We start from the raw sequence: 71722 nt of genomic DNA on the forward strand, positions 1-71722 counted from the left end.
GTCCAAGAAGTTTGCTCCCCGGTTTATTGGGCCGTATAAGGTCATTGAGGTCATCAATCCTGTCTCCTTCCGGCTGGAGTTACCCCCGTCTTTTCGTATACACGACGTGTTTCATGCCTCCCTCCTTAAACGCTGCTCCCCGTCCTTGGCTCCCTCGAGGAGACCTCCTGTTCCCGTCCTCACCCCTGAGGGGGTGGAATTCGAGGTGGCCAAGATTGTGGACAGCAAGATGGTCCAAGGCTCCCTCCAGTACCTGGTCCATTGGAGAGGATACGGGCCCGAGGAGAGGACTTGGGTACCCGCCCGGGATGTTCACGCTGGGGTATTGGTCAGGAGGTTCCACCTGCGTTTCCCCAGTAAGCCAGGTCCACTTAGAAAGGGTCCGGTGGCCCCTCATAAAAGGGGGGGGTACTGTAAAGGATCTGCCAGGCACAGCTTCGGGGTTAACTCCCATAATTAATCAGTCAGCACCTGAATCTACATCCCTGAGACTGACTCCAGCTTCCACCACTCAGGCTGGCAGGCTTAGGAGTGGGAGAGCCTATCACAACCTGGCCAGACTCGGCTAGCTCCCGCCCTCGGTCTATTTAAGCCTGCCCTTCCTGTCCCTCGGTGCTTGTGACTCTTTTCGTGTGGTTTCCTGGCCCAGCTACAGCTTCTTCTATTTTGATCCTGCTCCATACAGACCCTGGCTTACTGACTACTCTTCTGCTCTTCGTTTGGTACCTCGCACACTCCTGGCTTGACTCGGCTCGATCACCACTCTGGTTGCTCACGGTGTTGCCGTGGGCAACTGCCCCTTTCCCTTGCTTGTATTCCCTTGTATGTTTGTCGTGTTTGTCGTGCACTTACTGAGCGCAGGGACCGCCGCCCAGTTGTACCCCGTCGCCTAGGGCGGGTCATTGCAAGTAGGCAGGGACAGAGTGGCGGGTAGACTAAGGCTCACTTGTCCGTTTCCCTACCCCCCGTCATTACACATCCCCCGAGAAGGTATATCCCACGTAGGTAAGTTGATACCTGGGGGGTAGGTGAAGAATTCCCTTTAAAATCACACATAGCAAATGCTCAGCAAAGCACAGATTGTTAGTGAAATAGTACATCAAAGGCTGCTCCATCTGTAAGGTAAGCCCACTTTAAAGTCCCATAGATATTTTTAGACTCAAACTAATACAAAACAGCTTCTCACTAAAACTTTTGCCGTTGCATCAGTAGTCACCTGATCTTAACGTACAGTATGTGTCTCTGCTTGCCAAAGCCACCCTACAATTAAGAGTACCAGGATGACGGACTGACACGTGGCTGTCTCTGGAAAGAATATTGTTTGTTTCAGGTCAGACTCAATAACATCACCTGGGACTCATTGAGCCTGAAGGCAAATATCTCATTATAAGTAGATTAAATGGCATAGATTTCTCCCCAATCATTCAGCTTTAAATGTGGGAAAGTGCTTATGAATGTTCCTGTTCTAGTAGTCTGTACAATATTTTACTTGTTACAGCAGAAGTTTGTGCTTCAGAGCTGCTCTACCGGGAGTGAGTCGGGATAGGATGCCATTTTGGAGCTTCTGATCACCCAGTCACCCGCCTACAAAAAATATGCAGAGACTCTTCCCTACTCTTACTTCTCTTTTCGGGAAAGAGGCTTCCAAGAGTAGCACAAAAAGAATAGCCACCCTATACTAATATAGAAATGCCCACATGACAGACCGCATGACTCATAGCTAGCAAAGCAAATTCCTCCTCTACAGGGTCCCCATATATTTCAAAGGAGTGTACTGTCTCGGAGTCATGACTGATTTGTGCAGTTTGACAAAAGTTTGAGTCCTTTTAACAAACATACTGCAGAAAGCTTTACAACCAAACTTCCCAATAGTCAATTTTTAACATGTTCCAAGACCCAGACCTAAAGGGGGTGGGGGTTATTCAAATTTACCTACAAAGAGATGTGTCTGTGTCCTTTTGGGGTTGTTCCTCGCTATATTGGGGATGGGGCTTAAAATGTACAGCAATTTAGGATTCTAATATTAAGATATATGTCTTAGCTTTGGATTTCGGCACTCCACACAAGACACAAGTGAAATCTTGACCACAAGGATAGACTGGAGTAATTATTATGCCGTGGTATATTGTAGGGAAATGTATTAAAAATAAAGCCAAAAATTAAGTTTGGCCATAGCTACCAACCAGATTTCAGCTCTAATTTTTCAGCTATAGCTCTACTGTATTATACTTCAGAGCTGCATTCATAAATCTTCACAAAGCCAGAAATTTCATAAACAGACAGACCCCCTAACAGCCTAGCTGAGCAGGAAGACGGTTTTCCTATGATAGATTTCCGAACAATCCCTGGTAGAAAGATTTCACTTCCCAGAATGCAAATCACCAGCACCAGTGTGAAGATACTGAACAAGCAGGGGATGTTGAAAGATTTCAGCTCTGAAGCTTGCACTACAACACAGCTTTAACTCAGAAGCTTCAACAATTTAGGCAGTTTGTAATTTGCACTGGGCATTAATTGGACTGGTCTATAGTATGGGAAGAAGTGAAGCACGCACTAATTCCCCAATTAACGAGACAATGTTCTGCACTGGAATTATGGATGGAGTCATCATCGTACACGGCAACTATGAAAAGTGTTAAGCTCTTCTTTTCTGCTTTGGACAATCCATTAATTTTGGGTCCTCCCATGAGAAACGGAAAACAGCTGTAAGTGTGGGCGAACTCAGCAGCAAGTGTTAAATTTGTCTGCAGCGCCACCACAGAAGAACTCAGGCATTACACCATCCTCATTTAAGTCAATTTGTTGCCTATGTAACATACGGACATGTTGGGTCCTCCAGAGAGAGATGATCATGGTATCTGGCTAATAGATAAGAAAAAAATGAAGATGCGTTTGTGGGGGTCAATGAGCCAAACCTCCACCAATTGCTAGAGTTATGCACCCCTTCATCTTTGCACAGTGGCATACGTAGAAGGGAACGGGCTCCATAGCCAATTTCACAATGGGCGCCCAATTATGGTGATGGGTTTTGCTACCTAGGACAGAACCTCCACAACCTTTCAATGACCCTTTGGACAATTATGTAGACCTTTGGCTTTGCATAACTCAATGCAAAGCTGACAGCCCTCCCATTGAAAAAAATGGGCCTGTAATGCCCATTTGATTCCTTCATGGGAATCTCCAAATAAAGATGAGAATAAAGAGTGCTGCCAATACTTTATTATACAGGCGACAATAAAAAATGCTAAAATAAAATATAATATGTGATATTGTGTATTTACAATATCAATCCTTGTTATTCACAAGAAAAAAAGGAGCAGCTGTTATCTGACAGCAGCTCCATCCTCTGATAGCAGTCACAATACTCTTCTGTTTACTAGGACAGCTACATGTTCCCCTTCACCAGCAGATATAAGGTTATAAAAATAAAAAGTACTATACAGTGTAAACTGTAAAAAAAATTTGCACAGCCCCATAGGCGAACATTGTGTCATATCTTATAATTAGTCACAGCGAGACAGAAACATCCTAATAAGTGAGTGCGAAGTGTGAACCAAACTGACCGAGCCAGACATATTAATAGATCCTTGCATAATAAATTTAAATTTTATAATTACTATTGGATCTGGGGTTCAGATATTTAGGACAAAATGTGGGAGACTCATTAGAGCGTCGGGTGAGTCACTCTTATTGTAGTAATCACAGAGGTTACAAAAAGTGAATTCTAAAAAAAATAAAAAAATTAAAAAAATAGGAAAAAAAAAAATTCCGGGCCCTATAAATGACTTTCTATAAGTCGAATGGACTTATAAATGGGCCGCGGGACATAGCTCATAGCCCTTTCCTTTGTATATACGCCGGGAGCACTTATAGACATATAGCTGCATACGTCTGAGGCACACATGGTGCCACACTTCAAAAATACATGCAGAGCGTATACCCTAAATGTGATACCCCAAAGGTAACTCAGAACCTTCTTACTACCATGTGCCATCTGTCTTACTGGTGTCTTCTTATGTGACGGAGAGGTGTCTGTGCCCCCCCCCCCACCCCCCAGGCATCAGGGCCCGGATATGACTGCTACCCGCTACCTCTGTATCCTTATCGATAAACCCTGTTTACCGTGATTTATCTCCCAAACTCCCAGCAGGGTTTAGATCTGGGGGTTACATAATGTCACATAATAATAAAAAAAAAATCAAAATAACAAAAATATTAGTAGAATATTTTATATTAACAAGAACAAAAATAACAAGGCAGTATATAATAGTGTATAACTATAAAAAATGGAACTACTACTATTAATACTACTGTTAATAATAATAACAAAAATAATAATAATAATGATAATAATAATAGAATAGTAATAATAATATTAATAATAATAATAATAATTAATAGTATATATTAACAATGAGAATCATAGAACAATATCTAAGAATAATTAAACATTTGAGTAAAAATAATAATAGAATAATGAAGCTACTACTACTAATACAAATAATAATAATTATAAGAAAAAATAAAGGGAGGAAACCTCCAGCTCACCAGTTAAGTGCGTCTCCTGACTCTCCGCTCGGATTCCCGCTACGGCCGGCGGTATGTAATAGAAGAAACAGAGGAAGTAATCCAGCGCTGAGTTCAGTTGTAAGTTAAAAAGGAAGCGTTGTTCCCATCTTTATTGGAGTAATACAATTAAAAATCGTAGGGAGACGCAGTCCCAGAAAAATTGTGAGTAGGCGGTGTGCCCTAGCCTACGCGTTTCGAGCAGCTCCTGTGCTCTTAGTCATGGCAAAGAAGTGACTAATATTATTAATATATAATATTCTATTATTCTATAAGTCCCAGGTCCTCCCCCTTTGTCATTCGGTGCTCCAGCCCAGTCTGTCTACATTGGAATCGGATGCTTGTCGTGTCATCTGATGACATAGAGTAATTTTACCAAATTACAGGTTTTGATTCTGTGACTCCCAATTATTTATACGGCTCCAATAACCTCAACCCCGGTGCAGTCAGTGACCCAGAAGACGGAGGTTTTAGATTAAACTGAAGATTGTTAATGTATTTAATGCAGATATTGTAAGTGTCCTTATAGTGTGTAGTATGGCGAATTATTATGATTATCCTGCCCGTAGCTTTGAAGATGGCGGCGATCAGGTGATTTGGCCACGTGACGGCTTCCCGGCTTTCTGCTCTTCTACACCAGCGCTCAACCGGGACTTAAAGAGGCTCTGTCACCAGATTTTGCAACCCCTATCTGCTATTGCAGCAGATAGGCGCTGCAATGTAGATTAAAGTAACGTTTTTATTTTTAAAAAACGAGCATTTTTGGCCAAGTTATGACCATTATTGTATTTATGCAAATGAGGCTTGCAAAAGTCAAAGTGGGCGTGTTTAAAGTTAAAAGTCCAACTGGGCGTGTATTATGTGCGTACATCGGGGCGTTTTTACTACTTTTACTAGCTGGGCGTTCTGACGAGAAGTATCATCCACTTCTCTTCAGAACGCCCAGCTTCTGGCAGTGCAGACACAGCCGTGTTCTCGAGAGATCACGCTGTGACGTCACTCACAGGTCCTGCATCGTGTCGGCCACATCGGCACCAGAGGCTACAGTTGATTCTGCAGCGGCATCAGCGTTTGCAGGTAAGTAGCTACATCGACTTACCTGCAAACGCCGATGCTGCTGCAGAATCAACTGTATCCTCTGGTGCCGATGTGTCCTCGCTCGTCCGACACGATGCAGGACCTGTGAGTGACGACACAGCGTGATCTCTCGAGAACACGCTGTGTGTCTGTGCACTGCCAGAAGCTGGGCGTTCTGAAGAGAAGTGGATGATACTTCTCGTCAGAACGCCCAGCTAGTAAAAGTAGTAAAAACGCCCCGATGTACGCACATAATACACGCCCACTTGGACTTTTAGGGCATGACCACACGTGGCGGATTTCCTCCGCAACTGTCCGCATCAATGCCGCACAGAATCTGCGTTGCAGATTCTGCTGCGGATCTGCACAAAATGTGCCGAAAATTGATGCGGACTAGCTGCTGCGGACTGCGGGAAAAGTGCTTCCCTTCTCCCTATCAGTGCAGGATAGAGAGAAGGGACAGCACTTTCCCTAGGGAAAGTAAAAGAATTTCATACTTACCGGCCGTTGTCTTGGTGACGCGTCCCTCTTTCGGCATCCAGCCCGACCTCCCTGGATGACGCACCAGTCCATGTGACCGCTGCAGCCTGTGCTTGGCCTGTGATTGGCTGCAGCCGTCACTTAGACTGAAACGTCATCCTGGGAGGCTGGACTGGAGACAGAAGCAGGGAGTTCTCGGTAAGTATGAACTTATATGTTTTTTACAGATACATGTATATTGAGATCGGTAGTCACTGTCCCGGGTGCAGAAACAGTTACTGCCGATCGCTTAACTCTTTCAGCACCCTGGACAGTGACTATTTACAGACGTCTCCTAGCAACGCTCCCGTCATTACGGGAGCCCCATTGACTTCCTCAGTCTGGCTGTAGACCTAGAAATACATAGGTCCAGCCAGAATGAAGAAATGTCATGGTAGTAAAAACAATACGCTCCGCAGCACACATAAGATCTGCGGACTTCATTGCGGAAATTAGAATCTCCATTGAAGTCAATGGAGAAATTCCGCCATGAGTCCGCCACTGCTCCGCAACAGACAGAGCATGCTGCGGACACCAAATTCCGCTCCGCAGCCTATGCTCCGCAGCGGAATTTTACGCCTCGTCTAAACGAACACTGCTAAATTAAAGTGTAAGTCAATGGACAAACGGCACCGCTGCGGATTAACGCTGCGGAGTGTCCGCAGCGGAATTTAAGTGAAATTCCGCCACGTGTGAACCCGCCCTTACTGTAAACACTCCCACTTGGACTTTTGCAAGCCTCATTTGCATAAATACAAAAATGGTCATAACTTGGCCAAAAATGCTAGTTTAAAAAAAAAAAAAACGTTACTGTAATCTACATTGCAGCGCTTATCTGCTGCAATAGCAGATAGGGGTTGCAAAATCTGGTTACAGAGCCTCTTTAAAACACTCAATGCAAAGCTGACAGCCCTCCCATTGAAAAAAATGGGCCTGTAATGCCCATCTGATTCCTTCATGGGAATTTCAAATCACCTGACCACGGCCATTTTGAAAGCTATGGACAGGATAATCGCGCCATCCACTGTTTACTAAGCCGTTCCAGAGCGAGCATGAAATGAAATGAGGCGCGGGGGTACATGATGGGGGTATTTACAGTTATCTGTGTCAGAATACAGCAACTTAGGGTGTCTTAGAAATGTCATTATCGAGTGACCAGCCCCTATAAGTTGTCTTAACATCACGTTTGACCACTACGCTCGTCGTATTCGCCAGGGAAGTTACCGGCGTATACAATGAATGTATCCATAGGGTTCCATTGACCCGATTTACACCAAAAAAAGTGTCCATATGGCATATACGTTGAGCAGGTATACATCAGAATACCATCCCCCATAAATCTAAAGTCATTATGATGATGTCCTTATAATATGGAATTGCCAGTTGAGCAGTTTTCTATTATATTCTGGAGATTGTTACAAACTGAGTGTTCCAATCAGCTAAAATAAGTCCCGGTAAAACTTTTTTTAAAGGGGAATTCCAGTTGGGATCTAAATAATTCTATTAATTAAGTCACGACTCCTCAGTGTTGGCTGCTTTTATGCCTGCTCCATTATTGCACAGCTCTAATCAGGGACTCCAGCTTGACTGCATTGTCTATTGTAGTCTAAGGTGGTCTTAAATCTATCGCCTTTCATTAGATTCTCGGACCGTTGCTCTATCCCCCATCCTTTACACCATTGCTCTGCTCCATTAGGGTACAGCTATGATCAGTGACTCCAGCCTATTTCCATTGTCTATTAGGGTCTGAAGTAGTCTGGAATACACCTCCTGTATCATCAGAGTCTCAGGTTGCTGCTTTATCCCCCCATGCTTTACACTGCAGCCCTGCTCTTGCATAAGGAGAACCCCAGCACAAGTTCACCGATGCATGTTAAGATGATTTCTCTTACAGTAAGGTAAGAATGATGACATTTTATGTGGCTTTGCTCAACTGTTATCTGCAGGTCAGGTCCCTAGAAAGCACAGGAAAGAAATAACAGGAATCATGACTGCTAATTATCTCGCGCTGAGGAGTAGCGTGATTGTGTTAAGGTCCACGGGCAATGATCGGGTAAACGAGCATTCATACAAACACTCGTTCTCGATCATTGCCCTGTGTAAACACTGCAAAGATCAGTCGAAGAACGAGCAATCGACTGATCGCATCTTTTATGCGATTATAAAAATGGCCACTAGTCGGCAGCAAATCTCCCTGCTGCCGACTACTGGCCATTTTTATAGTCGCATAAAAGATGCGATCAGTCAATGGAAATTCATGGGGACGAACGATCGTAGTAACGATCATCGCTCAGGAGCAAAATGATCGCCGATCAACGAGTTGTATTGTCTTACGGCGCTCGTGATTGGTGGTGAACACGGTCGATATCTGCCCGTGCAAAACCATCTGAGCATACTGATGTGATGCATACAAGATGCCGGCTGCATCCTGGGGGAGCACTAATCAGCTGCTTGCAGGCTCCAGGGTAAGAAAATAGTGTATAGTCTAACCATACCGATGTAGCCATCTTTATCTTGACTCTTAACGCATTACATACACAGTGTCAAGAAACTTTAACTTTTCAATGACTTTTCATTGGTTTTTGTTGTGTGATATCAGGTTGCAACAAGTTATCAGAGTCAAGATAAAGATGGCTACATCTGTACGTGGAAGGAGGCCGGATCTTCTCCATTTTTTAATAGAATAATGGTGCAGAATTGTCTCATTCATGCCTCATATGCATAGACTTGACAAATGATAAATGAGGAATATGTTGCATATGATATGTACAAACGGCCCATGAGATACACAAAACCCTTCCCCCACCTCGTCCACTGCCCTGTTCCTTTTCAACGGCTGTGTGACCCTAGGCCATGGGGGTAACTCGGTAGTGATTTTACACTCCATCATTATCTGTGCTGATCAATGTCTAATACAAGTAATTATTACATGGTGGCTGCTCCGAGGCCTCATCTTCGCTCCTGTAACCAATCACTCATCTTATAGGACTCCATTATATTATCTCATCTCTGTGCCCATAGCTCTAGGTGTGCCCTAAATACCTGTCCGGGCAGAGAACGCAATTATCTGAAGAGTTAATCCCCTTACAAAAGAGAGACTTTTATTTAGAAGTTCCCACAATTCAGGGAAATTCTGGTAGAACACGAATGTTTCATTGTAATCATTCATTAGGGGACAAATCAGATCTTATCTGGGCTGTTGCTTAGTAACGGAAGACAACGTCGGTGGGTGACACCTTGTGGGAAGTATGAATGTCCCTCACATACAGCAGAGGGACTGGGGGGACTGTTCATGCATGGTGCCAGCATTTTTGGCTGCCTAGCAGAGGAGGAAAGTGTTCGGGATCCAGTCCAGGATCGTCGATTGTATTAATTATGATGCGGGGCTTTTTGTCTCATTGTCGGAGTTCTTCTTTAACATTAGAATTCCTCATCCAGCTTTGCATATCTGTTTTCTGTGCCTCCTAAATACATTGTCTCTTGTTTTTTTTATTAGAGAAGCTGAAATTATTGTATTTCCTTTATATCACAATTGGAAAGTGTTGTACAAAATTAGAAAAAAAAAGGTCTGTTATTTGCCCAAAACACCACTCTTATGGTCTGGGGTCTAGGGGATATGTTTGGTATTGCAGCTCAGCCCTATTCTTTTTCATGAGTCTATTATGCAATACCGGACACAGCCCATAGACAAGGGCGGCGCTGTTTCTGAAAAATTAAAAAAAATTAAAAACATTTTATAGGATACAATACAACCCCTCCAACTTGCTTTCCAGTATTATATCAGACAAAACTGCTCTGTAGTCGTATAAGACTTGTAATTATTCAACAAAGGCGTGAGATAGACAGGACCGGCAGCAGGAAGCTTTATAGAGAAATGACAAGTGTCAGGACAATGAATGTGACAGATATAGAGAGCAGGATAGTGCAGAGAGGGGCCCACCATCCCACCGCCCGGTTGCACATAACATTAGTCTTTACATTTTTGTAATAATGTCCTTTTGCGTAGGATGTGCCAGATCCAGCTCTGCAGATCTCATTGGTGGTGCAGCCATGTAAGCTCTCCGTGACAGTGGAAACTTCTGTAAGAAATTAACAGAATTTGTGTAAAAACCTGAGATATATCTAAGGATGAGTTTAAGGGGTATAAGAGTTTATATATAGAATGGATCTACTGAGTTACTTTGTAAAAATATTAAATGACTCGCCCTGTACTGATCCTGAGTTACATCTTGTATTAAAATCCAGAGCTGCGCTCACTATTCTGCTGGTGGAGTCAGAGTGTAGTTACATGACATTACTTATCCTGTACCGATGCTGAGTTACATCTTGTATTAGACTCCAGAGCTGAACTCACTATTCTGCTGGTGAAGTCAGGGTATGTGCACACACACTAATTACGTCCGTAATGTACGGACATATTTCGGCCGCAAGTTCCGGACCGAACTCAGTGCAGGGAGCCGGGCTCCTAGCATCATAGTTATGTACGACGCTAGGAGTCCCTGCCTCGCTGCCGGACAACTGTCCCGTACTGTAATCATGTTTTCAGTACGTGACAGTTGTCCTGCAGCGAGGCAGGGACTCCTAGCATCGTACATAAGTATGATGCTTTAAGCCCGGCTCCCTGCACTGTGTTCGGTCCGGTACTTGCGGCCGAAATACGTCCGTATTTTACGGACGTAATTAGTGTGTGTGCACATACCCTCACTGTGTACATACATTACATTACTTAACCTGTACTGATCCTGAGTTACATATTGTATTATACTCCAGAGCTGCACTCACTATTCTGCTGGTGTTCAATGTGTACATACATTACACTACTTATCCTGTACTGATCCTGAGTTACATCCTGTATTATACTCCAGAGCTGCACTCACTAGTCTGCTGGTGGAGTCACTGAGTACATACATTACATTACTTCCCCTGTACTGATCCTGAGTTACATCCTGTATTATACTCCAGAGCTGTACTCACTATTCTGCTGGTGGAGTCACTGTGTACATACATTACTTAACCTGTACTGATCCTGAGTTACATATTGTATTATACTCCAGAGCTGCACTCACTATTTTGCTGGTGGAGTCACTGTGTACATACATTACATTACTTATCCTGTACTGATCCTGAGTTACATCCTGTATTATACTCCAGAGCTGCACTCACTTTTCTGCTGGTGGTCACTGTGTACATACATTGCATTACTTATCCTGTACTGATCCTGAGTTACATCCTGTATTATACTCCAGAGCTGCACTCACTATTCTGCTGGTGGAGTCACTGTGTACATACATTACATTATTTATCATGTACAGATTCTGAGTTACATCATGTATTATACTCCAGAGCTGCACTCACTATTCTGCAGGTGTAGGCAGTGTGTACATACATTACATTACTTATCCTGTACTGATCCTGACTTACATCCTGTATTATACTCCAGAGCTGCACTCACTATTCTGCTGGTGGTCACTGTGTACATACATTGCATTACTTATCCTGTACTGATCCTGAGGTACAGCCTGTATAATACTCCAGAGCTGCATTCACTATTCTGTTGGGAGAGTCACTGTATACATACATTACATAACTTATCTTGTACTGATGTTGAGTTACATCCTGTATTATACTCCAGAGCTGCACTCACTATTCTGCTGGTTGTTATGGAATACAATTGACAAGTATTTCAACACACACAACACCTTAGCTGAGATCCTATTATGCAAGTGAGGTTACTAGTCACATTTTACATAAATAGCCACATGGCCACCCACTCGATTTCCAGCCACATAACCATCCATATTGTGCTGCATGTTCCCGGCTGTATTTCCATTAACATTGTGCTCTCAACTTTGTTACAGTCCACATTTTACATGCTTAGACACTTCACCATCCATATTGGGCATTCATTGCCCCCCCCCCCACTGCCATTTTCTTGTAGGTTGCCAACCACATGACCATCCACACTGCACATACCCAGCACATGGACATCCATGGGGTTCATTCCTAGTCCAAATTTCAACTATACATCTACAATTAAAGAACTTTTATAAGTACCAAGGAATGACCCAAAAAGCTCTACTGGATCCATGACTATCAGATAATGACAGGTCCAACTATATCACATGGGTTTCAATGTCACCCAAAAACTGGACAAACTGGTGTAGCTATAGGGGTGCATTGTTTTCAGTTGCACCCAGAACCGAATACATATGTTGGACCGAAAGCCCCTCTGCCACATTTAAAGTACAGCAGTACTATAAATGGCAAGTGGGGAGGGGGTGCAGATTTGGTATTGGGGCTTAGGTTCTTCAAGGAACATTCCCTATGAATGGTAGTAGCGCTTACCGTGCACCTCGGTTCTCATGTAGTGAATACACCGTTGTTCATTGCCGCCACATTTCAAGCTACTGCGTCCTAGACAACGGTCTGAGTTAGGGACAAAGCAACTCGGACAGGTAAGTCCATTTTCATCAAAGTTGACTGAGGGTACTAAGAATGAGAAAGCCAAGACTGAATGAAGGCGCCTTTTAAAAAAATAAAAATAAATTGACCAAATACGTGAATACTTTTGCACAAGGTATGTTTTTGGGTAACTAGGTAACAGACTTTTCCCAGAATTTATACACAGTATGTGATCCTTACCTGACCACTATAAAGACTCTCTCTTTCCTATATCCACAATGAAATGTGCAATGTTTAGTATAGTAGCTTGCAGCTGTTACATCCATGACCTCCATAACCTCCAAAGCCAGAAGTTATGCGTCAGACTCCACCCCCTTATGATATTTCTCCTTCCTGACACAGGAGTCAATTGGCAGGTGCACACAATCATGTGACAACTAGGCTCCGCCCAGAATAAGGAAAGTTTAGATAATGGCTTTAGGAAATTATATATCATTGCTTGTTGCCAAAAGGAAATAATGGAATTATACATTTATAGTCTATTATTTTATGACCTATTATCAATATTCTCCTACGAGGGGGTCATCATTATATTATTAAGTGATGGCTGGAGTTTTCCTTTACATTTCTTATTCTCTTCTTACTCAGTTTACGTTTCTTATTTTCTGCGTATTCCTTTAAGAGCAGCTATCAGCCTTAGGAGGAGAAATTCAAAGATTATCTTCTAGATATATACCAGAAGATCTCATTGGTGGAGCCAGTGAGTTCATAGACTAATTTCCGGATTGTAGGAGCTTCATAAATCCCTTTGGTAAATATTCTGAACAAAGTTCCACATTTTTGAGGTCTTCAGTGATGGAGTCCACTAGGAACTTGGGTGGTCTATATGCTCAATCATGAAGGCCACTAATGTGATCTTCTCATAGGTCTCCATGATAGATGAAGGTTAATTTTAACTGGCTTTCGCTTGACCATTCCTACTTTTCTTTCGAACAGTTATTACCGAAGTCTAAATGCCTCAGTTGACCTTCTATGACTTACGCACGTTACAATATCATACTAAAAAAGTCTGCAATGATACCAAAGAGGACTACACTTTACCAGAAAAATAGGGTTCCCCGTATAGAGGGTCTTTTTTTCCTAATGACTAAAAGGCCTGTGCAGATGGACACTTACAGGTAGGTAATGGCATCTGGCATACATTATGGTCACAACAGGTGGTGTTCATCAATATAGTCTTGGTTGAGCTTCTTATGCTGCCAGCTCTACTACATTCATTGGATTTACCAAATCGTTTCGTAATTTCTACTTCATCTCTTTGATCTGGAAACAAAAATAATCCATAAATACTTGTTGGCAAAATTTAGGACAAGTCAATGTAGTCATATAAGTAAAATATTAAAAGGGTTTTCTGGAACTGTATTATTAAATGCCCATCCTTAGGATAAGAAATTAATATCTAATTGGTGGGGGTTCAACTCCAGACATTTCCACCAATCAGCTAAGTGACGGGATCACAGGCTCCAGCATCTTCTTCATAGTTTATCCAGACACAGTGGTATATTTTGAATGGTTCTGAGCTGCAGTACCAGGCACAGCCACAAAAAAATGTATGGTGCTGTGCCTGGGTAGACAATGAAAAGGATGTGGCGCTGGAGCACTGCAGCCTGTTCTTCAGCTGATTGGCAGAGGTGCTATTTTAAGAATAGGCCATCAATTTTTAGCCATCCTGTAAGACCCCTTTAAATACATTCTCCCATACAAAAAAAAAAAATCATCAATAAATTGAAGTCCTTGGGATTTGTTTTAATCTGTCTAGGTACAAAATTATGTCCTTCACCTTTTTGAGACTGAAGAACTAAAATGAGATAACCCCCTGTACATATGGACATAATAGAGGGGGGATCCTGTGATCGCAATGAGGTCACTTTACGCCTTGATCTCCATGCAGGTTCAAATCAGGTGGGGGGGGTGCGAGCTCGGAGAAGCAACAGATACACTGAGACGTTTCTCAAAGTAAAAATCCTTCTGACTTTATTTGCAGAGACACAGAGTTTATATAGTAAAAATATCACATAACTACGTGCAGACACACATGAATCATTTACATTCTTGTGGTTTCTTCCCTCCTGATTTATGTCTCTGTGTACATAGTTCTTATCTCTTACATCTAGTTGTTAATCTGGTGTCTGGTCCTTATCTATCTTGGCTGTATGCACAGAACTCAAACATCATATAAACAGACTCCTTTGTGTCTGGTAAGTCCTTGTACGGGCCCCAATTTCTACTATCTACAGAATGTCTGCAAATCTATTCCATTACCTTTCAATAATACCCAACATATATTCTAATACATGTTCTTCTCTTCATCATTGCACTCATTGAGGTCCCAGATACATTATACATATATTTATTCCATAACAATCCCTTACTCTGGGCCCAACTCTGTTAGCCAAAGTGAAGAACCACTGCGAAGAGCAGCTCCTGCTCTGAAGGACTCAGCACGACCATATATCACATGGTCACCCATTCATTTGAATGGGCGCCATGCAATACCACATTTCTCCTTTAGTGGCCGCTGCAGGAGAAATGTGTGTAAACCCACAGTTTCCGCTGCCTTACCTGCATCAATCAGCTGATCGCCAACTGGTACTTATAAAGATTAATGATTGTTCAGGTGGCACAACCCCTTTAAGAATGTATTTAAAAGAGATGTACTTATACCGTATATACTCCTTGTTCTTTCAAACACACATACGTCCTCCTCGGGCATGCACATATGTGCCTGGTCCAAGCAGTTGTCGACGTTGTAATCATGACAGAAGTGGCACCAAATAAAATTTCCTAGAAAGAAATATGAGAACAAGCAGTTTCTATATTATTACTTAGGGTAGGGGCCAAATGGAAGGTACTCCCATGTGACACTTATGTTATGTCAACAGGACTCATTGAGAGAGAACGGGGGTCCTCTGACGCCATCAACAATCCAAGGCGGAGACAAATGGCAACACATGTGCACGGCTGTCTCCATTGGTGTCAATGGATTATGAATACCAAATTAAGTAAGGGTGGGACCCCCAAGTATCACATATTTAGGGTGTGGATATGCCATAAATGTCTAAAGCAGGAATACCCCTTTAAATACTATCTATGTGGTATATAACTCTCAACATCTATCTATCATATATACATTTACATCACGGTGACTTTTTTTAAAACTTTTTTACTTACCTGCCGGTAATTGCTCTTTGGTACTCGAATTATAGCATAGCATTACATCCAATGATCCTAAGTACTTTAAAACATTCAAAATTCCATTTCCTCTGCAAACATTTTTAGAGGCACAGCCCATTGCATGGATATAATATAATTCTACAAGATAAAGATGAAAAATACTATTGAAGAGGAGGCATGAATCAAACATTTGTTGAGGTGGCCATACAGCTTTTCCTCACAACTCCCCCGTACACATGCTCGACACGGCCAAATGTGCATGTATTTTCAATGAGGAGGGGGGAATAAGCTGCTGCCAGACGTATCTGCCATTGGCTTATCTCCCACAGGAACAAAGGATCGGACATGTTGAAACTCAACATGCCCGATCTTTCTTTCCCCCGACATCTGTTGTCCGCCATTCATCTAACATGTATGGGCACCCTACCTAGAAGTAGACATGAGAGTAGAAGAGGTATAGTTGGAGGGTGGGTAGGAGTCATCTGTTTCTGCTCATCATCATGTTTTGATAGCTCATTAAAGGGGTATTCCGGTTATAGAGGAGGGTCCCAACGCTGAGTTACGAAGTGGTCGGTCTTGGTGCGGTTTTACAGAACTCCCATAAAAGATATGGAAACAGCGTTGCACAGCGAGATATGCTGTTTCTGCGATTCGGGAGCTACTGAAACAGCATATACTGTGGATATGCCATAAATGTCCGGCATGGGAATACCCCTTTAAGGAGCATTATTGCCCCACCCACTAAGTGATTCTGCTCTGTCAAAAATTAGGTGACTACCAAGGTGACTTCCACTATAACTCCCATAGGGGTTGTCACTGATCACTTGATCGATTGTCGGTCTAGTAATAAGGGGATAAATCTTGTATTAGGCAGATCTGCTATTCAGGTGTCCAGGAAAACCGGGGTACAAGCCAAGTGGGTATTGGCAGCTATATTAGTTATCACCAAACATTGACCAAAAGAGGACAACTCAAGGACTTATATAAAAAAAAAATTAGGGGTTTGTTTTTTTGGTGGTGGTGGGGGTATGTGTTTTTGGGAGATAAGAACTTTTTGGGCACAGGAGTGCTACGGTCTAAGACCACTATGGTTTGTGGCAAGATGCTGCAGTCAGTCATCTCCTGCCTGGACTTCAACCAGGCAAGCAGATTATCTTACCCCTTTAAATGCAACGTGTGGAAAGTTAAGTGACCACCCCCCATTTTGTGTTGTTTTTGATTACCATACGGGCTGTTCCTTTAATAATTTATGCAGTACTTCTCTTCTCCAGTACACATCAAAGAGTACTTCGCTACACACTTATTCTTGGTGGGCGAAAAGCAGGATGGGCACAATACTCAATTTTTAGAGTTGTTTTCGGGTGGCACTACAAGTAAACACATAAAAGCAGCTTGTGAAAAAATCAGCAAGGAGCGGTTATCAATGCGGGTTTTCTGGTTTATTAACACGTTAAGGTATGTTGGGATCAGCTACAGACACAGAAGAGAGGGGGTCCCATAGAAAAGGCTAAAACTGGTCACCCTATGATGGTTCTGAGATTTGCCACTCAGGACTGAAGGGTCTGCAGTTCCTTGGGGGATTGCATTCGGCACAGGTTGTCTCCCCTAATTGGGATGCGACCAACCAGGGCTGGGCCCCCTTTCTCCAAGGGCCACATAGCAGCCACATGGACAGCTATCCACACCCCTTGTAAGATGATATAGTAGTGTCTCCACCCAGGAGCCAATTCACACTGTGCACTAGTACTAATAGATCGCCCCCTATGTGCAAAAAATTGCACAACAGTAACATTTCCCTGTGTTTTCCTGAGGAACAAGTGTATGTAAAAAATTATTCAATATACTTGCGCAGCTCCCAGTCTTTGACAATAACTGGGATCTTAATATGTGATACATATTAGACTCTGTTCATACTACCGTCACGGCTTCCGTTCTTAACGAAGCTATGACAGCTATGACAGATCAGTTTTCAAATACCATTCTTATAGAACACCATTTCAGTCCACCCATAGAATGAATCTACATAAAAGTTGTGCCGCTTGTGCATACTTTACATTTCATATCTTGTAATGATTCTAATTTACAGCCTGTGTTATACTCCAGAGCTGAAATCACGATTCTGCAGTCTTCAGAGTTGAAATCTCCCAGCATTTCCTGCTGATTCAGTGTCTGCACAGACCTTGCTCTGTTGATTTGCATTCTAATAATTGCAGTTTTTACACCAGAAACTGTCCAATAATGTGATGTAGAGAAAAAAATATATACTCTACCCCAGTGCATTATGGGAGTGCAGCACACCTGTACCACTATCACTAAGCATGAATGAGACCTAAAGACTGAATATATTAAGAAAGTTTGAGGAATACTTGTCAGAAATATTTTTTTTTTGGACTTCGCTGAACAAGGGGACACTTACAGAATGGACGAGCCGGTGTGCAATTATCTGTCTCACAGCAGGTAGAAGCATATGATGTTCTTAGCAATGGTGTTGTGAAGCTCTCACTGACATTACATTCTCTCGGTTCGAGGCAGGTTCTTCTGACGAATACTTCCTGCGATTGATCATCTATGATAAAAATAATAGAACAGGAGGAACTTGAATGGCCACCCAACACCGCAAACCCCTCCATCCCTGACCAGTTGCTCATTCTCATGAAAACATCACTCATCGGCATGACTGCACGGCTTATTGATATATTAAGTGCCCAAAACACCATGGATCAGGTCAAAGATTGAGGATGGAAGAACAGGGGCTAAACATGAGCTGCAACATGTTCCATATTGAAATCGGAGAGAGGTCGCATTAAGCATTGGGGCCCCTCACCTCCTGGTGCTCATATAAATGGCACTGTAATCTGTACACTATATGGCACTGTAATCTGTACACTGCATGGCACTATTATCTGTACACTGTGGCTCTGTTATTTGTACACTGTATGGCACTGTTATTTGTACTTTGTGGCACTGTTATTTGTACACTGTATGGCACTGTAATCTGTACACTGCATGGCACTATTATCTGTACACTGTGGCTCTGTTTGTACACTGTAAGACACTGTTTTTTGTACACTGTATGGAACTGTTATATGTACACTATGGCACTGTTGTTTGTACACTGTATGGCACTTTTATTTATACACTGTAAGGCACTGTTATTTGTACATTGTGGCACTGTTATATGTACACTGTATGGCACTGTTATATGTACACTATGGCACTGTTATTTGTACACTGTATGGCACTGTTATTTGCACACTGCATGGCACTGTTATTTGTACATTGTGGCACTGCTATTTGTACACTGTATGGCACTGTTATTTGTACATAGTGGCACTGTTATTTGTACACTGTATGGCACCGTTGTTGCACACTCACTGCATGGCACTGTTACTTGTGCATTGTGGCGTTGTTATTTGTACACTGTATGGCACTGCTATTTGTACACTGTATGGCACTGCTATTTGTACACTGCATGACACTGTTAGGGTATGTGCACACGATAGCAGGCATTTACGTGTGAAAAGACAGACTGTTTTCAAGAGAAAACAGCTGCCTCGTTTCAGACGTAAATGCTGCTCCTCGCATTTTGCGAGGCTTCTCTGACAGCCGTAAATTTTGAGCTGAGCTTCATTGAGTTCAATGAAGAACGGCTCAAATTACGTCTGAAAGAAGTGTCCTGCATATAATGTATATGTGTCCTGCATATAATGTATATAAGTGTCCCGCATATAATGTATATGTGTCCCGCATATAATGTATATAAGTGTCCCGCATATAATGTATATAAGTGTCCCGCATATAATGTATATAAGTGTCCCGCATATAATGTATATAAGTGTCCCGCATATAATGTATATAAGTGTCCCGCATATAATGTATATAAGTGTCCCGCATATAATGTATAGAAGTGTCCCACATATAATGTATAGAAGTGTCCCGAATATAATGTATATAAGTGTCCCGCATATAATGTATATAAGTGTCCCGCATATAATGTATAGAAGTGTCCTGCATATAATGTATAGAAGTGTTCTGCATATAATGTATAGAAGTGTCCTGCATATAATGTATAGAAGTGTTCTGCACTTCTTTTGACGAGGCTGTATTTTTACGAGTCGTCGTTTGACAGCTGTCAAACGACGACGCGTAAATGACCGGTTGTCTGCACAGTACGTCGGCAAACCCATTCAAATGAATGGGCAGATGTTTGCCGACGTATTGTAGCCCTATTTTCAGACGTAAAACGAGGCATAATACGCCTCGTTAACGCCTGAAAATAGGTCGTGTGAACCCAGCCTAACTTGTACATTGTGGCACTGCTATTTGTACACTGTATGGCACTGCTATTTGTACACTGTATGGCACTGTATGGCACTGTTATGTGTACACTGTATGGCACTGTTATTTGTACACTGTATGGCACTGTTATTTGTACACTGTATGGCAGTTATTTGTACACTGTATGGCACTGTTATTTGTACACTATTGCACTGTTATTTGTACACTGTATGGCACTGTTATTTGTACACTGTATGGCACTGTTATTTGTACACTATTGCACTGTTATTTGTACACTGTATGGAACTGTTATTTGTACACTGTATGGCACTATTTGTACACTATGGCACTGTTATGTGTACACTGTATGGCACTGTTATTTGTACATAGTGGCAGTTATTTGTACACTGTATTGCACTGTTATTTGTGCACTGTATGGCACTGTTATTTGTACACTACTGAACTGTTATTTGTACACTGTATGGCACTGTTATTTGTACACTGTATGGCACTATTTGTACACTATGGCACTGTTATGTGTACACTGTATGGCACTGTTATTTGTACATAGTGGCAGTTATTTGTACACTGTATTGCACTGTTATTTGTACACTGTATGGCACTGTTATTTGTACTCTGTATGGCACTATTTGTACACTGTATGGCACTGTTATTTGTACACTATGGCACTGTTATGTGTACACTGTATGGCACTGTTATTTGTACACTATTGCACTGTTATTTGTACACTGTATGGCACTGTTATTTGTACATTGTGGCACTGGTATTTGTACATAAAAAAGATATCCAAAGACCACACCAAAGGTTCAAGAAAATACTAAACCGGTGCCATTCCAGTTTTGATTGTTAAAAGAAAAGAAAAAGAGAAAAATAAGTCCTGGGACATATCCAGCACACAATAGGGTAACAAGAAAAAATCATATACAAGTTTTTTTTAATAATACAAAGAAAATACCATTTCCCAAAGAGGCTAGTGCCTAATAAGTTTAAATACACTTTTTTTTTTTTTTTAAATATGCAAATTTCTTTTTATTTAGTTGAAGAAAGAGGACCCATACCCTTTCTAAATGGGATCTCACTAGACGTGGTCTAGGATCTGGAGTGTCTTTGAGGTGATTACATTGCACACTCTTATGATACGAGAATGATTAACTTCCCCGGAGAGTCCGGCAGCTGCCATCCATGTGTTTATCTACGGCACAGTGAAAACAGTAGACCTGAGGCATGGCTCATTGAAAACAACAACATAAGCCATTTTTATTTTTTTTTTCATTATTTTAGCTTTTATTCAACGTAAAGAATTATTAGACTTTGATCTGTGTAGGTGGATAAATTAGCCCGAGGAAAGCCTAATAGTTTTACTCCAGGTCTTGTTTATTTTAAAATTTGAAAGTTACTTAAAGGGGTTGTCCAATTTGGTAATTTACGTCTTGCTTTCAAGAGTCCATTGCGCAGGGTGTCCCACTGCAGTAACCCTTAGGAAACAGCTGTAATATGTGGAGAAACTCTGTAGCAAGTGTTCAATTTTCCTGCAGTGCCACCACAGGAGAAATAAAGTATTACACCGTTCTCATTTAAATCAATAGGTTGTCTTTTTAATGAATAGACTTCCCAGGTCCTCCAAAGAGGCAGACACTCTTTATAGTTTTTCTCTGCTCAGTCTAATTGATGAGGGTGCTAGCATGGCCGGCCTTAGCTATGTGCGACATGTGCGGTCGCACAGGGCGCCGGCCGCCATGCTGTAAGGGGGGCGCCAGTGGCTACGAGCAGAAGAGAGGAGAAATGTTCCTCCCTCTGCACTGCTGCGTGAAGTGAGCGCTGATTGGAGGAGCAGCAGATGCTTCTGTCTGCTCCACCAATCAGCACAGCCTGTACTGCAGTGTCACAGACACTCAGCACCTCACGCAGCTCCTTCCTGCTGTGCTGCTGCCACAGAGAAGACTCCTCCACGGAGCTCCAGAGTTAGGTAAGAAGAGCAGCAGCTTTAGCTTAATCTATGTCTATTTATGTGCTGTGTGAGGGAGGGGGAGAGAGGGGGCTTTATGTGATGTGTAACAGGATGTTTTTTTTTTTTTTAAAGATCGATTTTGTGGGGGAGGGGAGACTAGGTTATAGGTGATTTGAGTGTATTTTTTACAGATCGATTTTGTGGGGGAGGGGACATTGCCCTAAATGCTATAGGAGTGTGGGGGGATTCTTTATAAATGTATTTTGTGGGGGAGGGGACATTGCCCTAAATGCTATAGGAGTGTGGGGGATTCTTTATAAATGTATTTTGTGGGGAGGGGGACTTCTGTATAGTTTATTTTGTGGTGTAGGAGCTTATTATGAATCATGGGGAGGGGAACGTAGCGTTCTGTATGGGGAGAAAGGATTCTTTAGGGTACGGCCACACGGAGCGCCCTCACACTGTCGCAACGCGGCCAACAACCGCGCTGGCACTATGTAGGAGCGGCTGTCAAATACCTCGTTAAGGGGTATTCCGGTTACATTCGCATGCACACTACCACTCCATTCATTCTCTATGGGAGCGCCGGAGATAGCTGAGTGCAGTGTTCTGCTTCTTCCGGCGCTCCCATAGAGAATGAATAGGAGGTAAGTTGTTGTAATTTGCAAAATCGTTCGGCCATAAAGGGTGTATTAATTCATAGCCGCACGTTAACGCAGGTAAACCGTCCCTTTATCTGCAAAATCGTGCGGCCATGAATTAATACACCCTTTATGGCTGCACGATTTTGCAAATTACAACAGCTTACACCCTATCCATTCTCTATGGGAGCGCCGGAAAAAGCAGAACACTGCACTCGGCTGTCTCAGGCGCTCTCATAGAGAATGAATGGAGCGGCAGTGCGCATGCGAATGTAACCGGAATACGTGCGGCCACTAACAGGCTGTTTGACAGCCGCACTGAACATTGTGCCGGCGTGGTTGTTAGCTGCGTTGCGACCGTGTCAGGGCCGCTCTGTGTGGCCTTACTCTTAGGCTGGATTCACACGAGCGTGTGCCTTTTGCGCATGCAAAAAACACGGCGTTTTGCCTGCGCAAAATGCATTTAACAGCTCCGTGTGGCAGCAGCGTATGATGCGCGGCTGTGTGCTTTTCGCGCAGCCGCCATCATTATGACACTCCATTTGGATGTTTGTAGCACGTGGTGCTTTTCTGTTTTCATTCATCCTTTTCACAGCTGGTGCGGGAATCACGCTGTTCGCACGTTAGTGCTTCCGTGCGGCATGCATGGTTTTCACGCACCCATTGACTTCAATGGGTGCGTGATGCGCAAAAAACGCTCAAAGAACGGACATGTCGTGACTTTTACGCAGCGGACCAACGCAGCATAAAAATCACGCACATGTCTGCACGGCACCGTAGACTAATATAGGTCCGTGTGACGCGCATGAAAATCACGCGCATTGCACGGACATAATTCCCGTTTGTCTAAATAAGCCCTTAGAGATAATATTTGTGGGGGAGAGCAACTTGATTATAAGGGTAGGAACACACAGGGCGGATACGTAAAACCACACAGTGTATACATCCTGAGAACCGCAGGGAATTTCACCTGAAAAACGGCACCAAATTTTGGTGCAGTTTTTTGGGCGGAAAAACTGCAGAAATAAATTTAAAAAAAAGCTAATACTCCCGGCCATAGTCCCTCTCTCTCTCTGAGCGTAGCCCGGCCTCCTGCGATGACGCTGTAGTCCATGTGACCGCTGCAGCCTTTGATTGGCCTTTGATTGGCTGCAGCTGTCACATGGGATGAATCGTCATCCCTGGAGGCCGTGCTACGCTCAGAACAGAATATGCATCGCCATGACTACGGCCGGGTGTATTACCTTTTTTTTTCTCATTAGAGATTAACGATAAGCAAAGTTTTTATCATTGATCTTCTCCTTTGTTAACACTGACCAAATATCATTATAATTGGTCAGAAACTGGCGAATCATGATGATAATTGGATAAAGTAAATAGGCCTGTAATGGGGGTATATTCAGGCTTTAGTGCCTAGGGCAGCGTGAGTTGTAAATACGGCCCTGCTAAAGACGCAGATACTATTCAACACTATAGCAGAGCAGGGAGGTATCTCACTGCTCTGTGATCTACTAGGCTGGTGGTTCCCAACATGAGGTTCCCATGTGAATCCTCCAGGGGTGCCGCGACACTCCTCTGGACAACTGCCATGGATGTGCTTTCTCTCCTCCTCCTCATAGCACAAAGTGGATGTGAGGAGGAGGAGGAGGTTTTTTTGCAGAACCCCTGTAGATAGCACCCCCGACTAAATGGACAGAGACGTCAGGGGCTTCTCCTGGAGTGGAATCCCCGGTCACAGCGTCGGCAACGCTGAGTACAGGGATTCCGCTTCAGGAGTTAGTTGCCCGATGTCACTGTTCATATATGGACATCAAGCACTCCGTCAAGGAGCGGAATCCCCAGCCACAGGGAGCTACAGTGGCGCTATCTACAGGAAGGGAGTGCTACCTACAAGGGTGTGTGTGGCACTACCTACAAGGGGGCTGTGCGGCACTACAAGGGATCTGTGTGGCACTACCTACAAGGGGGCTGTGCGGCAAGGGGGGGATTTGTGGCACTACTTACTAGGGATGCACACTGCATCGAAACTTCGATACTGTGCATCCCCATATGGTTCGAGCCACACCGGTAAGTATAGTAATACATGATGAATGAGAGCGGGGCTGCGGCTGTTTAATACAGCCATTGCCCCGCTCCTGAGTCCTGACAAGAGTGCGCCGCGAGGATGATGCGATGCGGCCAGCGCTGCACTAATGAGCGGCGGCACTGAAAACAGAACATGGCGGCCGCACTGCAAAACACCCCCATGTTCTGTCTTTGGTGTCTGCGCCGCCGCTCATTAGTGCAGCGCCGGCCGCATCACCTCATGCTGACCGCGCACGCACTTCTGTCAGGAGCGGGGCAATGACTATTACACAGCCACAGCCCCGCTCTATAACGGCGGAGATCAGAGAAACCGCTCATCTCCGCCGCTATTCTCCTGAATGCTGCGATCAAAACTGACTGCAGCATTCAGGGGAAAGTGAGGAGGGGGATGCCCCTTGGATTGCCCTGTGACGCGATTGAGGGCCATACCATATATGGGCAGACAGCCCAGGGTCTATTGAAGGACCCCAGGGCTGTCTTACCATATTTCCTGTTGTTAGGGCATACTTAGGTATGTCCTAACAACTGCCTGTGTACTATACATACACCGGCTAATGTACTGGCATATATCTGATATATGCCAGTATATTAAAGTTTAAAAATAAAGTAAAAACATAAAGTAATGTTAAATTTAAAAAAATACACCTTCACCTTTTTTTTACAATAAACCTTAAAATAAGTCTCAATACATAAAATATATACACATTCTGTATTGGCGCGGCCGTAATAACCTGCACAACAATTTTTTTGCGTCATTTATGATGTGTACGCTGTAAAAAAAACAAAAAAAAACTGCTTTCACTTATTAATGTGAGGCACGAGGTGTGATGAATTTAACCTCCATGTGCCTCACATTAATAGTAATTAACTCCATGATGTACCTCACACATTAACCCATTATGACTGACAAACATGATGGGGTTAATTACTATTAATGTGAAGCAAATGGAGGTTAAATTCATCATCACACCACGCGCCTCACATTAGAAAATGGAAGAACTTTTTTTTATTACTGTTGGCAAAGTATCATTTTGGTATCGAAATTGCAATACTACACAAAGTATCGGTATCGAAGTCCAAATTCAGGTGTCGTGACATCCCTAATACCTACAAAGGGGCTGTGTGGCATGACCTACAGGGGGCATCTGTGAGTGGGGGGCTGATGGTCATTTTACTGTGAGTGGGGGGCTGATGGTAGTTTTACTGTGAGTGGGGGGCTGATGGTCATTTTACTGTGAGTGGGGGCTGATGGTAGTTTTACTGTGAGTGGGGGGCTGATGGTCATTTTAGGGCATGACCACACGTGGCGGATTTCCTCCGCAACTGTCCGCATCAATGCCGCACAGAATCTGCATTGCAGATTCTGCTGCGGATCTGCACAAAATGTGCAGTACATTGATGCGGACTAGCTGCTGCGGACTGCGGTAAAAGTGCTTCCCTTCTCCCTATCAGTGCAGGATAGAGAGAAGGGACAGCACTTTCCCTTGTGAAAGTCAAAGAAATTCATAGTTACCGCCCGTTGTCTTGGTGACGCGTCCCTCCTTCGGCATCCAGCCCGACCTCCCTGGATGACGCGGCAGTCCATGTGACCGCTGCAGCCTGTTATTAGCCTGTGATTGGCTGCAGCCGTCACTTAGACTGAAACGTCATCCTGGGAGGCCGGACTGGAGACAGAAGCAGGGAGTTCTCGGTAAGTATGAACTTCATTTTTTTTTACAGATACATGTATATTGAGATCGGTAGTCACTGTCCCGGGTGCAGAAACAGTTACTGCCGATCGCTTAACTCTTTCAGCACCCTGGACAGTGACTATTTACTGACGTCTCCTAGCAACGCTCCCGTCATTACGGGAGCCCCATTGACTTCCTCAGTCTGGCTGTAGACCTAGAAATACATAGGTCCAGCCAGAATGAAGAAATGTCAAGTTAAAAAAGCAAGACGCATCCGCAGCACACATAACATGTGCATGACAGCTGCGGACTTCATTGCGGAAATTAGAATCTCCATTGAAGTCAATGGAGAAATTCCGCCATGAGTCCGCCACTGCTCCGCAACAGACAGAGCATGCTGCGGACACCAAATTCCGCTCCGCAGCCTATGCTCCGCAGCGGAATTTTACGCCTCGTCTAAACGAACACTGCTAAATTAAAGTGTAAGTCAATGGACAAACGGCTCCGCTGCGGATTAACGCTGCGGAGTGTCCGCAGCGGAATTTAAGTGAAATTCCGCCACGTGTGAACCCAGCCTTACTGTGAGTGGGGGCTGATGGTAGTTTTACTGTGAGTGGGGGGCTGATGGTAGTTTTACTGTGAGTGGGGGCTGATGGTAGTTTTACTGTGAGTGGGGGGCTGATGGTAGTTTTACTGTGAGTGGGGGCTGATGGTAGTTTTACTGTGAGTGTGGGGCTGATGGTAGTTTTACTGTGAGTGGCGGGCTGATGGTCATTTTAGGGTATGTTCACACGGCAGCCTCCGTTACAGATGAAATTACGGAGCTGTTTTCAGGAGAAAATGGCTACGGAATTTCAGCCGTAATGGCATGTGCAGGCGCTTTTCGCTGCGTCCATTACGGACGTAACTGGAGCTGTTTTTCTATGGAGTCAAGGGAAAACTGCTCCAATTACGTCTCAAGAAGTGACAGGCTTTTCTTTGACGCGGGCGCAAAAATGACCGTCGGCACAGAATATCGTAAGACCCATTCAAATGAATGGGCAGATCTTTGCCAACGCTTTTGAGCCGCATTTTCGGACGTAATTCGGGGCTAAAACGCCCGAATTACGTCCGTAAATAGTGTGTGTGAACCCAGCCTTACTGTGAGTGGGGGGCTGATGGTTATTTCACTGTGAGTGGGGGGCTGATGGTTATTTCACTGTGAGTGGGGGGCTGATGGTCATTTTACTGTGAGTGGTGGGGGGGGGGGGCTGATGGTCTTCAAGTGGTTTCCACCTCTGACCTCCAATTGAAATTAATAGTAGGAAGAAAATAGCTGTGGTGCTCGTTTGGAGATTTTTTTGCTGCGTCTTTTGCATTCGCTTCAACAGCTTTAAAAAAAACGCAAAAAAAACCCCATCAAATAACGCTGTCAATTCAAAAGCAGATTTTTTCTGCCTTCCAAAAAATGCTGTGTGAACATACCCTAAGAATGTAGTGCTTATTTTTAGCTATTTTCTGTCTTTCTCTAAACAATTTTTGGTAGGGGGGCCCTGAGGAATTTTTTTTTTCCAGGGGTGGCTCAAGTCCGAAAAGGTTGGGAAACTCTGTAGCAGGCTACAGAGGCGCCTGCAGCCTATGAGGCGCAGGGACAGGATCCCTGCGCAGTCGGCGTGATGACATCTCTGGATCAAGCCGGCCTACGCAAGGATCCTGTCAGGTGGAGGTGGGGGGCAGTATGGCACTGTCTACAAGGGGGAGGTTGGGGCTGTATGTCACTTTCTACAAAGGGGCGGTGGGGGGCACTGTGTACAAGAGGGAGGTGGGGCTGTATGACACTACAAGGGGCAGATGGGGGGCTGTATGGCACTACAAGGGGCAGATGGGGGGCTGTATGGCACTACAAGGGGCAGATGGGGGCTGTATGACACTACAAGGGGCAGATGGGGGCTGTATGGCACTGTCTACAAGGAGGAGGTGGGGGATTATGGCACTGTCTACAGGGAAGCTGTACGGCACAATCTACAGGGGGAACTTTCTACTAGGGTGGCTGTGGGGGCATTATACTCTGTGGAGGACATCATACTGTGTAGGGGCACTACAGGGGGCAATATAATGTGTGTGGCACTTAGGGGGCATAACACTGTGTGGGCACAATTAGAGGACTAAATACTGTGTCCTTGAAGGTGTAATAATATATTACATTATTAAATATTATTATTATTCTGTGTGTGGGGCACTAAAGGGGCATTACACTGTGGGGGCACTATATAGGGCATTATACTGTGGGGAGGAATTATGCTTTTTTATGGGGCATTTTTTATAATGGCGTGGGGCGCCGAAAGATAATTTCGCACGGGGCGCCATCTACCCTAAGGCCGGCCCTGGGTGCTAGATGGGGAAAGCTCCCCCTCTATTAACTCAGAGTACCCTAGCAGTGTATTTAAAATGTATCATACAAGACAATTTTATATTGAGACAACCACAATTTCAACACAACCTATGTCACCTAGCTTTCTCATACACCTGAATATCAAATTTGACTTGTTATGCTATGATATTGGATTGGGGACTGTATAACTGCCTAACTAGACAGATATGTCATTCTGGATTAGGTGACTACCACTGTGGCGGCCATATTGATTGTCACCAGTAACATATAACTAATAAACGGAAAAATAGAATTTTTAACAACATACCATTCAGCGGGTGAATTATTATTATGGAATGATTGAATGGCACCTACCAAAATGCAACAGAAACCTAACAAGAAATGTCCTTGAATAAGAAAGTCATGTGACCGTATTTAATTGAAGGGGTTGTCCACTTTGTACACTTCCTACTTGTAAGAGAAATCCCTTGATAATGAACTCATCACAAACTCTCCTCCAGCTCGCAACTCAGCGATCAGATGTAATCTGTGGGGAAACCTGGCAGGAAGTGTTACATTTCCCTGCAGCACCACCACAGGGGAACTTAAGTATTACAAAGTGTACGTTCATATCAATGGGTTGTCTGCATATTGATGAGGATCCAGACTATACTCTAATTTCCTAATAGGGTACATAAAAATGTGTATTCTAAACAAGACAACTCCTTTAATATTTTTAAGCTGAACTCACATTTTGTCGTTATCATGTATACAGAACCGCAGACATCTTCCGGCGAAGAACAGGAGAGGTTGACTCCTAAACAGAAAGGTTGTCCTTCGACAAATCCCTCATAGGTCGATGTGGGGATCAATTCGACGGGGTAGGATTCTCGGGAAGCTTTTTTTAAAATCCAAATACAGGACATGCATTGAAGGCAAGAAGCTGTAAGAGGAATATAATACTATGAAACATTGCGGAAAGACATCAGGGAAGATATAGCTAATGAAGGAGCCTCACGTGCTTGTAATACGGCTCCTGGATCTCCATTCTACCATTGAATAAAGTCCTCCGGGGATCTAAGTACGGTTTAGTAGAACCATAGGGCGTCCGGTTGATGTGGCAATATTACAACCATGTCAAACCAGTCTAGGTCTTAACCCCTTAGTGGACAGCCTATTTTAGGGCCTGTTTACATCAGCGTTGGCTTTCCGTTCAGGGGTTCTGTCGGAGGTTTCCGTCGGGTGAACCCCTCAATGGAAAGCCAAACTAAAACCTTAGCGGAATAAATAGCGCAGTCGACTGCGCTATTGATTCCGTCGAAAAAAACAAAAACCTGCCGGAACGGTGACAAACGGAAACCATTAGTAAGGTTTCCGTCACCATTGATTTCAATAATGATGCAAACGGAAGCTGAAGTTTCCGTTTGGCTTTCCGTTGAGGGGTTCACCCGATGGAAACCTCCGACGGAACCCCTGAACGGAAAGCCAACGCTGATGTGAACAGGCCCCTAGGCCCTAATGACCTAGATATATATATATTTTTTCGTTTTTCTATAGTCGCATTCAAAGAGCTATAACGTTTTTATTTTTCCGTCGACATAGCTGTATGAGGACTTGTTTTTTGCGGGATTAGTTGTACTTTTTAATAGCACCATTTTTGGGTACATATAATTTTTCTATTAACTTTTATTAACTTTTTTTTAGAGGGAATAGAAAAAAAAACTGAAATTCCACCATTGTTCTATGCGTTTTAAATTGACGCCGTTCACTGTGCGGCGTAAATAATACATTGCCTTTATTCTATGGGTCAGTATGATTACGACGATACCACATATGTAGAGGTTTTTTGTGTTTTACGACTTTTGCAAAAACTGCATCAAAATTGTGTGTGTGATCCTGGACTAAATATATAGCATTGAATGGAGAAGGAAAAGCTCCCAGATGTGAATATGACTCAACCAGGGTAGGAGTTGTAAGGGTGGACTCATACGGTGTGGTTTTGCAAAAAAAAAATTACACAAGTTTTCCACGATTTTTCCACCGTGCGGCAAAACCGCACTGTGTGAATACACCCTTATTTGGATTTCTCAAAGCTCCGCACCTCGGTTTGTCTCGAGACACAAAACTGGAGGGACTGTATGTTGGAGATATTCACCCCTACAATCAATTCTTCTTGGGGAGGACGCCTTTGTAATTCGATGTCTGATGGACGCATCTGAAAAAGTCTATGGGTACCCTATTAAAGCACAGGACAACTTAGAGGTTGTAATACGGCCATATAAATAGGAGTCCATGAATAACGCAAAGCTATAGGGTGGCACGCAGCGTTTCTATAGGTATATGATTCATTTTGGGACCACGTTGAACATTATATCAGGGGATTGTCTAATTCCCTCGTTTGCACCTTTTAAAGAGGCTCTGTCACCAGATTTTGCAACCCCTATCTGCTATTGCAGCAGATAGGCGCTGCAATGTAGATTACAGTAACGTTTTTATTTAAAAAAAACGAGCATTTTTGGCCAAGTTATGACCATTTTTGTAGTTATGCAAATGAGGCTTGCAAAAGTACAACTGGGCGTGTTGAAAAGTAAAAGTCCAAGTGGGCGTGTATTATGTGCGTACATCGGGGCGTGTTTACTACTTTTACTAGCTGGGCGTTCTGATGAGAAGTATCATCCACTTCTCTTCAGAACGCCCAGCTTCTGGCAGTGCAGATCTGTGACGTCACTCACAGGTCCTGCATCGTGTCGGCCACATCGGCACCAGAGGCTACAGTTGATTCTGCAGCAGCATCAGCGTTTGCAGGTAAGTAGCTACATCGATTTACCTGCAAACGCCGATGCTGCTGCAGAATCATCTGTAGCCTCTGGTGCCGATGTGTCCTCGCTCGTCTGACACGATGCAGGACCTGTGAGTGACGTCACAGCGTGATCTGGCAGAAGCTGGGCGTTCTGAAGAGAAGTGGATGATACTTCTAGTCACAACGCCCAGCTAGTAAAAGTAGTAAACACGCCCCGATGTAACACACATAATACACGCCCAGTTGTACTTTTACTTTTAAACACACCCACTTGGACTTTTGCAAGCCTCATTTGCATAAATACAAAAATGGTCATAACTTGGCCAAAAATGCTCGTTTTTTAAAAATAAAAACGTTACTGTAATCTACATTGCAGCGCCTATCTGCTGCAATAGCAGATAGGGGTTGCAAAATCTGGTGACAGAGCCTCTTTAAGTTCTGTTCACACATTGCGTTTTTTGTGCCATTTATTTTGCAAACCGGACAGTAAAATATATTTCGGTCACTTTCTAAAGAAAAATTGCAGCAAGTTTGTCACGTGGGAACTTGCCCTAAGGCCGAATACAGACGAAGGTGGGGAAACTCGGACGTGAAAAACGGTCATTTTTAAAGGGGCAGCATCTGAAGAACATGGAACTCCCCATTGCTGCCTTGTGTATTGTCTACTTAAAGAGGGTCCGTAAAAGATTTATTGGAGGGAATTACTAATCATACAGTTCCCTAATATAAAGTGTAAAGTGTCCTCACTCACCTGCAGATATAAAGGCAGAGATGGCGCATACAGCGACCGAGGTCTTCATGGTGTCGGTGATACGGCCGTCGTCTGTACAGAACTGCAGACTGTGAGCAGAGATCAGGTGTTCAGTTTTTTCCCCGTACAGAAATAATGTGGTGGCAATCAGGGGAATTGCAGGAAAGGACAAGCCCGGGTTCACGAAAAAAGGATGTAAACATATACTGTGTCGTATCTATAGGTCCTTTTGCCATTCAGTTGACATTAAAAAGATGTGCAACTTTGCAAATAGTTTTGATTAAAAATTTCCTGCCGTTTTGTGTATATACTCCTATGCAGACCTATGTGTCTCCATGGTTACAGTCAATAAACAAACCCTGTGGGAAGTCTGATCCTGCAGTCATGTGTTAAGCCGGTCATAAACTTTAGATAGCTGTCAGACAAACAAAAAAAATCTGTAAAAACGCAACAAAAACACAAAGGTCTTATTCACAAAGTGCAATTTTGGCGCAGTTTTTTTATGCAATTTTTGTAGCCACAATCAGGAGTGGATCATGAAGAAAGGGAAAGTATATAGAAAAGGTTCTACTTTTTTGAGTCCACTCTTGTTGTGGCTTCAAGAACTGCACCAAAACTGCACTGTGTGAATATGAGGGTGCATTTAGAGGAGACGTTTTTGGCCGCGCAGTAAAAAACGCATGAAAAATCACGATAAAACCGGGTGCCAAATTTCCGTGGCTTGCGAAGTGGGTTTTTACAGATGAAACTGTAAAATAAATGTGCTTCTACTGAAAACAGGTGCAACTGGAAACCACATCGCAAAACCGCGCAATTTTTGGCAAAACCACGTGCGTTTTCGCTGCGTTTTTATGTTTTTTTTTTGTGCAGCCAAAAACATCTAATTTAAATGCACCCTAAGGCCTTATTCAGGTGCGGTCAAGTCGCTTTTTTACTGCGACTGCCGCAAAAACGCAGCAAATGCCACAGTTTTTGCAAAGTTGCAGCAGAACCGCCTCATGACCGCTACGTCTGAATATACCCTATCGGCGCATTTACATGAGACCTTTGTCTGCCCAAAAATCGCAGCAAAAAAAACACAAACTGCTGCGGTTTTGCAATGCGTTTCTTTGCAGTTTAAACATATTTATTTTACCGTTTCACCTGTAAAAGCCGCGGGAATTCAGCTCACGGTTTTACATTGATTTTTTTATGCTTTTTTTTACCAAAATATCTGATGTAAATGCGTCTTAAGGGTCTATTCACACATTGTGGTTGAGGTGCGTATAGAAAACCGCATGTGGTTTTCTGATGCAGTTCTAACAGCACCTCAACAGCAACGTGTGAATGGACCCTAAGGGTATGTTCACACGGCTTATTTTAGGCCATCTTTAGGGTCGTAAACGGCCGAAAAATCGGCAGCAGACGGGCCATTTTTAAAAACAGCCGCGTAAAAAAACGGCCGCGAAAAAGAAGTGCATGTCACTTGTTGGGACGTTTTTTAAGCTGTTTTTCATTGACTCTATAGAAAAACAGCTCCAAAAACGGCCGTAAAAAACGCCCCAAAAACGCGAGTTGCTAAAAAAACTTCTGAAAATCAAAAGCTGTTATCCCTTGAAAACAGCGTCGTATTCTCAGACGTTTTTGGTTAAGCGTGTGAACATAGCCTTATTCTGTACGTTGATAAAACATTTAACCCTATAGTTCATCATCACCAATGCAGCTGAATGTGGTTGATAAATTGGAGGTCACGCCCTCTCTGCGGCTCCACTTTCTTCAACCGCAGTAGATAAGGAGATTATGGGAGTCCTCTGTGCTGCTTGAGGTGAGTAGGATGTGGAGGGTTTGTTACTATGTTTCAGTAGAACGTGTGTTGTGGAAGTAAAATGTAAAGAAAAAGAGTCGTTTTTGTATTTAACCCTATGTGACTCCTCCTGTTCCTGTTCTGATCAGTACAATGGGAGAATTCCAGATTGTTGTCCCTTTTTGCCTTCTTGTTATCCCAGATCGGCAGCTTTTTGGTGGTTTGGTAGTGTGTAGTGTTTTGGCGTGTAGTTTCTCATGTTTGACAAGTATGGTGTGAATTACGAGTGTCGACGTCCCATCCTATACTGAATAGCGCTCTTTGGCCTCGTTCACGTCTGTATTCAGTGTTTCAGTTCTGCTCAGTCATTGGAGCAGAGTAACAAATACAAGTAGGACCAGATCTGTTGCATGACGGGCACCATCCGCGCTGACTGAACCGATTGACTTTCCGCCAGGCAACTGTGGTTTAATTGGACAAAACCGCACAACGTGCTGTAATATTTTGTCCAGCGTTTTGGACCGGATCTCTAATGGGGCCTCCAACGTAGATGTGAACGAAGCCTTAAGCCCTCTTCACACAGCGCAGTTTCTGAAGTCCCAGCCAGGAGTGGATCATAAAGGGAGGATAGCTATATAGGAAAGAGTCAACTTTCAAAAAAATGCCCTGTGTGAATACACCCATAGAGGCAAATACTTGGTCAACTGTGAGATACAGGGTATATTCACACATAGCAGGTGCAAAACTGCATTTTGTGCCTTATTTTTTCATTGCGGTAAAGAAATGCAACCCTACTGGAAAAAAGAAAACATAAAACCGCATGCAGTTTTTCACGTTTTTGTTTTGTTTTTTTTGCAGTGGATTTAAGCAGCACCTTAACTGCTACATGTGAATTTTCCCCTAAATTGCAGCATTACTGCAGCCTCCATGTCCTTTTGGAGCCCAAGCCTAAAGCTCGCCATAAACATGCGATTAGTCGGCTGACCATCGTTCTCAATCTAGCTGTTTGATTGCCAATGGTCGACTTATCTGCCATAATTCGAATCAGCTTGGTTAAAAAATGTTGACAATGGTCAGCTGAAACTACCTGTTTATGGTATGATCAGTGGATCACTTGCCACTTTGCGCTGGGCCTTGGGGAGCCTGTTTTGTTTTTTGTTTTTTTTAAAAAGCCTGACTCCCTGATCAGCCAGTATGTTGCTCTTGGGATAGACACTGCGAATGATCCCACGGATGATCGATCGATCGGCCACGTTCTGGATGATCAAAAGTCAGTGAATGGCCAGCGTTAGGTGTGAAGGTCTGTGGTCGCATCTGACTCCTTGGCCACTATCCTTAGGGGTGCCCATTGGAAAGACCCAAAGAAATCTTGACAGTCGGAGTATGATTTAGTGAAATGCACTCGCTTTTCCGTGGCTCTAAGATCTTGCTATTAAACTGCAGGGAGCTGGGAACCGTCCTCTTGACCATTCCTCCTCATCCTCACAATGACCGTTCGTCTCCTCTTTGTCTTGTTTGCTTTAAGCCTGGATTCTACAGGTAAGGGTCCTGCTTCTTTATGCACTCATTTTTTGTTTTATTTTTTTGGCAGCTTCATTGTAATATTCTTGAATTGGTAATCCAGGCTCCTCCATTAAAATAGATTTTTACCAAGAAGGTGTGGGGGGGGGGATTCAATGGGATATCAATGCAAAAAGGTTCTATATATCTATGTAAGAATGGGGTTTGTATGATGCTAGACATTTCTAATCCGCAGTAAAGGGTTAAATAACCACAATTACTATTTTTTTTATATGAAGTGCTCAGCTTGGTTTGCGTACAATGCACGCACAACACGATGACCTCCTGCAATGGCAAAGCGAGGAACTGTACTGAAGATGAACTCTGCATGTCAACCATTACTCAAACTACAGCGGCTGGTAAGTGCCTCTACGTAACTGCATCCAATGTTCTCGCAGACCTAGTTACTTGAATTCAATGGGAAGTGTGCAATACTTCAGTTTCCCTGTGGGGGAGCTGCAGGGGAACTGAGCACTTACTGCCAGACAGATTACAGCTGATTGCTGAGGGACCTAGTAGGGACACCTGTGATTAGCATCTGGTCAGTGGACCCTTAACAAAAAGGTAATGGTACAGCTCCTTTAGGGTAGGAACACACACAGAGTAAACACTGCGGATTTCCTGAAATTGATTAATTGCAGAAAATCTGCAGCATATTACAGTAGCAGCAGAGTGGCTGAATTTCAATAAATCTCGTCCCCACACTGCGGAAAATATCCGCCGAAAAAACTTCACACAAATTGACCTGCAGTGCGGTTACTTCAACCGCAGCATGACCATTAGTTCTGCGGATACGCAACTCTTCTGTTGCAGGTTTTCCTCATTGAATTCAATGGGGTGCTTAAAACCGCAACAAAGCAGTGTCTGTTGCGATATTTGCAGCGGAATCACAGCGATGTGCTGCAAAAATCACAAGCAAGAAAAAAATAGGTTATACTTACCCAGAGTTCCCTGCTTCTTCTCCAGCCCATCCTCCCTGGATGATGATGCAGGCCATGTGACTGCTGCAGCCAATCACATGCTGCAGTGTCACATGGCCTGCAACATCATCGTAGGGGGCCGGACTAGACTACATGCCGAGAAGAGGGAGGGGGTAAGTATGAGCAGTTTTTTTCCGGCGCCGCTTCGCAGCAGAAATTCCGCCGGAAAAACACATCACAATGTGGTGCCACTTTCCGGACGGCGTTCCCTGTGGTGTTCAGGGCGGATATACACTGCGCAGCCTGTGTATCTGCACTGAATACGTTGTGTGTGTTCCTACCTTTAAGGTCAGGATCACACATTGGCAAAGGCGTAATTGAGTGTTTTTACTTTTGTTAATGGATGTAATTTATTTTTTTCTTTTTCTTTAGATGAACAGAAAACTTTTACGTTTGAGAGAGACTGTGGAGATGCTGATCGATGTAACTCCACGGGCAGCATGACCAGCTTACTGTCCACTGAAACGCGTATTACCTGCTGTGATACGGACTCCTGCACCCCGCAAAAACCGACCTGTGAGTACCGGAATCTCGAACCTCATGGGAAATAAATCTGGTCTCTATTGATATTCTACTCGTGCGTTCTGGCACATGTTCACACGTCTCGAACTTGTTCCTGTTCATCCACTGAGACTCCCTTTAATCTGAAATAAAACATGGTGCTTAAAACTGACTTCTTCACGGTGCAGACCCCAGCCATGAATACGTTTATCACACCAGCCCATTTTTAAAGGGGCGGCTTCCAAATGCGTTGATGCCACAACAGGGACTGCAAAATGCCCCTCATCACACAGACTTGCCAACTTTCTATGCAAATTACATAATAGTGATAGTATTCCAGTCCTCCTCCTGGTGTTTTAGTGGTTAATACCGAATACCTCTGGTGGTCTAAGATGAAGCAGTTAATAAGGGGGTATTAGATTTTTTTCTTAAACTATACAGAGCTCCAAATCCCCTGGTTACCTATACTCATCCAGAGTATGACATGATAAAATTCTGTCTTCCTGCTACTGCCACTAGGGGGAGCTCATTGCATTGGGATTTTTACAGCTAATAAACTTTAGAATTCATAAGCAGTGAGCTCTCCCTATTGGCATCAATATTTTTAATACCTAATTGCTCAGAGGGGGGTTTTCCAGGCACTAGGAAACCTGCTCATGGGTAGACAAACTCACTGACATGAATCCAGCCAAAACTCCATCGCAAGAAATACACCGGGACCGCTCATCTTCCGGATCTTCCGCATTTGTGTGCTTTGCCCATGTCACAGATGAAAAAACTGCAATAAGTAACACTTTCTCTACTTTCAGTAACTGAGGGGAAAAAGTTAGAAAACAAGATCCAATGTCCCGTCTGCGTTGTCCATGGTAAAAGAAAATGTCCTTCCTCAAGTTTAAGAAACTGTACTGGAGATGAGACGTACTGTGCAGTTTACGAGGTAAAGAGTGGCACAGGTAAGTGTCTGCAAATGATAAATGCTGCTCAAAGCTGGTCATAAGGGAAAAAAAGTCAGATCGCTATGTCAAACCAATTGGATGAGTGTCCCGACCACCGTACTCTTCAGGTCTATGATGAGGGCATATACAGTAATTTACTTTAACTCCCTTGAGAGCTCTGCCAAATGCACTATGTCTTCTATTGAAGATAATATCCACCTTTTTTTGGACCCAATTTCATAATCTGTCTGTATAGTGGAGCTCTGTTTATCTATTTGATCGATTTTATATAATTCTGTCTGCCTGCAGACACCACTAGGGGAGCTAGCTGCATATGCATTTATGAAACTAGTATTGAACTCTATGGGAGCTGTATAAATCTGTATGCTGTGAGCTCACCCTAAAGGCAGCTCCTTGTAACTGCTTTATCAATGCAAGCAAGGGAAGGAGTTCAATCCCAGCATAGGGCACACCACTGCTATAGGGCCAATCTCTAGGTACGCAGTTGGCCTATGGTTGGCTTTTACCTAGAGTGACCATTTCCCGATTTGTGTGCGGGGCTCAACTGACATCTATACATTTAGACATCCGCTGTTTAGTCTGACAACATGATGGGGCTAAACTGCGGTCTGTTTCCAAGGGCAACCAGATTTTGAGTGATTTACTTTAAATAATTACTATAAAGCAAAGAGCTTGTACAGGACAAACATGGCTTCCATAAACAACTCCACACCAGTCCATGGACTATGTTGCAATACCCTATATAACCTGTGGACAAGTGTGGCACTGTTTGGCAGGAAGCAGCCATGTTTTCTAATCCTAGACAACCCATTTAAGTCTTGACATGTAAATGTGTAGACGAGAATGTGTTTTTAAAGGGGCATTTCCACTAAGAATATTTATCACCTACACACAGGATAGGTGTTAAATGTATGTTCGCTGGTGGTCAATCACTGGGACCCCCACCGATCACTACAATGGGCTCCTGGCCAGCGATCATATGTTTGTCACTTATCTTGTGTGTAAGTCATAAATATTCTTAGTGGGTAAACCCTTTTAATGGAAAAATTCAGTTTTTTTTGTAACTCCCTTCCGTAATATCTTTCAGGAAGTACCACCATTATGGGCTGCGCTAGCGAGTCATTCTGCCATACGGCTCAAAGTCCAAAACCCGTCAATGGAACGATCACGCAGGTGATGGCAAGATGTGTCCGAAGTGGGAGCAGCGTTTTGAAGCCCCGAGTCCTCCATTTTCTCCCTGTTCTTCTGGTAGCGTTGGTTCATGTTGTCTGATTTATATACAAAAATTTAGGATTTTTTTAATTCTTTGGGCAAGCCGGTTGTAGGAAGACAATGGCGGTTTTGTAAAAATAATATGGCTATAGCGGAAGACTGTGATGAAGTACCATAGTTTTTGTATTTTCTTAGGTATTTATACATGTATGTTAATATATTTACTGAATGTTTTTGAATATCTTGTCAATGTGTCGCAATTTAATAAATAAATTTTAAGGTATTATGTGGGATCTAAATAGAGAAAATTGGTCTGGTGATGTGTCCAAAAAATAGTTCATGGGTGCTGAGGTGGTGTTTTGAGATCACCCCCCCATAAATATTTTTTTTTTACTTGGGCCAGGTACACTCTCCGTTTTAATTCAGTTTGTGTGAAGGAAGTCTGTAGCTCGTCATGTTCACCCAGCCTGACCTGTAACATTACAATTTGGGGAAAAAAATTATACATAGTACGTAATCTGAAGTCATGACCCAGGGATTCAAAGAGAAAAATTTGTCATGCTCCACCCATCCAGGCCCTGCACTAAGAATAACATTAGTTTTGAATGGAGAGTTCCTTAGGAAAAAATCCTAACTAAAGGAGATTTAACAAACTAAATTAAATAGTGGGAGGCGCTAAGATCTCCTCTTGCGGTTGCTCCCTTCATAAGCCCCACCCCTTTACGGACACGGCAAATACACAATTTTTCCTTGTATTGCATCGGGATTTGCTTTATAAACACCAGTGACTATAAGGAGTCCTAGTAATAAGTGACAGTGCTTGTGTTCTTTACATAAACGAGCGTTGACTTTTAGTTGCTTTTATCTATAGGGCTGGGACACTTAAAGCCTTAATCCTGTAAAGTGCGGCCCTGCGGTAGCGGTGATATAAGGGCCAATGCTGGTGCCCTGGAAAAGATAGTACAGTACCAGGAAATTTGTGGCAGCTGAACTTTCCTATGCCGGTGTTGATGGTGCGCACAGCCACAGCAGAACACCATTTAATTTTTTTTAAATGTGAGGCAGTCCCTTTCATATGACTAGTGATGGATGGCTTACACTTATCATGGACAGAGCTGATGGCGTGCCTGCCTTATGTAGGGGTTGGTCCAGCAAATTCAGGCCTCTTATGGCTACACTGTACTAGCTGCACACTAGTACCTGTGGCGAGGCTCTTACAAGTCACCCACCAGTGCTCTTAGGAGGCTTCTGCATGTCACCCGCCACACTGCACATGGGGGGGCATCCAGCCCACCAAAGCTCTTAGGGGGAGGCTCTGGCCCGTCACCCGCCACCGCTCTTAGGGGGAGGCTCTGGCCCGTCACCCGCCACCGCTTGCAGGGGGAGGCTCTGGTCCGTCACCCGCCACCGCTTGCAGGGGGGGGTGGGTTCTGGCGTGTCATTGCTCTTAGGGGGAGGCTCTGGCCCGTCACCCGCCACCGCTCTTAGGGGGAGGCTCTGGCCCGTCACCCGCCACCGCTTGCAGGGGGGGGGGGTGGGTTCTGGCGTGTCATTGCTCTAGAGGGGAGGCTCTGGCCCGTCACCCGCCACCGCTCTTAGGGGGAGGCTCTGACCCGCCACCGCTCTTAGGGGGAGGCTCTGGCCCGTCACCCGCCACCGCTTGCAGGGGCGGGGTGGGTTCTGGCGTGTCATTGCTCTAGAGGGGAGGCTCTGGCCCGTCACCCGCCACCGCTCTTAGGGGGAGGCTCTGGCCCGTCACCCGCCACCGCTTGCAGGGGCGGGGTGGGTTCTGGCGTGTCATTGCTCTAAAGGGGAGGCTCCAGCCAGTCACCCGCAACATGCTCTAGAACTCAGTCTCAGGCTCAACATAAGTGCCATCACTTCCACAGCTTTCTCTTCAGCTACTCTTGCAGCTCTTGTTCTAAAGCCAGGCACCTGAACATTGAACAAGCCTTCACAGGAACACCGCCACTTTATGCTCAAGGTGCTGCCCTTAGCATCGGGACATGGCGTAGCCCCACTCTGACGTCCTGGCATTGTCAGAGCGCAAAGATGATGACCAGGCCGTCCAGCCTGATGCCAGAGCAATTTAGTTACCAACCGGCGAGACACCTGCCAAACTGAAGGAACGTTGCACTGCAATGTAAAATACAACACAAGTGGACAGGCCACCCGTCCTGTAGAGTGCCACCTAGTAAACAAAAATGTGAAAACTGCACAAAAATCACAGCACTTAAATGCACAGTGCATAAATAAATGTAACATACGTTGGCATGTGTACAAATTAACCCAAAATAATCTGCATTCTGAAAGAAGCTATAGCATTGCCATAGGTCAGTGATATCGTCATAGGAATGAGTGTGGCTGGGACTGTTCTATATGGAAGACACCCTTATAATTAAGGGTTGTGTAATATAAGTAACTTACTGACCTACTTGTTTGTACGGGACTATAAATATATAAGCGATCAGCAATGACAACATAGAAAACCACTGGTTGGAAATGAGAGGTTCTGATCCTGCGCTCGCCATGAAGACGCTTCTTCTAATCCTCACCGGCTACGGTGTGACCTTCATCAGCCCAGGTGAGAACTGACGACACGAGGACATTGTGATACTGTAGCTTCTGTAAATTGTAATTTACTTACTCATTTATATCATATATTACACTAGAGATTCTTTAATCCGGCATTGGCTGCTTCCAGATAACTGCCGGATTATTGGACTTTCACAAAAAATTTACCAAAATACATTTCTGATCTAAATTATATTTTCTATACAGAGGAGTCTCGTAATTGGTTCTTGTGAGATTCTATCAACTTCCAGTTCAGAGCTGGAAACACATGCCGGACTATTAATTTCTGGACTATCAGATGTGGGATAAAGCCTAATGTAGTTTAAATCCGTATTTGCTCTTTATATTTTGCTATCATTTGTGTAAAGTAAGTTTTTTGCTAGGACAAGAAATGCTATGTTTGGAAACCATCAAACGGGTCTCAAATAAAGTGATATCACTAAGGCTGTGTTCACATCTGTGCCGGATCTGTCACATGACGCATGCCAGTGGCGCCCGACGGACCTCTTTGACATATAATGGGGCCCGTCATTATGATGAGTTATTGAAGACTATTCATTATTAAGAAAAAGTTCTGCAACTTTGTAATATACTTTGTATATCAATTATTCACAATTTTCAAGATTTCTGCTTGTTGTCAGTGAATGGGAACATTCATTATTTATGTTCAGAGGCTGAAAACTAGTCTTGATATGTTCAACCGACATCATACCCATGTGGCTTGTCATTTCTATGTAACCCTGATCATGAACCCTGTGTGTATTGTGTTTATTTCAGTATCCTCCTTGAAGTGTGAAACCTGCTCAGCCCATAATGCAGCTACGTGTTCTGGCGCTAATGTCGCATGTGACCCCTCAGTGACTTCTTGTATAAGTAGCCTGATAGAAATAACATGCGGTAAGTGGCCATTCACTTGGAGATATTCACAAAAAACATTCAGCAATATAATAGGGGTTGTCTAGAAAACCCAATTTTTTTGGTACCTTTTTAGTGAATTGTGAGGTAATAGAGGGGGGTCCTCTGTTTAGGATCCTCATCTTTTGCACAGAGTGAAGAGTGATTTCAAAGAGTGTCTCTTCCTCTGGAGGACCTGTCCTGTCCTGTCCTGCATTACACAGACAATACATTGATATGAATGTGAACTGTGTAATACCTATTTTTCCCTATGGTGGCACTGCAAGGAAATTAAACACATACTGCCAGGTTTCACCACAGATTAAAACTGATCGCTGGGAGTCCCAGCAGTGGGGCTATTTTAGTAGCTAAACATTTATGGGCCGGGAGACATGGGCTCCCTCATTCCCAATGGCATTGCTAGCACCGGAGGGAGCCCCTGTGCTAGCGACAACCACATTCACTTGTATCTGCGTCCCCTAAGCCTGCAGCATATAAGGCGCTTGGAAGAATCCCTGCGCCGGCCGCCGTGATGTCACTGCATCACGCTGATCTGTGCATGCGTCCCGCCCGGGGGCTGTGCATCGCTCCATCTATTGCGGGAACGGAGAAAGGTAAGGACAAAATATTTTTTGGGTGGCGGTGTAGCAATATATACAAGGGGGGACTCTGTTTAGCACTATAAATAACAAGGGGGGACGCTATGTAGCACTATATACAAGAGGGGGTTCTGTGTGGCACTATATACAAGGGAGGGGTCTGTGTGGCAATATATGGGGGGATTGTTGTATAGCACTATATACAAGGGAGGGGGGCTGTGTGGCACTATATACAAGGGAGGGTTGCTGTAAGGCACTATATACAAGGAGAGTCTTTTTGGCACTTTATACAAGAGTGGGGTTCTGTGTGGCACTATATACAAGGGCTTTATGGCAATATACAGGTGGGATTGCTGTGTAGCACTATATACAAGGAGGGGTGTGGCACTATATACAAGGGGGTGCTTTGTGACACTATATACAAGAAGGGGCTGTGTGACACTACAAGGGAGGGGGTTGTGTGACACTATATACAAGGGGGGCTGTCTAGCACTTTATACAAGGGGGGCTGTGTGGCACTACATATGCAAGGGAGGGGCGCTGTGTGGCACTATATAGAAGAGAGGTGGGCTGTGTGGCACTATAGACAAGGGGAGGTCTGGCATTTTATACAAAGGGGTCTGTGGGGCACTATATATACAAGGGAGGGGCGCTGTGTGGCACTATAAAGAAAAAAGGCAGGCTGTGGCACTATGTACTAAGGGGAATTGTGTGGCACTATATATATAAGGGGGAGGACTGTGGCGCTATCTACAGGCGGGCTGTGTGTGGCACTATCTACAGGGGGCACAAAGGGGGCTTTACTGCTGTGGGGGCACAAAGGGGGCACGGTTACTGATGGAGCACTTTTATTGTGTCGAGCACTGAGGGATCATTATTATCTTCTGGGGCACTGTGGATTAGGAGTTTGTATAGAGGATGGGGTATAGGTGTGGAGGGTTACTAAACCTATATGGAGAGCACCAAAGAAGCAGCGCCAGCCAAGCCCAAGTCCCAAACATAAATCGTTAGTAAGATAAATATCTTTAATATAAATGTAGGCTAATTAGAGGGACAACAAGAGGGGAGGCGGGACTTACAAGCCCTGAGTGAACATGATGGTATCGGTGAAGATGCCCACTAAATGAATTGTAAACCTAGAAACGGAGTCCGACACACCAAGGTTATAGAAATATAACAAATTTTATTAAGCACATAACAAAAAAGCATTAAAAAGTTTAAAGATGATGGCCACAGTATGGAAAGGATGGCAGACAGTGATATATACAATATTAAAGTTGAATGCATTGGATAGCAAGGTGACAAAAGGAAATATTGACAATTCCCACTTCATACATGATCGAGTGAATAAATGAATACATAAATGAATACATGTATGTGGATGTAGTTAAAGTGCACAAAGTCCTGCAATAGGTACAATGGGTAAAGACCACACCAGCCGGTGTATGTTGGTCACGACCAGATGCAGGAGTTGAGGTGCAACAACAATCCGTTCACATACATGTAGATATCACTGGATATCACTGGATATAAGCATGAAGGTAACAGCAAAAACAATCAGGTGAAAGTTCAAAAGAGGGAGTAGGACGTCTTACCCATGTCACACACAGCACTGTCTGGCATCAACCCCGACGCGCGTTTCGGCCCTCGAGCCTTCGTCTGGGGGTGGTGTCAGAAGGTGAGGAGACAACCTTTTAAACAGTTAGAGGCAAATCAGAGCATCAGGGGGCAGCTGAAGCTACTAAAAATCGCTGTACAATGTATTGTAATCCATCAGTCTGGTGTGTCTGCCGCCGGGACCGGAAGCGAGGCGAGAGTCACGTGTCCCGCAGCCCAGTCCGGCCAGGGACACAAGCAGCCGAACAAAAGTTCCGGCATGCCAGCCTCCCAAGCACGGATATATTGTATATATTGAATGCATATGTAATGTATGAACTCTGACACCTTTGAATATGTGAGTGTAGGGGAAAACATATATGTGTGCATATATTGTATCATGTGAACCTTCAATATACATATGTTGTTGCGGGTGTAATAGTACTTAATTATGATTTTATATCTTCATTTTTACATTTACTTTTTGATTTATGTATGTGTATGTATATGTGAGCATGTGCATATAGAGTTATGTGTTCTTATGTATATGTTCGATTATGGTTCATATGCCGGCAGACACACCAGACTGATGGATTACAATACATTGTACAGCGATTTTTAGTAGCTTCAGCTGCCCCCTGATGCTCTGATTTGCCTCTAACTGTTTAAAAGGTTGTCTCCTCACCTTCTGACACCACCCCCAGACGAAGGCTCGAGGGCCGAAACGCGCGTCGGGGTTGATGCCAGACAGTGCTGTGTGTGACATGGGTAAGACGTCCTACTCCCTCTTTTGAACTTTCACCTGATTGTTTTTGCTGTTACCTTCATGCTTATATCCAGTGATATCCAGTGATATCTACATGTATGTGAACGGATTGTTGTTGCACCTCAACTCCTGCATCTGGTCGTGACCAACATACACCGGCTGGTGTGGTCTTTACCCATTGTACCTATTGCAGGACTTTGTGCACTTTAACTACATCCACATACATGTATTCATTTATGTATTCATTTATTCACTCGATCATGTATGAAGTGGGAATTGTCAATATTTCCTTTTGTCACCTTGCTATCCAATGCATTCAACTTTAATATTGTATATATCACTGTCTGCCATCCTTTCCATGCTGTGGCCATCATCTTTAAACTTTTTAATGCTTTTTTGTTATGTGCTTAATAAAATTTGTTATATTTCTATAACCTTGGTGTGTCGGACTCCGTTTCTAGGTTTACAATAGGTGTGGAGGGTGCTTGAAAAGCGAGAAACCAACATGTCTGTGTGTCTAATTCTGTAGAGACGAGTTGTGGCTGGAATAAGTCGTCACAGTGGTCTGAGCCGGATGGAGTAAAAAAGGGAAAGCGAATGACTCTAATCAGAGAAAACATCACCTGTGAGTCACTGGAAATAAATGTGCTGTAATCACTTATATGGTCTGCAGAGCTCCTGTGTATAACTTATCTACCACTATATGGTCACTACATGGTGGTAATATTGGTCTTTGTATTGTGTTTTTTATTCAGTAACAGTATGGGGGTATTATTCAGTCACTATGTGGTTGTGTTGTGGCTGTGTTTTTCAGTAACACTATGGGGGTAATATTTAATCTGGTATAGTGGTAAGATTCAATAACTGTATATGTACGGTATATACTGTAGATCATTTTTTGGTGTGTGAGGGGGGACATATGCTTTGTGTCTTGCAGCTCTCCTGGACGCGCTAGAAATCAGCGATGCAGTTCTCTGCACATCGCCTTCTGAATTGACTGCATTATTGATACAGTAAGGCTGTGTTCACATCAGGGTCGGGGTTCCATTGAGGGCTTCTGTCAGACCTTTCTGTCAGGGGGACCCATGAACGCAAACCAAACGGAAACCATAGCTTCCTTTTGCATTACCATTGATTTCAATGGTAATGTTTCCGTTGCAAATGGTTTCCGTTTGTCTCCGTTCCGTAAGGTTTCCGTTTTTTAGACAGAATCAATAGCGCAGTCGACTGCGCTATTGTTCCCGCCAAAAAAACAGAAACCTTACAGAACGGAGACAAACTGAAACCATTTGCAATGGTAATGGCTATGGTTTCTGTTTTGTTTGCGGTCATGGGTTCCCCTGATGGAAAGGTCTGACAGAAGCCATAAATGGAACCCCGACACAGATGTGAACAAGCTCTAATTCAGCATTTGGGGCCCCACTTTTAACCTGGCCCAGGGCCACACTTTGTCTAAAATTGGCCCTGGTCCAAGAAAGGACAAACGGTGACCTGGCGACAGGGTCATAGGCGCCTAAGATTTATTGATGTTTGTGTGAGGAGTGAAGACTAGCCCGTCTGGTGCGTTCCCACAGAATATCTACTGTACCACAAACTGCTGAAAATGTTAGAACAATGTCAGAACATGCAGAACATCGGAGCTTACTGTGTTTTGGACTACATAGCTGGACTGGTCAAAGAGCCCATGCTGAGCCCTAAAAGAGCTCACAATGGGCACGTGAGCATCAGAACTGGACTATGGAGTAATGGAAGAAGGTGGCCTGGTCTGATGAATCACGTTTTATTTTAGATCATGTGGCCGGTCGGGTGCGTGTGTGTCGCTTACATGGGGTAGAGATGGCACAAGGATGCACTATGGGATGAAGACAAGCCGGCGGGGGCAATATGATGGTTTGGGCCATGTTCTGATGGATCCTGACATTCATGTAGATGTGACATGTACCACCGACCTAAACATTGCTGCAGACAAGTACCCCCTTCATGGCAGCGGTATTCCCTAATGGCAGTGCCCTCTTTCAGCAGGATAATGCCCCCGCCACAAGTGCCAACATTGTTCAGGAATGGTGAGGACAATGACAAAGACTTCAAGGTGATGACTTGTTTCCAAATTCCCGAGATCTCAATCTGATCGATCATCTGTGGGATGTGCTGGAAAAACAAGTCTGATCCATGGAGGCCGCACCTCACAACTTACAGGATCTGCTGCCACGTCTTGTACCAGAACCACAGGAACCTTCAGAGGACTTGTGGAGTCCATGCCTCGACGGGTCAGAGATCTTTTGATGGCACGAGGATAACGTACATAATATTAGGCGGGTGGTTTTAATGTTAATTACTCAAGGTGGTCCCTCTTTGAACAACCAAAGTCTTGGAATATATGATAATATCCTTTTAGAGTTTGGGAATGTGAGGACTTCTGGTTATGCAGCGAGCAGGTGGCGTTGTGTTAGTGCAGTGTTATAGTGTATGACATTAACACATTGCCAGCACAGATAGCAGATGTCTGTTGACACATTAGGGCCAGCTACATCTCTAGATGTCCTTTTCCATTTTATGTAATATATGTACTGGTGTCATTGTTTGGCATTTTTCCCATTAAAATCAATGGGAGCTGTTTCTAGGCATATTGCAAATGTATTTCGAGGCCTATTACAAGGCTATTTACACTCCGAAATATGCCTGCAATTTGCCTGGGTGAACATATCCTTTGCTAACCGCTGCAACAGCCTTTACCACTGGAGCACTCAGCGCCTCTTGGTCTCCCATTCAAATAAAAGGAAGCCCTGTACTACTAAATTTTTCCTGAAGGGGCCGCTGTTGGAGAAAGGCTCAGCCACCTACATCTTCCTCGGAAAAACCAGTTGATCACCAGGAGTTTTACCACAGCAATCAGCTGAACACCAATGGAGCTTAAGAGAAGGGGTTGTCCAAGGACCATTCTAAATTGACAAATCAGGAAAGGAGCACAGTCAAACAAATACACTGGTATAATTAAATGGGGTGGTGAAGTTGTGGCAGCAAACCAGGTCCTTAGGCCCTAGGGGACCTTAGACTGCATTTCTTTTAAATAGGTTGTCTCAATAAGATAACCCCTAATATGGTGCATGAATATCTTAGAGGGGGTTCCTCAACTCAGGACGCCACCCCCCCCTCTATGAACCAGAGTGAAGAGCTCCTAACTGTGAGTGGACCCTCTCTGGTGGATCCAGCCCAGTCATGTATCACACAGCCAATCGCCGGGTGGGTTTGAGATAAGACAACCCGATGGCTAGGGATGGTTTCGTGGAGCTTCTAGGTATACCACTGGACAAAAAAATTTAAGAAATGGGCGTGGTTTCATGAATCAGAGGTGGGGCTTATTTGGTATTAGAAGGTCCAATATAACGATGTGTAATATTACTAAACTCATGTTTTTTTTAATATTTGTTATATCTTTAGAAACCTTCATCTTAAGGAGTCCTCACAAATCCTGCGGCTTTCCGGAGATTTGTGATCTGTCCTATTCGTTCACCTTAGACAAAATTCATATAGCAGCCAAAGCCCAGTGCTGCAAAACCGACAAATGCAACAAGGATATTCCAAAGAGTGAGTATAAGAAACGTTCATCAGTGTCCTCTCACATTGGGACTCACAGTGCCCTCAGCAACCAATCAGATTTCACTTTGATGGGAGGTGCCCACCCTTGTCTCTGTCAGAGTGTGGGGATCCAGAGTAGTCACCTCTGTTGCTAGGCAGCTCATATAGTCTCTTTATATCAAGCAACTTGCCTGCCAAGATTATTCTCTAGATATGAGATAGATAGATAGATAGATAATTGCTTTTATCTACATAAATCTATAATCCCCCGCTGATGATTTCTTATCTTCCAGTTGCTCCAAGGAACATGACAAAGAATGGGTTGAAATGTCCTTTCTGCGTCCAGGCGGGACTGAGAGGATGTACACCAATAAATCAGACCCTGTGTACTGGTCTAGAAGACATGTGCCTCACGTCTTCAGGATACCTGGGCTATGGAGGTGATGATCATCTGTCTGGGTTTATGAATCTGTGTGTCATTTCCTGTCTTTTCCTTGACTTATATACAGAGCCTTTTTCTGACAGTTACCCTTGGAAACAGACAACACTTTGACTCCGCCCCACTGTCAGACATGTGACCTCACAGCTGACCCCTAAGTTCAGATCCAGACATTGCAGATAATTAGGTTTTTGTTGCAAATCTGCAGCAAATCTGCTAGGAATGTGGGTCAAAATCAAATTGCTACATGTGGAATTTTGCCACGGATTTTGCGGCAGGTTGCACTCTATGCATTTCTAAGGGTTAAAAATCTACAGCATGCTCTGATTTTCATGCAGAGGTACATGTGGTGTGAATTGCGCAGAAAATCTTATGCATATGGGCCAAGTTTAACTGTGTACCTGCCATCTGAACTCCCATAATGCACTGCCCTCTGGTAACAGGAAACCAGCAGAATTAAGTATATAGCTTTACACAGAAATTTAGACGAAAACATCATATAACGTGTGAATATCAACTGTGGAATGGTCAAAGTTGTAAAAAAAAAGGTAGAGTTCTCCTTTAAAATTATCGTTTTATTTTTGGGGGAAAAATTGAAATCTAAAAATTTCAATAAATACAACTATAAAATGTAGAATAATACTGAAATTTGTAATGTAATTTACCTTTAAAGGGGTTTTCCAGCCAGTGAAAATTGATGGCCTATCCTCAGGACAGTCCATCAATAGCTGATCGGTTGGGGTCTGACTCCGATCAGCTGTTTTGATGGGGGTGATCCCCTTCATTTTCTCTTGCTCACTGTGACTCTTCGACACGTATTTAGCGGCGGTTCACATGTATTGCAGACTTCTCACATTCACTTCAATGGGAGAAAAGGCTGCAATACCTGTGAATCGCCGCTACATCCATGTTAACCATTCACAGTGAGCAAGTGGAAATGAAGCGGAAGCAGCGCTGCACCCTGTTCAAAACAGCTGATCGGTGGGGGTTCCGGGATTCAGAACCCAACTGATCAGCTATTGATGGCCTATCCTGAGGATAGGCCATCAACTTTTACTGGCTAGAAAATCCCTTTAAGGCAATGTTCATCTTTGAACATCATGTTTTTATTGTTTGTTTGTTTTTTGTTTTTGTTAAAACTATATGGCGTTATGGCATATCCGCGGGTCCCACCTCTGGGACCCACCGCTGTCTGGAGAACGGGGGTCACCCGATCTCCATCCCATTAGGTGAGACAGTTGCCGTATCCAGGTGGAGAATGAATGGAGAGGTGTGCGCACGTGTACTCGTCTCCCTCAATTCTGTTCTATGGGAGTTAGGGAAATGCCATAGCATTGAATGCATAGATCCGTGCACGTGTGTTTCCGTCTCTTCATTCCTTTTCCGCCCATCCATATAGATGTTGGTCGTGTGGATATGCCATAAATGTCTGAGATGGGAATACCCCATTATAAGGTGGACATTGGAGCCACTTTACAGAGTATTTTAGGGAATTTCATAAATGCCAAAATAACGTGATAGAGAAACAGCGCCATTCTTGTCTACAGGTTGGGTCCGGTATTGCAGTTCAGCTCCATCAAGTGCGTTTCATTTGTAATGTGCTTTTTTTCTTTCCAGAATCACCAGTAGAGATTTCCTATCAAGGTTGTGCCACTCAAAGTGTCTGTCCAAATACTCCGGAGTCACAGCCGAATGCAGACGGCAGCATCAGGAGCAGCTGTACTAAAGCCGTCCACCACAGCAATGAAGAGGGATCCAAGACTAATGCAATAATGACAAAGCTGATCGTTATCTGACATTTTTTGGGGGATTCTTGTGCCCAATAAAAATGATTGCTACGATAGCTGTCTGTGACCTGTGTTTTTTTATATTTTTCCTTCTCCTGCTCCCCAAAAATGCATATTCTCACTCTCCCCTAGCCGACTCTTAACAGCAAACTGGGCCAATCAGAGGTCTCACAACTTGTTTGCTCTCCCCTCGCGCAGCATGCAGATTCACAGAAACTAAGAGAAACAGCAGCTGCATCCCCCTCCTCCCTTTCTAGTACCTGTCTCGTAACATTTTGGAGGACTGAAAACATGGCTCAGGACAGTGACACTTTAAAGGGGTTGTCCAGGCATGGACAACTGGTGACCTATCCACCAGATAGGTCATCAGTATATGATCGGTGGGGGTCCGACACCCGGACCCCGCACCGACCGGCTGCTCCGGCTACCTCAGTGTGCCAGATGTTATGAAGGGTATGCAGTAATCGGTGCCAGAAGCAGATGGCTCCGACTACTGCATAGCGGCCGTGCTGCAGAATAGCAACTCTGCTCCTATTCACTTGAATACTGCAGCTCGGCCGCTATACTGTGACCGGCGCCATCTGTTTCCGGCATGGACATCCGGTGCCTGGAGGCAGCCGGAGCCGCTGATCGGTGCAGGGTCTGGGTGTCGGACCCCCACAGATCATATACTGATGACCTATCCTGCGAATAGGTCATTAATTGTCCGTGCGTGGACAACCCCTTTAAGGAGTAGTTTATTCTTATGTAAATAAAGCTTGTTCGGGGTTGTCTAGGATCAAGAAAAAAAACAGGCCAGGGAAGGTAGAGGGACTGGTGTGAAATAATTTTTAAATAAAGCAATACTTACCTTTTAAATCTCCTGCCACTCCATTGCCTCCCGACAATCTTTGTTGACTGAGCTGCAGCGATGACGTCATGTTGACACAAATGACCACTGCATGTTCCTTCTTTGGTTATTTTTATATAAATTCTTTATATTGTATATTTGCATTTAAAATTAAGCAACTTTGCAATCGGTCTTTATTAAAACGTTCCTATTATTTTGTATCTACAGCTCCTATGCAGGCCTGTGCATCTCCATGGTAACAGACAACAAACGAACACTGTGTAATTTGATACTGCAGTTATACTCCTTTTTATTTGTCCCCTACTTCTTACTTACCTGCCGAATATAAGTTAGCATAAAGTAGGCAACAGATAGAAGGGCGTATGACTGCAGAATTACACTACACAGGGATCATTTCCATAGCCTTTGCAGTAGCATGGCAGTATGGCTGATCAAGGAAACTTCTCCTCAGCTTGTCAGGGAAAGAGCAGAGCCTCTGAAGTAGCATAGCAGTTTAGTTAAGGATACTTCTTTTTTTTCCTCCTGTCAGGGAAGGAGCAGAGTCTCTGTAGTAACATGGCAGTATAGTTGAGGAGACTCCTTCTTTTCAGCTTGTCCGGGAAGGAGCGGAGCCTCTGTAGTAACATGGCAGTATAGTTGAGGAGACGCCTTTTCAGCTTGTCAGGGCAGTAGCAGAGTCTCTGTAGTAACATGGCAGTATAGTTGAGGAGACTCCTTTTCCGCTTGTCATGGAAGGAGCAGTCTCTGTAGTAACATGGCGGTATAGTTGAGGAGACTCCTTTTCAGCTTGTCAGGGAAGGAGCAGAGCCTCTGTGGTAACATGGCAGTATAGTTGAGGAGACTCCTTTTCAGCTTGTTAGGGAAGGAGCAGAGCATCTGTAGTAGCATGGTAGTATAGTTGAGGAGACTCCTTCGTTTCACCTTGTCAGGGAAGGAGCGGAGCCTCTGTAGTAACATGGCAGTATAGTTGAGGAGACTCCTTTTCAGCTTGTCAGGGAAGGAGCAGAGCCTCTGCGTAACATGGCAGTATAGCTGAGAAGATCCCTTCTCAGTTTTCCGGCAAAGAGGAGAGCCTATGCAATAGTATGACAGTATAGCTGAGGAGACACCTTTTTCTCCTCTTGTCAGGGAAGAAGCAGAGCCTCTGAAGTAACATGGCAGTATAGTTGAGGAGACTCCTTTTTCCCTCTTGTCAGGGAAGGATCAGAGCCTTTGCGGTAACATGATAGTATAGCTGAGAAGATTCCTTCTTCTCAGCTTACAGACAAGGAGGAGAGCCTATGGGGCATTATTATAGTGTAGGAGCAGTAAGGAAGGACTATTACTGTGAAGGGGCAGTATTACTGTGTTGCAGCCAATATTTATGTGTGGTGGCACTAAGAGGGGCAGTATTAATGTGTTGGGGCACTATTACTGTGTGGTGGCACAAAGAGGGGCACTATTACAGTGTTGTGGCATTAATAGGGCAGTATTAATATGTTGGGGCGTTATTACTTGGCGGTGGCACAAAGAGGGACACTATTACTGTGTTGGGGCACTTACTGTGTGGTGGCACTAAGAGGGGCAGTATTAATGTGCTGGGGCATTATAAGGGTATGTTCACACACTTAGCAAAAAAACATCTGAAAATACAGAGCTGTTTTCAAGGGAAAACAGCTCCTGATTTTCAGAAAATTTTTAAGCCACTCGCGATTTTCGCTGCGATTTTTCAATAGAGTCTATGAAAAACCGCTCCAAAAAGTCCCAGGAAGTGTCCTGCACTTCTTTTTCTCTGAACAGAATGCCGTTTATCCCATTGATTTCAATGGGCAGATGTTTGGAGGCGTTCTGCTTCCGATTTTTCAGCCGCTTTTCGGCCGTTTACGGCCGAAAATGGCTGAAAATAGGCCGTGTGAACATACCCTTACTGTGTGGGGCACAAAGACAGACACATTACTGTTTGGGTGCAGTCACACCACGTACTTGCGTTGTATTTCCACAACGTAAAACTTTACAATACGCTGCGGAAAACTCAACAATGTATACCTATGGAAAAAAATATTCTGCAGAGCAAGAACTAGTGAAATTAAGTTAGAGTTGCAGAATATTTTTCCCATAGGCATAAATTGTTGTTTTCCGATGCAGAAATATATGGCAAACACGGCACGTGGGAGTGCATCCTCACTATATAGTGCATTTGTTTGGCATTATTATATATTTTGGGGATTTTATTTTCTGTTTGCTTCAGTTTTTCCTCTACCTACTCCTGACTTTTCATTCTACTATTAATCTGGCTCTCCTTCTCAAATCCTCCTCCAAACTCCTTCCTTCTCAAATCCTCCACCAAACTTCTTACTTCTATCCTCATATATTTCACAAATATTAATGCTACTTTCTCCTGTGACTGTCTCCTGAGTACTTTTCTCCCTGACACCCTGCAATAACCTACTTAAACTTGTTTGCAACCAGTACCTCAATTTCGGCAACTTTTTTTTGCATGAGCACACAGCAATACCTTACGACAGTCCACCTCCGCTGCTAGCTCCACTTCCGCTGCTACAGACAACATATCCCTGGCACTGTATTTTTAGGATGACACCCTTGATAATAATATATAGGATAACTATGTTTTCAAAATATCTGAATGTTCCATGTTGTTTATGAGGACATTTACCTAAGGTATGGGCAACCATGCCAACATGACCAGTTAATGTAGTGAGGTGCCTACTTGGTGTGGCAGTATAAACTTTTTAACTCTAGAAAACTTCCTTGTAGATCCGTATAAATACAAGTTCTACTGCAATGCGAGTAAGCACAAAGAAAAAAAGGTAAAGGGTTTGGTCCATTACAACATCAGTCTCTGTGCCACCATGAACACTGTACTGAACATCTGTGTAATATTGTCCATCTCCATCGCAGCAGGTGAGCCTCGCTTTATGGTATTCTGTGCTGTATGCTTTTAAACACCCCTTTCTGTGTGTTAAAGGGTTTGTCTCATCGTAAACAACCCCTGTAATATGAGAGACGCTCCTGATTTTGGCAGGTAAAGTTGCCGTCAGCTGCTGATTTTGCCTTCAGCAGTCACTACAGGGAAAATTTAATATTACATGGACGGACTGGATCTATCATATGGGGAGTCACTGCTTATTGGCGGGTGTCTCCATGATGTCTATTTTTAAGGGGTTGTTGAGAGGAGAAAACCCTTTTTACTGCAGTAGGGATCGTAGTAGTAGGGATCAATCCTTTGAGTGCAGTAGGGATCAATCCTTTAAATAGTAGTATGGATCGATCCTTTGAGTAAAAGTAGGGATCGAGCCTTTGATTACTAGTAGGGATTGATCCATTAAATAGTAGAGATCGATCCTTTGAGTAGTAGTAGAGATCGATCCTTTGAGTAGTAGTAGGGATCGATCCTTTGATTAGTAGTAAAGATCGATCCTTTGAGGAGTAGTAGTAGCAATCAATCCTTTGAGTAGTAGTAGTAGAGATCGATCCTTTGAAGAGAAGTAGTAGCAATCAATCCTTTCAGTAATAGTAGAGATCGATCCTTTGAAGAGTAGTAGTAGCGATCAATCCTTTGTGCAGTAGTAGAGATCGATCCTTTGAGGAGTAGTAGTAGCGATCTATCCTTTGAGTAGTAGTAGCAGGGGCGTAACTAGGAAAGACTGGGCCCCATAGCAAACTTTTGACTGCCCCCCCCCTTGTAGATAGTGCCTTTTTTACAAACCCCCCCTTTTGATAACGCCATACAGCCCCCCTGTACATAACGCCATACAGCCCCCCTGTAGATAACGCCATACAGCCCCCCTGTAGATAACGCCATACAGCCCCCCTGTAGATAACGCCATACAGCCCTTTGTAGATATCTACAGAGGGGGCTGTATGGCGCTATCTACAGAGGGGGCTGTATGGCGTTATCTACGGGGGGACTGTATGGCGTTATCTACGGGGGGACTGTATGGCGTTATCTACTGGGGGACTGTATGGCGTTATCTACGGGGGGACTGTATGGCGTTCCCTACAGGGGGGGACTGTATGGCGCTATCTACAGGGGGGGCTGTATGGCGCTATCTACAGGGGGGGCTGTATGGCGCTATCTACAGGGGGGGCTGTATGGCGGTATCTACAGGGGGACTGGAAGGCGCTATCTACAGGGGGAACTGTATGGCGCTATCTACAGGAGGGCTGTATGGCGCTATCTACAGGGGGGCTGTATGGCGCTATCTACAGGGGGAACTGTATGGCGCTATCTACAGAGGGGGCTGTATGGCTTTATCTAGAGGGGGGACTGTATGGCGTTATCTAGAGGGGGGACTGTATGGCGTTATCTACGGGGGGGGGGCTGTATGGCGTTATCTACAGGGGGGACTGTATGGCGTTACCTACAGGGAGTCTGTATGACGTTCCCTACAGGGGGGTCTGTAGGGAACGCCATACAGCCCCCCCTGTAGGGAACGCCATACAGCGTTCCCCCCCCCCTGTAGGGAACGCCATACAGCCCCCCCTGTAGGGAACGCCATACAGCGTCGTCGTCCCCTGTAGGGAACGCCATACAGCGTCCCCCCCCCTGTAGGGAACGCCATACAGCGTCCCCCACCCCCGTAGGGAACGCCATACAGCGTCGTCCCCCTGTAGGGAACGCCATTCAGCCCCCCCCCCCCCTGTAGGGATCACCATACAGCATCCCCCCTCCCAAAAAAATGCGACCTACAGTGTGTCCTAATAAAAGACATGTATCCCGTATCCACAGGATAGGGGAGACATGTGTGATCGCTGGCAGCGATAGGGAGAACGGGGGACCGAAAGTCCCCCTGAAGTTCTCCATGACTAACCTCTGACTTCCAGCGTCTGCGCAGCTCTGTAGAAATGAATGGAGCGCTGGTCACGCATGCGCACAAGCGGGATCGGCTCTCCATTCATTTCTACGGAGCTGCCGACACAGACCCCGGATGTCCGAGGTTTGTGATGGAGAACTTCAGGGGACTTTCAGTCCCCCTTTCTCCCTATCGCTGCCAGTGATCACACATGTATCCCCTATCCTGTGGATAGGGGATACATGTCTTTTGCTTAATGGCAGAGCGGGGAGATACCTCCCTGCTCTGCCGTACTGTTCAGTGGCGTCCCGCTGTAGCAGCCATAGCGGCTGCTAGCGGAGCCTCCGGCCATGGTGGGGGCCCGTGCCGGCGGGCGACACGGGCCCACTCATGCCGCGGGCCCCGTAGCAGCTGCTACTGCTGCTACGGCGGTAGTTACGCCACTGAGTAGTAGGGATCGATCATTTGAGTAATAGTAGGGATCGATCCTTTGAGCAGTAGTAGGGTATAATCCTTTGAGTAGTAGTGGGGATCGATGCTTTGAGTAGTGGTAGGGATCGATCCTTTGAGGAGTAGTAGTAGGGTTTAATCCTTTGAGTAGTAGTAGGAATCGATCCTTTGAGGAGTAGTAGTAGCGATCAATCCTTTGAGTAGTAGTAACAGGGGCGTAACTAGGAAAGACTGGGCCCCATAGCAAACTTTTGACTGCCCCCCCCCCTTGTAGATAGTGCCTTTTTTACAAACCCCCCCTTTTGATAACGCCATACAGCCCCCCTGTAGATAACGCCATACAGCCCCCCTGTAGATAACGCCATACAGCCCCCCTGTAGATAACGCCATACAGCCCCCCTGTACATAACGCCATACAGCCCCCCTGTAGATAACGCCATACAGCCCCCCTGTAGATAACGCCATACAGCCCTTTGTAGATATCTACAGAGGGGGCTGTATGGCGCTATCTACAGAGGGGGCTGTATGGCGTTATCTACGGGGGGACTGTATGGCGTTATCTACGGGGGGACTGTATGGCGTTCCCTACAGGGGGGGACTGTATGGCGCTATCTACAGTGGGGGCTGTATGGCGCTATCTACAGTGGGGGCTGTATGGCGCTATCTACAGGGGGGGCTGTATGGCGCTATCTACAGGGGGGGCTGTATGGCGCTATCTACAGGGGGGCTGTATGGCGGTATCTACAGGGGGACTGAAAGGCGCTATCTACAGGGGGAACTGTATGGCGCTATCTACAGGAGGGCTGTATGGCGCTATCTACAGGGGGAACTGTATGGCGCTATCTACAGAGGGGGCTGTATGGCGTTATCTAGAGGGGGGGCTGTATGGCGTTATCTACAGGGGGGACTGTATGGCGTTACCTACAGGGAGTCTGTATGACGTTCCCTACTGGGGGGGTCTGTAGGGAACGCCATACAGCCCCCCCTGTAGGGAACGCCATACAGCGTTCCCCCCCCTGTAGGGAACGCCATACAGCCCCCCCTGTAGGGAACGCCATACAGCGTCGTCGTCCCCTGTAGGGAACGCCATACAGCGTCTCCCCCTGTAGGGAACGCCATACAGCGTCCCCCACCCCCGTAGGGAACGCCATACAGCGTCGTCCCCCTGTAGGGAACGCCATTCAGCCCCCCCCCCTGTAGGGATCACCATACAGCATCCCCCCTCCCAAAAAAATGCGACCTACAGTGTGTCCTAATAAAAGACATGTATCCCGTATCCACAGGATAGGGGAGACATGTGTGATCGCTGGCAGCGATAGGGAGAACGGGGGACCGAAAGTCCCCCTGAAGTTCTCCATGACTAACCTCTGACTTCCGGCGTCTGCGCAGCTCTGTAGAAATGAATGGAGCGCTGGTCACGCATGCGCACAAGCGGGATCGGCTCTCCATTCATTTCTACGGAGCTGCCGACACAGACCCCGGATGTCCGAGGTTTGTGATGGAGAACTTCAGGGGACTTTCAGTCCCCCTTTCTCCCTATCGCTGCCAGTGATCACACATGTATCCCCTATCCTGTGGATAGGGGATACATGTCTTTTGCTTAATGGCAGAGCGGGGAGATACCTCCCTGCTCTGCCGTACTGTTCAGTGGCGTCCCGCTGTAGCAGCCATAGCGGCTGCTAGCGGAGCCTCCGGCCATGGTGGGGGCCCGTGCCGGCGGGCGACACGGGCCCACTCATGCCGCGGGCCCCGTAGCAGCTGCTACTGCTGCTACGGCGGTAGTTACGCCACTGAGTAGTAGGGATCGATCATTTGAGTAATAGTAGGGATCGATCCTTTGAGCAGTAGTAGGGTATAATCCTTTGAGTAGTAGTGGGGATCGATGCTTTGAGTAGTGGTAGGGATCGATCCTATGAGGAGTAGTAGTAGGGTTTAATCCTTTGAGTAGTAGTAGAGATCGATCCTTTGAAGAGTAGTAGTAGCAATCAATCCTTTCAGTAGTAGTAGAGATCGATCCTTTGAAGAGTAGTAGTAGCGATCAATCCTTTGAGTAGTAGTAGCGATCGATCCTTTGAGGAGTAGTAGTAGGGTTTAATCTTTAGGGATCTTAACAAAAGTTGATTTCTTATTCTGTTGGCAGATAAGGCAAATTGGGGATCGATCTGCTCCTCCGTAATTCTCCCTAAATCTTAGAGCATTTCCATGCATATACTAGTCCTTCTCAGTTACATAGTTACATAGTTAGTACGGCTGAAAAAAGACACATGTCCATCAAGTCCAACCAAGGGAAGGGAAAAGGGAAGGAAAAATTTCTACACATAGGAGCTAATATTTTTTTGTTCTAGGAAATTATCTAACCCTTTTTTAAAGCCATCTACTGTCCCTGCTGTGACCAGCTCCTGCGGTAGGCTATTCCATAAATTCACCGTTCTTACTGTAAAGAAGCCTTGTCGCCTCTGCAGCTTGAACCTTTTTTTCTCCAGACGGAGGGAGTGCCCCCTTGTTTTTTGAGGGGGTTTTACAAGGAACAGGATATCACCATATTTTTTGTATGTGCCATTAATATATTTATATAAGTTAATCATGTCCCCCCTTAGTCGTCTTTTTTCAAGGCTAAATAGGTTTAATTCTTTCAATCTTTTCTCATAACTTAAATTCTCCATGCCCCTTATTAGCTTCGTTGCTCTTCTTTGTATTTTTTCCAACTCCAGGGCATCCTTTCTATGAACTGGAGCCCAGAACTGAACTGCATATTCTAGATGGGGCCTCACTAATGCTTTGTAAAGTGGCAATATTACATCTCTGTCCTGCGAGTCCATGCCTCTTTTAATACACGACAATATCTTGCTGGCCTTTGAAGCAGCTGATTGACACTGCATGCTGTTATTGAGTTTATGATTTACAAGAACACCCAGATCCTTCTCAACAAGTGAATCCGCCAGTGTAGCTCCCCCTAGGACATATGATGCATGCAGGTTGTTGGTACCCAGATGCATAACTTTACATTTATCTACATTAAACTTCATCTGCCAAGTGGACGCCCAAACACTTAGTTTGTTTAAATCTGCCTGTAATTCATGAACATCTTCCATAGACTGAACTATATTACATAGCTTGGTGTCATCTGCAAAAATAGAAATAGTGCTATTAATCCCATCCTCTATATCATTAATAAATAAGTTGAATAATAGTGGTCCCAGCACTGAACCCTGGGGTACACCACTTATAACCGGTGACCATTCAGAGAAGGAATCATTGACCACAACTCTCTGGATACGGTCCTTGAGCCAATTCTCAATCCAATTACAAACTATATTTTCTAAACCTATAGTCCGTAATTTACCATTAAATTAGAATATCATCAAAAAGTTTTTTTATTTCAGTAATTCAATTCAAAAAGTGAAACTCTTATATTGTATAGATTCATTACACACAGAGTGATCTATTTCCAGCATTTTTTTTTCTTTTAAAGGAACAGTGTCATCACAAATTATTTTTTTATATGTTAAAGATGTTAGTGCTTTATTAAAAACGTTTATATTCATTTGTGTGTTTGTGTTTTACTTTTTCTTATTTTTACACTTTTTCTTCCCTATGGGGGCTGCCATTTTTTGTTCCATTTCTGTGTGTGTCGATTAACGACACATACAGACATGGAATACGGCAGCCACAGTCCCATAGGGACTGCGAACGGCTCCCGTCCCATTGACTTCAGTGTACGGCGTCTGTGTGGGAACTGCGCATGCGCCGCTCCCACACAGTCCAATTCTAAATTGGCGCCGTCCGGCGCCATTTTCCTGTGGACCGGAAGTCGCGGCCGGACAGTAATATTACTACTTCCGGTCGCGGCTTCCGGATTTGTGCACTTGGACCAGCGGCAGCAAACGGAGCGGACGGGCCGGAGGGAGCCGCGGCGGCAGGAGCAGGTAAGAGATTTCAATGTATGTTCGTGTTTGTGTGTGTTTACTACTGTATGTAAACCTACTACACTGTGTGTTAGCTCAAAAAATGGCGACACACAGTGTAGGAGGTTACACCGTTCAAACCCCTCGTTTATCCCGGCACTAGCCAGGATAAAGGAGGGGGGGATGCTGAGAGCTCACTAGAGCGAGGGCTTTTTACCCAATTTTGCAAAGCTGCAATTTTGGGGATAGCTCCATCTAGTGACCAAAAATGGGTAGTATTATAAATTAGAATTAATTTATAATATTTCCTGACTCGTGAAAAAAATAAAAAAAATTTGAACAATGTTTAATCACCCACACACTAAATGTTTAATTTTTTAAAAAAAAACATGTTTTTCTGGCAACACATTCCCTTTAATGTTGATGATTATGGCAGATAATGAAAACCTCAAATTTAGTGTCCCAGAAAATTAGAATATTATATAAGCCCAATTTCAAAAATGATTTTTAATACCGAAATGTTGTCCTACTGAAAAGTATGTCCAGTATATGCCCTCAATACATGGTCGGGGCTCCGACTGCATGAATTACTGCATCAATGCTGCATGGCATGGGGGCGATCAGCCTGTGGCACTGCTGAGGTGTTATCAATGTGGCGTGACATGGAGGCGATCAGCCTGTGGCACTGCTGAGGTGTTATCAATGCGGCCTGGCATGGAGATGATCAGCCTGTGGCACTGCTGAGGTGTTATCAATGCGGCGTGGCATGGGGGCGATCAGCCTGTGGCACTGCTGAGGTGTTATCAATGCGGCGTGGCATGGGGGCGATCAGCCTGTGGCACTGCTGAGGTGTTATCAATGCGGCGTGGCATGGGAGCAATTAGCCTGTGGCACTGCTGAGGTGTTATGGAAGCCCAGGTTGCTTTGATAGCTGCCTTCAGCTCATCTGCATTGCTGGGTCTGGTGTCTCATCTTCCTCTTGACAATACCCTTTAGATTCTCTATGGGGTTTAGGTTGGGCGAGTTTGCCGGCCAATCGCGCGCAGTGATACTGGTATTGGTACTTTTGCCAGTGTGGGCAGGTGCCAAGTCCTGCTGGAAAATGAAATCATCATCTCCATAAAGCTGTCAGCAGAGGGAAGCATGAAGTGCTGGGATATGTCCTGCTAGACACTGTGCTGACTCTGGACTTGATATAACACAATGGACCAACACTGCTGCTCAGTGTCCAAAGTCCTGTTTTCGGATGAAATTTTGCATTTCATTTGGAAATTAAGGTCCCGGAGTCTGGAGGGAGAGTGGAGAGTGGAGAGTGGAGAGGCGTCAATACATGTTGCCTGCGGTCCAGTGTGAAGTTTCCACAGTCAGTGATGGTTTGGGGGCCATGTCATGAGTTGGTGTTGGAAATCCGATGTAGGGTTTTATAGACTTTCTATTGAGTCCGTACACGATACACTTATTTCCGGAAAAAGCCGAACAGACACAAGCACTTCAGCTGCTTCGTTCTAGCGATTGGTGGGGTCTCAGTGCTCGGACTCACACCAATCCAAACTTCTGACATGACACTATGACATGTCAGAAGTTTGTCAAACGTTTAGCTACACTTTAACGATACCATTAACAATTGTCTCCAGCTGTCAGAGCATTATTTGGCGTACTACGTACTAATTTTCTGAAATATTAAAAGTATATGTAGCAAAATAATAAGGTGTCTATGTCTGTCTGGTCATTTTTGCCTTTTTAGTCCAGAATTTGATCATCTGGAACTGCTCGTAATCCAACATGGGGCAAAAATAATTCTACTGTATTACCAATGAAAGTATCCAATGGCCCAGCATTTCTGATACAAAACCTCAAAGAGACGAGTTCTCTAACTTAGGTTCACTGCCAAAAAGACCTGAAAGAGGGATGACAGAGGAGCTCCTGGATGATCGGGTGACCGAAAATGCAGCCACCTAAGAGTTTTAAATGGCTTACAATGATGGCTGTCAGCTACTTTATGTGCCAGAAACCGAAGAAAAAAAAGTCTGCAGACTATATATTATATGCAAGTTAGAGACCCCCATTACTATGTATTATATGCAGACTAGAGACCCCCCTACTATATATTATATGTAGGTTAGAGACCCCTATTACTATGCACTATATGCATGCTACAGACCACAGTCGAGTCACATTATTATGACCAACTCCTAATTTTGACGTCGGCAGTGTTTAGCCCATGAAGGAAGTGATGTGTGGTGGGCTTGGTGGGTATATAAGGTGTGGGATAGTCTGTCTGATCACATATCACTCGTTGTTCTCATGGGTAAAAGGGGCGATTTACCAGCATTCTAAAAAGGGCTGATTATTGGCTTTCGGGCCCAGGGTGGCGGTATTTCTCACACAGAGCAGTCTGTGACCTGTTCACGTGCTCCAGTGGTGACAGTCTATCGTGAGTGGACAAATTACACCATTGGGAATAACCGACATGGAAACTGCGGAGCACCACGTGCCATTGATGTGGGAGGTGAACGTCGGCTAAGAAGGTGCGCGAGGGCCGAACAACACGCTACAGTGGAGCAGCTCACCCTGAAAATCAACCAGGGGCTACCAGACGTGTCTAAAACAACAGTTCAGTCAACCCGACTGCGTATGGGGCTCCGAACCCGACGGATGGTCACTGCTCCTATGTAACAAAGGTGCATTTGAAAAAAAGGCTTCTACTTGAATGGTAGTATCAGAATTGGACCGCTGATAATTGGCAAAGGGTTGTCTTCTCCGATGAGTCACGTTTTCTGCTACATAGAACGGATGGACATTGCTGTCAGGCGAGAAACATCAGAGAACAAACAGCCGGCAACCATTGCTGGAAGAACACAAGCCGGTGGCAGCAGCGTTATGGGGAATGTTTTCCTGGCATTCTCTGGGCTACTCATCCATGTGGAAGGCTCTGAACCGATTTGGGTATGAATCCATCGCTGCAGATCACGTCCCCCCATACATGCTGATTGTCTTCCCTGGGGCAGATGGAATCTTGCAGCAAGACAATACGACATGTCACACGGCTAGAATTGTCCGACAGTGGTTAGAAGAGCACGACCAAGACTTCCTAGCAGTAGCGTAGTTAGCGGGAGGGCAGGGGGGGTGGTGGCCTCGGGCCCACTGAGATGGTGAGGCCCTCTACTCCCGCCGCTCCCATCACTCCCCTGCTCTCATTATGACCACGTGCTAGGCGAGAGCCTGCTGCTGCCGCTGCCCACCGGGAGCAGAGTAAGCACCCCTCCCCGATGGATCCAGTTATGATAGGGTTTATATACGAAAATAATGGCTGATATATACAGGGACAATGGGGGTTAATACAGGGATGATGGCTGGACTACCCATCATCCCTGTATATAACTCCCATCATCCCAGTATATACCAACCATCATCGCTGTATATACCAGACAACATCCCTGTATGTAACCCCCATCATCCCTGTATATAACCCCCATCACCCATGTATATAATCCCCATCATCCCCATATATAACCCCCATAATCCCTGCATATACCACCCACCATTCCTACATATATATATATATATATATATATATATATATATATACATATATTTATATATATATATATATATATATAAAATCCAGGCTGGTATACTCAAGGATGATGGGGGTTATATACAGTGATGATGGCTGGTATATACAGGAATGATGGCTGGTATATACTGGGATGGTGGGGGTTATATACGGGGATGATGGGGGTTATATACGTGGATGATGAGTGTTATATACAGTGATGATGGATGAACCAGGCATCATCCATGTATATAACCCCCATCATCCCTGTATACAAACACCATCATCCCTATATATACCAGTCATCATCCCTGTATATAACCTCCATCATCCGTGTATACACCAGCCATCATCCCTGTATATAAACTCCATCATCCCTGTATATAACCTCCATCATCCCTGTATATACCAGTAATCATCCCTGTATATATGGATGATGGCGGGGTTATATACAGGGATGATGGAGGTTATATACAGGGATGATGGCTGGTATATACAGTAACAGGAATGAAGGTTGGTATACACAGGGATGATGGGGTTATATACTCTTTCATTCACTTTCAGAGAGGTCTGCAACAAGTTCTAATGCAAACTCCTCTGTCAGTTTTATATATATATATATATATATATATATATATATATATATATATATATATATATGTGTATTCGTTTTTATTAAAACTTATTTGAACTTTTTGAGATACAGCTGCTTTGTATCCTGTATACAAAGCAGCTGTATCTAGCGTTTAGACCTGAATACGTCAAGGCCGGCGGGACTAACTGGTTCAGTGACAGCGGGTCCTGCGTGTCTCTGACACCTAGGTTATCGATAACATCTAAGTTATGAATTTAGGCTTCGTTCACATCTGCATCGGGGTTCCGTTCATCGGTTCCATCAGATATTTCCGTCAGGGGAACCCATGAACGGAAACCATAGCTTTGCATTACCATTGATTTCAATCGGCTACGCTATTGATTCCGCCAAAAAAATGGAAACCTTACGGAATACAGACAAACAGAGACCATTAGCAACGGAAGCATTTACTATTGAAATCAATGGTAATGCAAACGGAAAGCTATGGTTTCCATCTGGTTTCTGTTCAGGTTCCGTTCATGGGTTCCCCTGATGGAAATATCTGATGGAACACGTGATTGGATTCCCGATGCAAATGTGAACGAAGCCTTAGATGTGATAGGTAACAGCTCGATCCTGCTTGTTACATGCGTTGGGGGGCCAACTGGGTTGAGGCCCACTCAGATGTGTTTTGCCCCCCCTGTGCTAAACACCTAGCTATGCCCATGCTTCCGAGTATTCCCTAGCCCCCTAATTCACCAGACTTGAACCCAATTGAACATCTGTGGGATCTCGATCGTCTTGTTCGCTCTATGGATTCTCCCCCACAGACCCTCCAGCAAATGTGGGATGCTCTGCAGTCAGCGAGGCTCCAGATACCGGAGACCACCGACCAGCACCTTATTGAGTCACTCCCAGCCCGTCTACTGCTGTCCATACTGCACACGGCGGTTACTCCGGATATTACCCGGTGGTCATAATTATGGGACTTGGCTGTGTACATAAAGTTGGGGAACCTCTTTAAGTTGCTATTTAATAAAACACAATTTAAGTTTTTTCGTTTTTATTTTATAGATATTCGGATAAGAATAGGGTTAGGTAATAACCCTGCAGAGATATAATGCTGCAGGTAAGGGGTGATATGGTGGTGTCCTCCTCTTTTTTCTGAACATCTTTTCCAGGTTTCTTTAGGGTGCGCCGCCTATGACCGGTGATAAAGGTCATATCCAGGCCTGAGGGTTCCCACTGTGACTCTGCAGCGTTGGTTCTACTGCAGGTTAGATGTAAATGGGTTTTTTCTCCTCTTGTTCCTGAATATTATTTCCGGGTCACTTCAGGGCGCTCCACAATGACCAGTGATAAGGGTCTTGTCCAGACTTGAGGGGTTCCCACTTTGCCTCTTACTTTTTTTAATTTGGTTTTTGAGCCGTAGGGTTTGGGTAATAAGCCTGCACAGATATTATGATGCAGGTTTCAGTACTTGGGTGTTGTTCTTCTCCTCACTTTCCTGAACATTTCCATGTCCCTTCAGAGTGCGCAGCTTTGACCGGTGATAAAGATCTTGTCCAGGTTTGAGGGGTTCCCACTGTGCCCCTGCAGCGATGGTTTTGCTGCAGGTTAGATTTGATTAGGTGGTGACCTCCTTATCTTCATCCTGAACATTATTCACGGTCTCTTTTGGGTGCGCTGCTTTGATGATAGGGTTCGTATCCAGGCTTGAGGAATACCCATGATGTTTCTTGAGAGTCTATTGTTGTGACTCCAGATGTTTTTGACTCCATATGATAATGCCCTGACGGGACGATGGTTCTTGATGTTTTTGTATTTATTTTTTTAGTCCACACTGAGGGCATAATGCCACAGGGCTCCAACCAATAACGTTACTATCAGGCAGCAGACTCCGGCATAGATGGCATAGAGGATGTAGCTCTGGAAGAATGTTTGGATTTTCTCCAGGGTGGAGGGTACATGTTCAATCATTTCCTCCTCCTCCTCTGGTATTTTTGTTGATTCCAGAGCATGACGGAAGTATCGCTCTACTTCGGAGGCTTCCCTTGTATCAGTCGGTGTCACTGAAATACAGAAGATAAATAGAAGTAAATAATGAGAATGTCGTCTTCTGTATAAGCAGATCTGGATCATAGACAGACATAGATTATCAGAAAGAATTCTTTACTGTAAGAGCAGTGCAGAGGCAGGAGGAGTCGCTGATCTAGTGTATACATTTATGTGACAGATCAGAATATTCTAGAAAAGAAAATATTTGAGAGACTTTAATCTTTCAGAAGTCTTACCATCCAGATAGTAGAATTGGCGGAGTATGATGTCATCATCATCATCCGTGACCTCGCAGGCATAAGTCCCCTTGTAGCTGGCTCGTGTAGGCTCAATCATCACAAATAGGTCTTCCCCACTATAGATGTCTTTGAAGTAACCTAAATCAGTCGCCTTCATCTATAAATGAAAACGTTGATGACATCAGAGAAGACATTCCTCATATGTGGAGTAGGAACGAGGGGGGGATTACAGGTTTGTCTTTGTACTGTAATATAATGGTTATAAATGTAACCTGAATACTTACGTTTTTGGCGTACTTCCAGACGACTGTCGCATAGTCCGGAAGGGGAAAGGACGCACCGCAGTGGATGATGGTCTTTTCCAGCTCTATCACATGCATTTCCTCAACTGAAAAGACAGAGAAGGGAAACAATGGTCTAACACAACTATAAACTCACAGCTTTACATGAGATTTATAAATTGATGATAGGAACTTACGGGGACAGGTCACGGGGAGCTGGCAATCCTCCTCAGCACATCGGCTGCATTTAAAGACTCGCCGCTTTCTGAAGGCCTGGGGAAAAAACACAGAGAGAGGGGGGGTCACAAGTCTGAGGTAAATGAAGACCCCCCATGTACATAACGGAGGTCACACGTATCATCCTGTCTAATGACATTACTCACCACATGGAGGTTTGCATTCTGCCGCTGTATGACCTAATGGAAGGAATAGATACGGTTAAGGCTGAATTATGTTGTGTGGGGGAGGGGGGAACAGACAAGAGATGATGGAGAATATATAGAACATATGTACTGTCTGTATCTCAGGATCTTTAGTTACTTACTTGCGGCACGGTCTTTTACGCCTTTAACAAATTCAGCGATTTTATTTTCAAATTGTTCCACCCAAGATGGCGGAAAGTCTAGAAGGAATTAGAGATAAATAGAAGGAGATAAACATTGAATTTTGATGTTTTAAAAGAAGTTCAAGAAAAATTTGAGATTTAATGAACTTACATAATTCGCTGATTATATTTACTTCTTTTTCGAAGCCCTTCAGATACAATCTGATCCTTTGTATCTGGGAAAAGGCTGTAAAGAGAAGAAGACACATGAGATTTATGCCGGGTCCTGCAGACATTGTATAAAGTGGTCTATGATGGAGATGGGGTTCCTGAGTGAATATTATGTACAGGAGATTTCCTGCTCTGACTGTTGTAAATGCTACAAGTGACGCTTCAGTCTAGCAGGACAATAGCTCAATACTGAGATGACATGTTCTATGTATAAGATGAAGGAGTGATGAGAAATAGCAGCAGATAATAGTTACCTATCACGGTGTCAGTCAAGGGCTCGAAACCCCTGTGAAGCCTCTGGAGACAGTCTACGGCCTCCATCTTCTTCAGCGAGACAGGATATTGGCAGATACTGGCTCTGTCTGCTGGAGTAGTGAAGCAGTTGAGGCAAGATGTCACCACCTCCGCTCCACATAGAAGAATTACTATCTGCAGCCGCAGATAGTACAAAGTAATGAATCGCATGACGTTTCGTCACAAAATCACTTCAGCTTGCGAACCTGAGAAAACAGAGAAATGTGATGATGAGATTTTTGCTGCAGGGGAATAGTATCCATTGTCCGTGGCCTGTTCCTTCTATCTATTCACTATATACAGGTTGTGGCCGATAGGGTGACATGATATAAAGACATCATATCATTGCCCTGGGGTCCCTAAACTGACAGAATACAGACTGCTGTATATGCCGCCTGATATTCCGCATGGTTCTGCAGGTTATTATAGGATCCCTCCTGGTTATAAAGGAAATGTTACCAATAATAACTTTATATTAGAGAATTGCCGATAATGTAATTCTATAATATATTCTTTTCTAGTGACTTCGAGGTATCCAGTACTCAAGTGTCACATCCAGCTGACGAGTGACCGATCTGTGCCCAGCGCCATATTCTATACTCCGGTGACATCACAATAGCATTTTACTGGGTTTATAGTAAGACTTCACATTCGATAAACCTATACTAGAATATTCTGGAACCACATAAACATCAGTATAATAATATATACTTATCATTGGCATAGCCATAGGGGTACAGAGGTGTTATTTATATTTGGGCTCTAGTGCCAAAGTGGGGCATATAAGGTGACAGCAGTGCTATACATGACAGCAGATGGAGGTGAGGACTTTGGTGAAGATGCTTTGCAGTGAGGCAGGGACTCCTAGCGTCGTACATAACTTCCGGCCGAAATACGTTCTGTCCTTTATGGACGTAACATGGTCATGTGAACCCAGCCTTACTGTACTAGTGACATGGACAAAAGACTCTCATCAAACACCCTCACCTCTGGTATGAAAAAAAATATCATATGTAAAATTCCAAAATGGCACAAGTATCAAAAAGTCGGTGCGCAAAAAACTACAACGAAGCAAAAGTCAACCAATCAGATGGAAGTTTATATTTTACTTGTGGAAAGGCATCTGACTAGTCACAATAGCACTGGTTTAGTGCATGTTATGGTGGTCACAGGTGGTCGGAAGTGCGGGTGACATTCAGTGAGACCTCTGCCCAACCCCCGGCCACCTATACTCCGCTGCCATGAAGGGCGCCAATCCTTCACTGTTATATAAGGAATGGGAACAATGATGGCTTACAATGATGGCAGTCAGCTACTTTATGTCCCAGAAACCGACGAAAAAAAAATCTGCAGACTATATATTATATGCAAGTTAGAGACCCCCATTACTATGTATTATATGCACGTTAGAGACCCCCATTACTATGTATTATATGCAGACTAGAGACCTCCCTACTATATATTATATGTAGGTTAGAGACCAATATTACTATGCACTATATGCATGCTACAGACCACAGTCGAGTCACATTATTATCACCACCTCCTACTATTGACGTCGGCAGTGTGTAGCCCATGAAGGAAGTGATGTGTGGTGGACTTGGTGGGTATATAAGGTGTGGGATAGTTTGTCTGGTCACATATCACTCGTTGTTCTCATGGGTAAAAGGGGCAATTTACCAGCATTCTAAAAAGGGATGATTATTGGCTTTCGGGCCCAGGGTGGCGGTATTTCTCACACAGCGCAGTGTGTGACCTGTTCACGTGCTGCAGTCATGAAAGTGTATCATGAGTGGACAAATGACACCATTGGGAATAACTGACGTGGAAACTGAGGAGCACCACGTGCCATTGATATGAGGGGTGAACGTCGGCTAAGAAGGTGCGCGAGGGCCGAACAACACGCTACAGTGGAGCAGCTCACCATGAAAATCAACCAGGGGGCTACCAGACGTGTCTAAAACAACAGTTCAGTGAACCCAACTGTGTATGGGGCTCCGAACCCGACGGACGGTCCCTGCTCTTATGTAACAAAGGTGCATTTGAAAAAAAGGCTTCAACTTGCACGGCAGTATCAGAATTGGACCACCAATGATTGGCAAAGGGTTCTCCGATGAGTCACGTTTTCTGCTACATAGAACAGATGGATGTTGTGGTGTCAGGCGAGAAATATCAGAGAACAAACACCCGGCAACCATTTCTGGAAGAACACAAGCCGGTGGCAGCAGCGTTATGGGGAATATTTTCCTGGCATTCTCTGGGCTACTCATCCATGTGGACGGCTCTGAACCAATTTAGGTATGAATCCATCGCTGCAGATCACGTCCCCCCATACATGCTGATTGTCTTCCCTGGGGCAGATGGAATCTTGCAGCAAGACAA

At 44.4% G+C, this 71722-nt stretch overlaps 4 protein-coding genes across 7 annotated transcripts; 2 read left to right on the top strand and 2 right to left on the bottom strand.

Moving 5' to 3' along the window:
• Positions 1-10018: 10018 nt before the first annotated feature.
• LOC142661490 (phospholipase A2 inhibitor and Ly6/PLAUR domain-containing protein-like) lies at positions 10019-15930 on the bottom strand. Its single transcript, XM_075838893.1, has 5 exons — positions 15796-15930; positions 15289-15408; positions 13741-13887; positions 12508-12651; positions 10019-10241 (listed from the first exon to the last, which is right to left on the bottom strand). The coding sequence occupies exons 1-5, from the start codon at positions 15914-15916 to the stop codon at positions 10027-10029; spliced, it is 747 nt and encodes a 248-aa protein (XP_075695008.1). The 5' UTR covers positions 15917-15930; the 3' UTR covers positions 10019-10026.
• A 6033-nt stretch (positions 15931-21963) lies between these two features.
• On the top strand, positions 21964-39620 carry LOC142661491 (uncharacterized). Of its 4 annotated transcripts, XM_075838896.1 has the most exons (7): positions 21977-22063; positions 29567-29672; positions 35569-35664; positions 35925-36044; positions 37038-37181; positions 37976-38119; positions 39210-39620. In XM_075838896.1, the coding sequence occupies exons 3-7, from the start codon at positions 35613-35615 to the stop codon at positions 39392-39394; spliced, it is 645 nt and encodes a 214-aa protein (XP_075695011.1). In that variant the 5' UTR covers positions 21977-22063; positions 29567-29672; positions 35569-35612; the 3' UTR covers positions 39395-39620. The 4 variants fall into 4 exon arrangements, with proteins under 4 accessions (XP_075695010.1, XP_075695013.1, XP_075695012.1 ...); XM_075838895.1 differs by lacking the exon at positions 29567-29672 and having other exon boundaries at positions 21964-22063; XM_075838898.1 differs by lacking the exon at positions 29567-29672 and having other exon boundaries at positions 21964-22063; positions 37976-38103; positions 39210-39384.
• Positions 39621-41836: 2216 nt separating this feature from the next.
• LOC142662610 (phospholipase A2 inhibitor gamma subunit B-like) lies at positions 41837-51612 on the top strand. The gene is made up of 5 exons (XM_075840822.1): positions 41837-41918; positions 42686-42805; positions 49202-49348; positions 49633-49779; positions 51396-51612. Exons 1-5 carry the CDS (start codon positions 41837-41839, stop codon positions 51572-51574), a joined length of 675 nt encoding a protein of 224 aa, XP_075696937.1. The 3' UTR covers positions 51575-51612.
• A 15146-nt stretch (positions 51613-66758) lies between these two features.
• On the bottom strand, positions 66759-69545 carry LOC142661492 (sperm acrosome membrane-associated protein 6-like). The gene is made up of 8 exons (XM_075838899.1): positions 69301-69545; positions 68988-69062; positions 68816-68893; positions 68651-68687; positions 68469-68536; positions 68275-68378; positions 67988-68147; positions 66759-67765 (listed from the first exon to the last, which is right to left on the bottom strand). Exons 1-8 carry the CDS (start codon positions 69509-69511, stop codon positions 67527-67529), a joined length of 972 nt encoding a protein of 323 aa, XP_075695014.1. The 5' UTR covers positions 69512-69545; the 3' UTR covers positions 66759-67526.
• Positions 69546-71722: the final 2177 nt, after the last annotated feature.

Source organism: Rhinoderma darwinii, chromosome 10 (genome assembly GCF_050947455.1).
Source record: "Rhinoderma darwinii isolate aRhiDar2 chromosome 10, aRhiDar2.hap1, whole genome shotgun sequence".
Taxonomy (NCBI): Eukaryota; Metazoa; Chordata; class Amphibia; order Anura; family Rhinodermatidae; genus Rhinoderma; species Rhinoderma darwinii.

Coding starts and splice junctions, on each gene's coding strand:
- LOC142661490 (XM_075838893.1), bottom strand. CDS start 15,916: ATGGGCTGTGCCTCTAAAAATGTTTGCAGAGGAAATGGAATTTTGAAT. Junction 15,409..15,795: donor CAAAGAGCAATTACCGGCAG/GTAAGTAAAAAA, acceptor ATTTCTTTCTAG/GAAATTTTATTTGGTGCCAC. Junction 13,888..15,288: donor AAGAACAAGGAGTATATACG/GTATAAGTACAT, acceptor TTTTGTTTCCAG/ATCAAAGAGATGAAGTAGAA.
- LOC142661491 (XM_075838895.1), top strand. CDS start 35,613: ATGACCGTTCGTCTCCTCTTTGTCTTGTTTGCTTTAAGCCTGGATTCT. Junction 35,665..35,924: donor TTTAAGCCTGGATTCTACAG/GTAAGGGTCCTG, acceptor TTTTATATGAAG/TGCTCAGCTTGGTTTGCGTA. Junction 37,182..37,975: donor CACCCCGCAAAAACCGACCT/GTGAGTACCGGA, acceptor CTCTACTTTCAG/TAACTGAGGGGAAAAAGTTA.
- LOC142662610 (XM_075840822.1), top strand. CDS start 41,837: ATGAGAGGTTCTGATCCTGCGCTCGCCATGAAGACGCTTCTTCTAATC. Junction 41,919..42,685: donor TGTGACCTTCATCAGCCCAG/GTGAGAACTGAC, acceptor TGTTTATTTCAG/TATCCTCCTTGAAGTGTGAA. Junction 49,349..49,632: donor CAACAAGGATATTCCAAAGA/GTGAGTATAAGA, acceptor CTTATCTTCCAG/TTGCTCCAAGGAACATGACA.
- LOC142661492 (XM_075838899.1), bottom strand. CDS start 69,511: ATGCGATTCATTACTTTGTACTATCTGCGGCTGCAGATAGTAATTCTT. Junction 69,063..69,300: donor CTTGACTGACACCGTGATAG/GTAACTATTATC, acceptor TTCTCTTTACAG/CCTTTTCCCAGATACAAAGG. Junction 68,148..68,274: donor TCTGGAAGTACGCCAAAAAC/GTAAGTATTCAG, acceptor TTTCATTTATAG/ATGAAGGCGACTGATTTAGG.